Raw genomic sequence first — 72,089 nt, 5'->3', positions numbered from 1 at the left:
ATATTTTGACATAATTGAATCCATATTGATATATTAATTCGAACCGATCCATATTTCGTAAAATTCGGACGAGAAACTGAGTAGATTTAACGGAAATGGAGTTTTCGATGGATTCTCAAAGGGTTTAGTACACTGTTTTTTCTCCAATACTGAGTCCGGATATATTATGGATATTTTCACATGCTTGAATCCATATTTATACATTAATTTGAACCGAGCCATATTTCATGAAAATCGGACGAGAAAATTAGTAGATTTGACGGAAATGGGGTTATCGGTGGATTCTGAAAGGGGTTAGTACACAGTTTTTTCTCAAATACTGAGTGTGGACGTATTACGGATATTTTCACATACTTGAATCTATATTGATATTCTAATTTGAACCGAGCCATAGTTCGTGAAATTCGGACGAGAAACTGAGTAGATTTGACAAAAATGGAGTTTTCGGTGGATTCCCAAAGGGGTTTGTACATAGTTTTTTCTCCAATACCGAGTCCAGATGTATTACAGATGTTTTCACATATTTGAATCCATATTGATATATTAATTCGAACCGATCCATATTTCGTGAAATTCGGACGAAAAACTGAGTAGATTTGACGGAAATGGAGTTTTCGATGGATTCTCAAAGGGGTTAATACACAGTTGTTTCTCCAATACTGAGTCCGGATATATTATGGATATTTTCACATACTTGAACCCATATTTATACATTAATTTGAACCGATCCATAACTCGTGAAATTCGGACGAGAAACTAAGTAGATTTGACGGAAATGGAGTTTTCAGTGGATTCCCAAAGGGGTTAGTACACAGTTTTTTCTCAAATACTGAGTCCGGATGTGTAATGGATATTTTCACATACTTAAATCCATATTGATATTTTAATTGGAACCAAGCCATAGTTCGTGAAAATCAGACAAGAAAATAAGTAGATTTGAGGGAAATGTATTTTTCGGTGGATCCCCAAAGGGGTTAGTACACAGTTTTTTCTCCAATACAGAGTCCGGATGTATTATGGATATTTTCACATACTTGAATCCATATTGATATTTTAATTTGAACCGAGGCATATTTCGTGAAATTCGGACGAGAAACTGAGTAGATTTGAGGGAAATGGACTTTTCGGTGAATCCCCAAAGGGGTTAGTACACAGTTTTTTCTCCAATACTGAGTCCGGATATATTACGGATATTTTCACATACTTTAATCTATATTCATATTCTAATTTGAACCGAGCCATATTTCGTGAAATTCGGACGAGAAACCGAGTAGATTTGACGGAAATGGAGTTTTCGGTAGATTCTTAAAGGGGTTAGTACACAGTTTTTTCTCCAATACTGAGTCCGGATGTATTATGGATATTTTCACATACTTGAATCCATATTGATATTCTAATTTGAACCGAGCCATATTTCGTTAAATATAGACGATAAACTGAGTAGATTTGACGAAAATTGAGTTTTCGGCGGATTCCCAAAGGGGTTAGTACACAGTTTTTTCTCATACTTGAATCCCCAAAGGGGTTAGTACACAGTTTTTCTCCAATACATAGTCCGAATGTATTATGGATATTTTCACGTACTTGAATCCATATTGACATTTTAATTTGAACCGAGCCATATTTCGTGAAAATCGGACGAGAAATTGAGTAGATTTGACGGAAATGGAGTTTTCGGTGGATCCCCAAAGGGGTTAGTACACAGTTTTTTCTCGAGTATAGTGTCCGGATGTATTATGGACATTTTTACATACTTGAATCCATATTGATATTTAAATTTGAACCGAGCCATAATTCGTGAAAATTGGACGAGAAAATGAGTAGATTTGACCGAAATAGAGTTTTCGGTGGATTCGCAAAGGGGTTAGTACACAGTTTTTCTTCAACACTGAGTCCGGATGTATTACAGATATTTTCACATAATTGAATCTATATTGATATTCTAATTTGAACCGAGCCATATTTCGTGAAATTCGGACGAGAAACTGAGTAGATTTGATTGAAATGGAGTTTTCAGTGAATTCTCAAAGGGGTTAGTACACAGTTTTTTCTCCAATACTGAGTCTGGATGTATTACGGATATTTTCACATAATTGAATCCATATTGATATATTAATTCGAACCGATCCATATTTCGTAAAATTCGGACGAGAAACTGAGTAGATTTAACGGAAATGGAGTTTTCGATGGATTCTCAAAGGGTTTATTACACTGTTTTTTCTCCAATACTGAGTCCGGATATATTATGGATATTTTCACATACTTGAATCCATATTTATACATTAATTTGAACCGAGCCATATTTCATGAAAATCGGACGAGAAAATTAGTAGATTTGACGGAAATGGGGTTTTCGGTGGATTCTCAAAGGGGTTAGTACACAGTTTTTTCTCAAATACTGTGTCTGGACATATTACGGATATTTTCACATACTTGAATCTATATTGATATTCTAATTTGAACCGAGCCATATTTCGTGAAATTCGGACGAGAAACTGAGTAAATTTGACAAAAATGGAGTTTTCGGTGGATTCCCAAAGGGGTTTGTACATAGTTTTTTCTCCAATACCGAGTCCAGATGTATTACAGATGTTTTCACATATTTGAATCCATATTGATATATTAATTCGAACCGATCCATATTTCGTGAAATTCGGACGAGAAACTGAGTAGATTTGACGGAAATGGAGTTTTCGATGGATTCTCAAAGGGGTTAGTACACAGTTTTTTCTCCAATACTGAGTCCGGATATATTATGGATATTTTCACATACTTGAACCCATATTTATACATTAATTTGAACCGATCCATAACTCGTGAAATTCGGACGAGAAACTAAGTAGATTTGACGGAAATGGAGTTTTCAGTGGATTCCCAAAGGGGTTAGTACACAGTTTTTTCTCAAATACTGAGTCCGGATGTGTAATGGATATTTTCACATACTTAAATCCATATTGATATTTTAATTGGAACCAAGCCGTAGTTCGTGAAAATCAGACAAGAAAATGAGTAGATTTGAGGGAAATATATTTTTCGGTGGATCCCCAAAGGGGTTAGTACACAGTTTTTTCTCCAATACAGAGTCCGGATGTATTATGGATATTTTCATATACTTGAATCCATATTGATATTTTAATTTGAACCGAGGCATATTTCGTGAAATTCGGACGAGAAACTGAGTAGATTTGAGGGAAATGGACTTTTCGGTGAATCCCCAAAGGGGTTAGTACACAGTATTTTCTCCAATACTGAGTCCGGATATATTACGGATATTTTCACATACTTTAATCTATATTGATATTCTAATTTGAACCGAGCCATATTTCGTGAAATTCGGACGAGAAACCGAGTAGATTTGACGGAAATGGAGTTTTCGGTAGATTCTTAAAGGGGTTAGTACACAGTTTTTTCTCCAATACTGAGTCCGGATGTATTATGGATATTTTCACATACTTGAATCCATATTGATATTCTAATTTGAACCGAGCCATATTTCGTTAAATGTAGACGATAAACTGAGTAGATTTGACGGAAATTGAGTTTTCGGTGGATTCCCAAAGGGGTTAGTACACAGTTTTTTCTCATACTTGAATCCCCAAAGGGGTTAGTACACAGTTTTTCTCCAATACATAGTCCGAATGTATTATGGATATTTTCACGTACTTGAATCCATATTGATATTTTAATTTGAAACGAGCCATATTTCGTGAAAATCGGACGAGAAATTGAGTAGATTTGACGGAAATGGAGTTTTCGGTGGATCCCCAAAGGGGTTAGTACACAGTTTTTTCTCGAGTATAGTGTCTGGATGTATTATGGACATTTTCACATACTTGAATCCATATTGATATTTAAATTTGAACCGAGCCATATTTCGTGAAAATTGGACGAGAAAATGAGTAGATTTGACCGAAATAGAGTTTTCGGTGGATTCGCAAAGGGGTTAGTACACAGTTTTTCTTCAACACTGAGTCCGGATGTATTACAGATATTTTCACATAATTGAATCTATATTGATATTCTAATTTGAACCGAGCCATATTTCGTGAAATTCGGACGAGAAACTGAGTAGATTTGATTGAAATGGAGTTTTCGGTGAATTCTCAAAGGGGTTAGTACACAGTTTTTTCTCCAATACTGAGTCTGGATGTATTACGGATATTTTCACATAATTGAATCCATATTGATATTTTAATTCGAACCGATCCATATTTCGTAAAATTCGGACGAGAAACTGAGTAGATTTAACGGAAATGGAGTTTTCGATGGATTCTCAAAGGGTTTAGTACACTGTTTTTTCTCCAATACTGAGTCCGGATATATTATGGATATTTTCACATGCTTGAATCCATATTTATACATTAATTTGAACCGAGCCATATTCCATGAAAATCGGACGAGAAAATTAGTAGATTTGACGGAAATGGGGTTTTCGGTGGATTCTCAAAGGGGTTAGTACACAGTTTTTTCTCAAATACTGAGTGTGGACGTATTACGGATATTTTCACATACTTGAATCTATATTGATATTCTAATTTGAACCGAGCCATATTTCATGAAATTCGGACGAGAAACTGAGTAGATTTGACAAAAATGGAGTTTTCGGTGGATTCCCAAAGGGGTTTGTACATAGTTTTTCTCCAATACCGAGTCCAGATGTATTACAGATGTTTTCACATATTTGAATCCATATTGATATATTAATTCGAACCGATCCATATTTCGTGAAATTCGGACGAGAAACTGAGTAGATTTGACGGAAATGGAGTTTTCGAAAGATTCTCAAAGGGGTTAGTACACAGTTGTTTCTCCAATACTGAGTCCGGATATATTATGGATATTTTCACATACTTGAACCCATATTTATAGTTAAATTTGAACCGATCCATAACTCGTGAAATTCGGACGAGAAACTAAGTAGATTTGACGGAAATGGAGTTTTCAGTGGATTCCCAAAGGGGTTAGTACACAGTTTTTTCTCAAATACTGAGTCCGGATGTGTAATGGATATTTTCACATACTTAAATCCATATTGATATTTTAATTGGAACCAAGCTGTAGTTCGTGAAAATCAGACAAGAAAATGAGTAGATTTGAGGGAAATATATTTTTCGGTGGATCCCCAAAGGGGTTAGTACACAGTTTTTTCTCCAATACAGAGTCCGGATGTATTATGGATATTTTCATATACTTGAATCCATATTGATATTTTAATTTGAACCGAGGCATATTTCGTGAAATTCGGACGAGAAACTGAGTAGATTTGAGGGAAATGGACTTTTCGGTGAATCCCCAAAGGGGTTAGTACACAGTTTTTTCTCCAATACTGAGTCCGGATATATTACGGATATTTTCACATACTTTAATCTATATTGATATTCTAATTTGAACCGAGCCATATTTCGTGAAATTCGGACGAGAAACTGAGTAGATTTGATTGAAATGGAGTTTTCGGTGAATTCTCAAAGGGGTTAGTACACAGTTTTTTCTCCAATACTGAGTCTGGATGTATTACGGATATTTTCACATAATTGAATGCATATTGATATATTAATTCGAACCGATCCATATTTCATAAAATTCGGACGAGAAACTGAGTAGATTTAACGGAAATGGAGTTTTCGATGGATTCTCAAAGGGTTTAGTACACTGTTTTTTCTCCAATACTGAGTCCGGATATATTATGGATATTTTCACATGCTTGAATCCATATTTATACATTAATTTGAACCGAGCCATATTTCATGAAAATCGGACGAGAAAATTAGTAGATTTGACGGAAATGGGGTTATCGGTGGATTCTCAAAGGGGTTAGTACACAGTTTTTTCTCAAATACTGAGTGTGGACGTATTACGGATATTTTCACATACTTGAATCTATATTGATATTCTAATTTGAACCGAGCCATAGTTCGTGAAATTCGGACGAGAAACTGAGTAGATTTGACAAAAATGGAGTTTTCGGTGGATTCCCAAAGGGGTTTGTACATAGTTTTTTCTCCAATACCGAGTCCAGATGTATTACAGATGTTTTCACATATTTGAATCCATATTGATATATTAATTCGAACCGATCCATATTTCGTGAAATTCGGACGAGAAACTGAGTAGATTTGACGGAAATGGAGTTTTCGATGGATTCTCAAAGGGGTTAGTACACAGTTGTTTCTCCAATACTGAGTCCGGATATATTATGGATATTTTCACATACTTGAACCCATATTTATACTTAAATTTGAAACGATCTATAACTCGTGAAATTCGGACGAGAAACTAAGTAGATTTGACGGAAATGGAGTTTTCAGTGGATTCCCAAAGGGGTTAGTACACAGTTTTTTCTCAAATACTGAGTCCGGATGTGTAATGGATATTTTCACATACTTAAATCCATATTGATATTTTAATTGGAACCAATCCATAGTTCGTGAAAATCAGACAAGAAAATGAGTAGATTTGAGGGAAATGTATTTTTCGGTGGATCCCCAAAGGGGTTAGTACACAGTTTTTTTTCCAATACAGAGTCCGGATGTATTATAGATATTTTCACATACTTGAATCCATATTGATATTTTAATTTGAACCGAGCCATATTTCGTGAAAATTGGACGAGAAAATGAGTAGATTTGACCGAAATAGAGTTTTCGGTGGATTCGCAAAGGGGTTAGTACACAGTTTTTCTTCAACACTGAGTCCGGATGTATTATGGATATTTTCACGTACTTGAATCCATATTGATATTTTAATTTGAACCGAGCCATATTTCGTGAAAATCGGACGAGAAATTGAGTAGATTTGACGGAAATGGAGTTTTCGGTGGATCCCCAAAGGGGTTAGTACACAGTTTTTTCTCGAGTATAGTGTCCGGATGTATTATGGACATTTTCACATACTTGAATCCATATTGATATTTAAATTTGAACCGAGCCATATTTCGTGAAAATTGGACGAGAAAATGAGTAGATTTGACCGAAATAGAGTTTTCGGTGGATTCGCAAAGGGGTTAGTACACAGTTTTTCTTCAACACTGAGTCCGGATGTATTACAGATATTTTCACATAATTGACTCTATATTGATATTCTAATTTGAACCGAGCCATATTTCGTGAAATTCGGACGAGAAACTGAGTAGATTTGATTGAAATGGAGTTTTCGGTGAATTCTCAAAGGGGTTAGTACACAGTTTTTTCTCCAATACTGAGTCTGGATGTATTACGGATATTTTCACATAATTGAATCCATATTGATATATTCATTCGAACCGATCCATATTTCGTAAAATTCGGACGAGAAACTGAGTAGATTTAACGGAAATGGAGTTTTCGATGGATTCTCAAAGGGTTTAGTACACTGTTTTTTCTCCAATAATGAGTCCGGATATATTATGGATATTTTCACATGCTTGAATCCATATTTATACATTAATTTGAACCGAGCCATATTTCATGAAAATCGGACGAGAAAATTAGTAGATTTGACGGAAATGGGGTTTTCGGTGGATTCTCAAAGGGGTTAGTACACAGTTTTTTCTCAAATACTGAGTGTGGACGTATTACGGATATTTTCACATACTTGAATCTATATTGATATTCTAATTTGAACCGAGCCATATTTCGTGAAATTCGGACGAGAAACTGAGTAGATTTGACAAAAATTGAGTTTTCGGTGGATTCCCAAAGGGGTTTGTACATAGTTTTTTCTCCAATACCGAGTCCAGATGTATTACAGATGTTTTCACATATTTGAATCCATATTGATATATTAATTCGAACCGATCCATATTTCGTGAAATTCGGACGAGAAACTGAGTAGATTTGACGGAAATGGAGTTTTCGATGGATTCTCAAAGGTGTTAGTACACAGTTGTTTCTCCAATACTGAGTCCGGATATATTATGGATATTTTCACATACTTGAACCCATATTTATACTTAAATTTGAACTGATCCATAACTCGTGAAATTCGGACGAGAAACTAAGTAGATTTGACGGAAATGGAGTTTTCAGTGGATTCCCAAAGGGGTTAATACACAGTTTTTTCTCAAATACTGAGTCCGGATGTGTAATGGATATTTTCACATACTTAAATCCATATTGATATTTTAATTGGAACCAAGCCATAGTTCGTGAAAATCAGACAAGAAAATGAGTAGATTTGAGGGAAATGTATTTTTCGGTGGATCCCCAAAGGGGTTAGTACACAGTTTTTTCTCCAATACAGAGTCCGGATGTATTATGGATATTTTCACATACTTGAATCCATATTGATATTTTAATTTGAACCGAGGCATATTTCGTGAAATTCGGACGAGAAACTGAGTAGATTTGAGGGAAATGGACTTTTCGGTGAATCCCCAAAGGGGTTAGTACACAGTTTTTTCTCCAATACTGAGTCCGGATATATTACGGATATTTTCACATACTTTAATCTATATTGATATTCTAATTTGAACCGAGCCATATTTCGTGAAATTCGGACGAGAAACCGAGTAGATTTGACGGAAATGGAGTTTTCGGTAGATTCTTAAAGGGGTTAGTACACAGTTTTTTCTCCAATACTGAGTCCGGATGTATTATGGATATTTTCACATACTTGAATCCATATTGATATTCTAATTTGAACCGAGCCATATTTCGTTAAATGTAGACGATAAACTGAGTAGATGTGACGGAAATTGAGTTTTCGGTGGATTCCCAAAGGGGTTAGTACACAGTTTTTTCTCATACTTGAATCCCCAAAGGGGTTAGTACACAGTTTTTCTCCAATACATAGTCCGAATGTATTATGGATATTTTCACGTACTTGAATCCATATTGATATTTTAATTTGAACCGAGCCATATTTCATGAAAATCGGACGAGAAATTGAGTAGATTTGACGAAAATGGAGTTTTCGGTGGATCCCCAAAGGGGTTAGTACACAGTTTTTTCTCGAGTATAGTGTCAGAATGTATTATGGACATTTTCACATACTTTAATCCATATAGATATTTAAATTTGAACCGAGCCATATTTCGTGAAAATTGGACGAGAAAATGAGTAGATTTGACCGAAATAGAGTTTTCGGTGGATTCGCAAAGGGGTTAGTACACAGTTTTTCTTCAACACTGAGTCCGGATTTATTACAGATATTTTCACATAATTGAATCTATATTGATATTCTAATTTGAACCGAGCCATATTTCGTGAAATTCGGACGAGAAACTGAGTAGATTTGATTGAAATGGAGTTTTCGGTGAATTCTCAAAGGGGTTAGTACACAGTTTTTTCTCCAATACTGAGTCTGGATGTATTACGGATATTTTCACATAATTGAATCCATATTGATATATTAATTCGAACCGATCCATATTTCGTAAAATTCGGACGAGAAACTGAGTAGATTTAACGGAAATGGAGTTTTCGATGGATTCTCAAAGTGTTTAGTACACTGTTTTTTCTCCAATACTGAGTCCGGATATATTATGGATATTTTCACATGCTTGAATCCATATTTATACATTAATTTGAACCGAGCCATATTTCATGAAAATAGGACTAGAAAATTAGTAGATTTGACGGAAATGGGGTTTTCGGTGGATTCTCAAAGGGGTTAGTACACAGTTTTTTCTCAAATACTGAGTCTGGACGTATTACGGATATTTTCACATACTTGAATCTATATTGATATTCTAATTTGAACCGAGCCATATTTCGTGAAATTCGGACGAGAAACTAAGTAAATTTGTCAAAAATGGAGTTTTTGGTGGATTCTCAAAGGGGTTTGTACATAGTTTTTTCTCCAATACCGAGTCCAGATGTATTACAGATGTTTTCACATATTTGAATCCATATTGATATATTAATTCGAACCGATCCATATTTCGTGAAATTCGGACGAGAAACTGAGTAGATTTGACGGAAATGGAGTTTCGATGGATTCTCAAAGGGGTTAGTACACAGTTTTTTCTCCAATACTGAGTCCGGATATATTATGGATATTTTCACATACTTGAACCCATATTTATATATTAATTTGAACCGATCCATAACTCGAGAAATTCGGACGAGAAACTAAGTAGATTTGACGGAAATGGAGTTTTCAGTGGATTCCCAAAGGGGTTAGTACACAGTTTTTTCTCAAATACTGAGTCCGGATGTGTAATGGATATTTTCACATACTTGAATCCATATTGATATTTTAATTGGAACCAAGCCATAGTTCGTGAAAATCAGAAAAGAAAATGAGTAGATTTGAGGGAAATGGATTTTTCGGTAGATCCCCAAAGGGGTTAGTACACAGTTTTTTCTCCAATACAGAGTCCGGATGTATTATGGATATTTTCACATACTTGAATCCATATTGATATTTTAATTTGAACCGAGGCATATTTCGTGAAATTCAGACGAGAAACTGAGTAGATTTGAGGGGAATGGACTTTTCGGTGAATCCCCAAAGGGGTTAGTACACAGTTTTTTCTCCAATACTGAGTCCGGATATATTACGGATATTTTCACATACTTTAATCTATATTGATATTCTAATTTGAACCGAGCCATATTTCGTGAAATTCGGACGAGAAACCGAGTAGATTTGACGGAAATGGAGTTTTCGGTAGATTCTTAAAGGGGTTAGTACACAGTTTTTTCTCCAATACTGAGTCCGGATATATTATGGATATTTTCACTTACTTGAACCCATATTTATACATTAATTTGAACCGATCCATAACTCGTGAAATTCGGACGAGAAACTAAGTAGATTTGACGGAAATGGAGTTTTCAGTGGATTCCCAAAGGGGTTAGTACACAGTTTTTTCTCCAATACAGAGTCCGGATGTATTATGGATATTTTCACATACTTGAATCCATATTGATATTTTAATTTGAACCGAGGCATATTTCGTGAAATTCGGACGAGAAACTGAGTAGATTTGAGGGAAATGGACTTTTCGGTGAATCCCCAAAGGGGTTAGTACACATTTTTTTCTCCAATACTGAGTCCAGATATATTACGGATATTTTCACATACTTTAATCTATATTGATATTCTAATTTGAACCGAGCCATATTTCATGAAATTCGGACGAGAAACCGAGTAGATTTGACGGAAATGGAGTTTTCGGTAGATTCTTAAAGGGGTTAGTACACAGTTTTTTCTCCAATACTGAGTCCGGATGTATTATGGATATTTTCACATACTTGAATCCATATTGATATTCTAATTTGAACCGAGCCATATTTCGTTAAATGTAAACGATAAACTGAGTAGATTTGACGGAAATTGAGTTTTCGGTGGATTCCCAAAGGGGTTAGTACACAGTTTTTTCTCATACTTGAATCCCCAAAGGGGTTAGTACACAGTTTTTCTCCAATACATAGTTCGAATGTATTATGGATATTTTCACGTACTTGAATCCATATTGATATTTTAATTTGAACCGAGCCATATTTCGTGAAAATCGGACGAGAAATTGAGTTGATTTGACGGAAATGGAGTTTTCGGTGGATCCCTAAAGGGGTTAGTACACAGTTTTTTCTCGAGTATAGTGTCAGAATGTATTATGGACATTTTCACATACTTGAATCCATATTGATATTTAAATTTGAACCGAGCCATATTTCGTGAAAATTGGACGAGAAAATGAGTAGATTTGACCGAAATAGAGTTTTCGGTGGATTCGCAAAGGGGTTAGTACACAGTTTTTCTTCAACACTGAGTCCGGATTTATTACAGATATTTTCACATAATTGAATCTATATTGATATTCTAATTTGAACCGAGCCATATTTCGTGAAATTCGGATGAGAAACTGAGTAGATTTGATTGAAATGGAGTTTTCGGTGAATTCTCAAAGGGGTTAGTACACAGTTTTTTCTCCAATACTGAGTCTGGATGTATTACGGATATTTTCACATAATTAAATCTATATTGATATATTAATTCGAACCGATCCATATTTCGTAAAATTTGGACGAGAAACTGAGTAGATTTAACGGAAATGGAGTTTTCGATGGATTCTCAAAGTGTTTAGTACACTGTTTTTTCTCCAATACTAAGTCCGGATATATTATGGATATTTTCACATGCTTGAATCCATATTTATACATTAATTTGAACCGAGCCATATTTCATGAAAATAGGACGAGAAAATTAGTAGATTTGACGGAAATGGGGTTTTCGGTGGATTCTCAAAGGGGTTAGTACACAGTTTTTTCTCAAATACTGAGTCTGGACGTATTACGGATATTTTCACATACTTGAATCTATATTGATATTCTAATTTGAACCGAGCCATATTTCGTGAAATTCGGACGAGAAACTGAGTAAATTTGACAAAAATGGAGTTTTTGGTGGATTCCCAAAGGGGTTTGTACATAGTTTTTTCTCCAATACCGGGTCCAGATGTATTACAGATGTTTTCACATATTTGAATCCATATTGATATATTAATTCGAACCGATCCATATTTCGTGAAATTCGGACGAGAAACTGAGTAGATTTGACGGAAATGGAGTTTCGATGGATTCTCAAAGGGGTTAGTACACAGTTTTTTCTCCAATACTGAGTCCGGATATATTATGGATATTTTCACATACTTGAACCCATATTTATACATTAATTTGAACCGATCCATAACTCGAGAAATTCGGACGAGAAACTAAGTAGATTTGACGGAAATGGAGTTTTCAGTGGATTCCCAAAGGGGTTAGTACACAGTTTTTTCTCAAATACTGAGTCCGGATGTGTAATGGATATTTTCACATACTTGAATCCATATTGATATTTTAATTGGAACCAAGCCATAGTTCGTGAAAATCAGAAAAGAAAATGAGTAGATTTGAGGGAAATGGATTTTTCGGTAGATCCCCAAAGGGGTTAGTACACAGTTTTTTCTCCAATACAGAGTCCGGATGTATTATGGATATTTTCACATACTTGAATCCATATTGATATTTTAATTTGAACCGAGGCATATTTCGTGAAATTCGGACGAGAAACTGAGTAGATTTGAGGGAAATGGACTTTTCGGTGAATCCCCAAAGGGGTTAGTACACAGTTTTTTCTCCAATACTGAGTCCGGATATATTACGGATATTTTCACATACTTTAATCTATATTGATATTCTAATTTGAACCGAGCCATATTTCGTGAAATTCGGACGAGAAACCGAGTAGATTTGACGGAAATGGAGTTTTCAGTAGATTCTTAAAGGGGTTAGTACACAGTTTTTTCTCCAATACTGAGTCCGGATATATTATGGATATTTTCACTTACTTGAACCCATATTTATACATTAATTTGAACCGATCCATAACTCGTGAAATTCGGACGAGAAACTAAGTAGATTTGACGGAAATGGAGTTTTCAGTGGATTCCCAAAGGGGTTAGTACACAGTTTTTTCTCCAATACAGAGTCCGGATGTATTATGGATATTTTCACATACTTGAATCCATATTGATATTTTAATTTGAACCGAGGCATATTTCGTGAAATTCGGACGAGAAACTGAGTAGATTTGAGGGAAATGGACTTTTCGGTGAATCCCCAAAGGGGTTAGTACACAGTTTTTTCTCCAATACTGAGTCCAGATATATTACGGATATTTTCACATACTTTAATCTATATTGATATTCTAATTTGAACCGAGCCATATTTCATGAAATTCGGACGAGAAACCGAGTAGATTTGACGGAAATGGAGTTTTCGGTAGATTCTTAAAGGGGTTAGTACACAGTTTTTTCTCCAATACTGAGTCCGGATGTATTATGGATATTTTCACATACTTGAATCCATATTGATATTCTAATTTGAACCGAGCCATATTTCGTTAAATGTAAACGATAAACTGAGTAGATTTGACGGAAATTGAGTTTTCGGTGGATTCCCAAAGGGGTTAGTACACAGTTTTTTCTCATACTTGAATCCCCAAAGGGGTTAGTACACAGTTTTTCTCCAATACATAGTTCGAATGTATTATGGATATTTTCACGTACTTGAATCCATATTGATATTTTAATTTGAACCGAGCCATATTTCGTGAAAATCGGACGAGAAATTGAGTTGATTTGACGGAAATGGAGTTTTCGGTGGATCCCTAAAGGGGTTAGTACACAGTTTTTTCTCGAGTATAGTGTCAGAATGTATTATGGACATTTTCACATACTTGAATCCATATTGATATTTAAATTTGAACCGAGCCATATTTCGTGAAAATTGGACGAGAAAATGAGTAGATTTGACCGAAATAGAGTTTTCGGTGGATTCGCAAAGGGGTTAGTACACAGTTTTTCTTCAACACTGAGTCCGGATTTATTACAGATATTTTCACATAATTGAATCTATATTGATATTCTAATTTGAACCGAGCCATATTTCGTGAAATTCGGACGAGAAACTGAGTAGATTTGATTGAAATGGAGTTTTCGGTGAATTCTCAAAGGGGTTAGTACACAGTTTTTTCTCCAATACTGAGTCTGGATGTATTACGGATATTTTCACATAATTAAATCCATATTGATATATTAATTCGAACCGATCCATATTTCGTAAAATTTGGACGAGAAACTGAGTAGATTTAACGGAAATGGAGTTTTCGATGGATTCTCAAAGTGTTTAGTACACTGTTTTTTCTCCAATACTAAGTCCGGATATATTATGGATATTTTCACATGCTTGAATACATATTTATACATTAATTTGAACCGAGCCATATTTCATGAAAATAGGACGAGAAAATTAGTAGATTTGACGGAAATGGGGTTTTCGGTGGATTCTCAAAGGGGTTAGTACACAGATTTTTCTCAAATACTGAGTCTGGACGTATTACGGATATTTTCACATACTTGAATCTATATTGATATTCTAATTTGAACCGAGCCATATTTCGTGAAATTCGGACGAGAAACTGAGTAAATTTGACAAAAATGGAGTTTTTGGTGGATTCCCAAAGGGGTTTGTACATAGTTTTTTCTCCAATACCGAGTCCAGATGTATTACATATGTTTTCACATATTTGAATCCATATTGATATATTAATTCGAACCGATCCATATTTCGTGAAATTCGAACGAGAAACTGAGTAGATTTGACGGAAATGGAGTTTCGATGGATTCTCAAAGGGGTTAGTACACAGTTTTTTTCTCCAATACTGAGTCCGGATATATTATGGATATTTTCACATACTTGAACCCATATTTATACATTAATTTGAACCGATCCATAACTCGAGAAATTCGGACGAGAAACTAAGTTGATTTGACGGAAATGGAGTTTTCAGTGGATTCCCAAAGGGGTTAGTACACAGTTTTTTCTCAAATACTGAGTCCGGATGTGTAATGGATATTTTCACATACTTGAATCCATATTGATATTTTAATTGGAACCAAGCCATAGTTCGTGAAAATCAGACAAGAAAATGAGTAGATTTGAGGGAAATGGATTTTTCGGTAGATCCCCAAAGGGGTTAGTACACAGTTTTTTCTCCAATACAGAGTCCGGATGTATTATGGATATTTTCACATACTTGAATCCATATTGATATTTTAATTTGAACCGAGGCATATTTCGTGAAATTCGGACGAGAAACTGAGTAGATTTGAGGGAAATGGACTTTTCGGTGAATCCCCAAAGGGGTTAGTACACAGTTTTTTCTCCAATACTGAGTCCGGATATATTACGGATATTTTCACATACTTTAATCTATATTGATATTCTAATTTGAACCGAGCCATATTTCGTGAAATTCGGACGAGAAACCGAGTAGATTTGACGGAAATGGAGTTTTCGGTAGATTCTTAAAGGGGTTAGTACACAGTTTTTTCTCCAATACTGAGTCCGGATATATTATGGATATTTTCACATACTTGAACCCATATTTATACATTAATTTGAACCGATCCATAACTCGTGAAATTCGGACGAGAAACTAAGTAGATTTGACGGAAATGGAGTTTTCAGTGGATTCCCAAAGGGGTTAGTACACAGTTTTTTCTCCAATACAGAGTCCGGATGTATTATGGATATTTTCACATACTTGAATCCATATTGATATTTTAATTTGAACCGAGGCATATTTCGTGAAATTCGGACGAGAAACTGAGTAGATTTGAGGGAAATGGACTTTTCGGTGAATCCCCAAAGGGGTTAGTACACAGTTTTTTCTCCAATACTGAGTCCAGATATATTACGGATATTTTCACATACTTTAATCTATATTGATATTCTAATTTGAACCGAGCCATATTTCATGAAATTCGGACGAGAAACCGAGTAGATTTGACGGAAATGGAGTTTTCGGTAGATTCTTAAAGGGGTTAGTACACAGTTTTTTCTCCAATACTGAGTCCGGATGTATTATGGATATTTTCACATACTTGAATCCATATTGATATTCTAATTTGAACCGAGCCATATTTCGTTAAATGTAAACGATAAACTGAGTAGATTTGACGGAAATTGAGTTTTCGGTGGATTCCCAAAGGGGTTAGTACACAGTTTTTTCTCATACTTGAATCCCCAAAGGGGTTAGTACACAGTTTTTCTCCAATACATAGTTCGAATGTATTATGGATATTTTCACGTACTTGAATCCATATTGATATTTTAATTTGAACCGAGCCATATTTCGTGAAAATCGGACGAGAAATTGAGTTGATTTGACGGAAATGGAGTTTTCGGTGGATCCCTAAAGGGGTTAGTACACAGTTTTTTCTCGAGTATAGTGTCAGAATGTATTATGGACATTTTCACATACTTGAATCCATATTGATATTTAAATTTGAACCGAGCCATATTTCGTGAAAATTGGACGAGAAATTGAGTAGATTTGACCGAAATAGAGTTTTCGGTGGATTCGCAAAGGGGTTAGTACACAGTTTTTCTTCAACACTGAGTCCGGATTTATTACAGATATTTTCACATAATTGAATCTATATTGATATTCTAATTTGAACCGAGCCATATTTCGTGAAATTCGGACGAGAAACTGAGTAGATTTGATTGAAATGGAGTTTTCGGTGAATTCTCAAAGGGGTTAGTACACAGTTTTTTCTCCAATACTGAGTCTGGATGTATTACGGATATTTTCACATAATTAAATCCATATTGATATATTAATTCGAACCGATCCATATTTCGTAAAATTTGGACGAGAAACTGAGTAGATTTAACGGAAATGGAGTTTTCGATGGATTCTCAAAGTGTTTAGTACACTGTTTTTTCTCCAATACTAAGTCCGGATATATTATGGATATTTTCACATGCTTGAATACATATTTATACATTAATTTGAACCGAGCCATATTTCATGAAAATAGGACGAGAAAATTAGTAGATTTGACGGAAATGGGGTTTTCGGTGGATTCTCAAAGGGGTTAGTACACAGATTTTTCTCAAATACTGAGTCTGGACGTATTACGGATATTTTCACATACTTGAATCTATATTGATATTCTAATTTGAACCGAGCCATATTTCGTGAAATTCGGACGAGAAACTGAGTAAATTTGACAAAAATGGAGTTTTTGGTGGATTCCCAAAGGGGTTTGTACATAGTTTTTTCTCCAATACCGAGTCCAGATGTATTACATATGTTTTCACATATTTGAATCCATATTGATATATTAATTCGAACCGATCCATATTTCGTGAAATTCGAACGAGAAACTGAGTAGATTTGACGGAAATGGAGTTTCGATGGATTCTCAAAGGGGTTAGTACACAGTTTTTTTCTCCAATACTGAGTCCGGATATATTATGGATATTTTCACATACTTGAACCCATATTTATACATTAATTTGAACCGATCCATAACTCGAGAAATTCGGACGAGAAACTAAGTTGATTTGACGGAAATGGAGTTTTCAGTGGATTCCCAAAGGGGTTAGTACACAGTTTTTTCTCAAATACTGAGTCCGGATGTGTAATGGATATTTTCACATACTTGAATCCATATTGATATTTTAATTGGAACCAAGCCATAGTTCGTGAAAATCAGACAAGAAAATGAGTAGATTTGAGGGAAATGGATTTTTCGGTAGATCCCCAAAGGGGTTAGTACACAGTTTTTTCTCCAATACAGAGTCCGGATGTATTATGGATATTTTCACATACTTGAATCCATATTGATATTTTAATTTGAACCGAGGCATATTTCGTGAAATTCGGACGAGAAACTGAGTAGATTTGAGGGAAATGGACTTTTCGGTGAATCCCCAAAGGGGTTAGTACACAGTTTTTTCTCCAATACTGAGTCCGGATATATTACGGATATTTTCACATACTTTAATCTATATTGATATTCTAATTTGAACCGAGCCATATTTCGTGAAATTCGGACGAGAAACCGAGTAGATTTGACGGAAATGGAGTTTTCGGTAGATTCTTAAAGGGGTTAGTACACAGTTTTTTCTCCAATACTGAGTCCGGATATATTATGGATATTTTCACATACTTGAACCCATATTTATACATTAATTTGAACCGATCCATAACTCGTGAAATTCGGACGAGAAACTAAGTAGATTTGACGGAAATGGAGTTTTCAGTGGATTCCCAAAGGGGTTAGTACACAGTTTTTTCTCCAATACAGAGTCCGGATGTATTATGGATATTTTCACATACTTGAATCCATATTGATATTTTAATTTGAATCGAGGCATATTTCGTGAAATTCGGACGAGAAACTGAGTAGATTTGAGGGAAATGGACTTTTCGGTGAATCCCCAAAGGGGTTAGTACACAGTTTTTTCTCCAATACTGAGTCCAGATATATTACGGATATTTTCACATACTTTAATCTATACTGATATTCTAATTTGAACCGAGCCATATTTCATGAAATTCGGACGAGAAACCGAGTAGATTTGACGGAAATGGAGTTTTCGGTAGATTCTTAAAGGGGTTAGTACACAGTTTTTTCTCCAATACTGAGTCCGGATGTATTATGGATATTTTCACATACTTGAATCCATATTGATATTCTAATTTGAACCGAGCCATATTTCGTTAAATGTAAACGATAAACTGAGTAGATTTAACGGAAATGGAGTTTTCGATGGATTCTCAAAGTGTTTAGTACACTGTTTTTTCTCCAATACTAAGTCCGGATATATTATGGATATTTTCACATGCTTGAATACATATTTATACATTAATTTGAACCGAGCCATATTTCATGAAAATAGGACGAGAAAATTAGTAGATTTGACGGAAATGGGGTTTTCGGTGGATTCTCAAAGGGGTTAGTACACAGTTTTTTCTCAAATACTGAGTCTGGACGTATTACGGATATTTTCACATACTTGAATCTATATTGATATTCTAATTTGAACCGAGCCATATTTCGTGAAATTCGGACGAGAAACTGAGTAAATTTGACAAAAATGGAGTTTTTGGTGGATTCCCAAAGGGGTTTGTACATAGTTTTTTCTCCAATACCGAGTCCAGATGTATTACAGATGTTTTCACATATTTGAATCCATATTGATATATTAATTCGAACCGATCCATATTTCGTGAAATTCGGACGAGAAACTGAGTAGATTTGACGGAAATGGAGTTTCGATGGATTCTCAAAGGGGTTAGTACACAGTTTTTTCTCCAATACTGAGTCCGGATATATTATGGATATTTTCACATACTTGAACCCATATTTATACATTAATTTGAACCGATCCATAACTCGTGAAATTCGGACGAGAAACTAAGTAGATTTGACGGAAATGGAGTTTTCAGTGGATTCCCAAAGGGGTTAGTACACAGTTTTTTCTCAAATACTGAGTCCGGATGTGTAATGGATATTTTCACATACTTGAATCCATATTGATATTTTAATTGGAACCAAGCCATAGTTCGTGAAAATCAGACAAGAAAATGAGTAGATTTGAGGGAAATGGATTTTTCGGTGGATCCCCAAAGGGGTTAGTACACAGTTTTTTCTCCAATACAGAGTCCGGATGTATTATGGATATTTTCACATACTTGAATCCATATTGATATTTTAATTTAAACCGAGGCATATTTCGTGAAATTCGGACGAGAAACTGAGTAGATTTGAGGGAAATGGACTTTTCGGTGAATCCCCAAAGGGGTTAGTACACAGTTTTTTCTCCAATACTGAGTCCGGATATATTACGGATATTTTCACATACTTTAATCTATATTGATATTCTAATTTAAACCGAGCCATATTTCGTGAAATTCGGACGAGAAACCGAGTAGATTTGACGGAAATGGATTTTTCGGTAGATTCTTAAAGGGGTTAGTACACAGTTTTTTCTCCAATATTGAGTCCGGATGTATTATGGATATTTTCACATACTTGAATCCATATTGATATTCTAATTTGAACCGAGCCATATTTCATTAAATATAGACGATAAACTGAGTAGATTTGACGGAAATTGAGTTTTCGGTGGATTCCCAAAGGGGTTAGTACACAGTTTTTTCTCATACTTGAATCCCCAAAGGTTTAGTACACAGTTTTTCTCCAATACATAGTCCGAATGTATTATGGATATTTTCACGTACTTGAATCCATATTGATATTTTAATTTGAACCGAGCCATATTTCGTGAAAATCGGACGAGAAATTGAGTAGATTTGACGGAAATGGAGTTTTCGGTGGATCCCCAAAGGGGTTAGTACACAGTTTTTTCTCGAGTATAGTGTCCGAATGTATTATGGACATTTTCACATACTTGAATCCATATTGATATTTAAATTTGAACCGAACCATATTTCCTGAAAATTGGACGAGAAAATGAGTAGATTTGACCGAAATAGAGTTTTCGGTGGATTCGCAAAGGGGTTAGTACACAGTTTTTCTTCAACACTGAGTCCGGATGTATTACAGATATTTTCACATAATTGAATCTATATTGATATTCTAATTTGAACCGAGCCATATTTCGTGAAATTCGGACGAGAAACTGAGTAGATTTGATTGAAATGGAGTTTTCGGTGAATTCTCAAAGGGGTTAGTACACAGTTTTCTCTCCAATACTGAGTCTGGATGTATTACGGATATTTTCACATAATTGAATCCATATTGATATATTAATTCGAACCAATCCATATTTCGTAAAATTCGGACGAGAAACTGAGTAGATTTAACGGAAATGGAGTTTTCGATGGATTCTCAAAGGGTTTAGTACACTGTTTTTTCTCCAATACTGAGTCCGGATATATTATGGATATTTTCACATGCTTGAATCCATATTTATACATTAATTTGAACCGACCCATATTTCATGAAAATCGGACGAGAAAATTAGTAGATTTGACGGAAATGGGGTTTTCGGTGGATTCTCAAAGGGGTTAGTACACAGTTTTTTCTCAAATACTGAGTCTGGACGTATTACGGATATTTTCACATACTTGAATCTATATTGATATTCTAATTTGAACCGAGCCATATTTCGTGAAATTCGGACGAGAAACTGAGTAGATTTGACAAATATGGAGTTTTTGGTGGATTCCCAAAGGGGTTTGTACATAGTTTTTTCTCCAATACCGAGTCCAGATGTATTACAGATTTTTTCACATATTTGAATCCATATTGATATATTAATTCGAACCGATCCATATTTTGTAAAATTCGGACGAGAAACTGAGTAGATTTGACGGAAATGGAGTTTTCGATGGATTCTCAAAGGGGTTAGTACACAGTTTTTTCTCCAATACTGAGTCCGGATATATTATGGATATTTTCACATACTTGAACCCATATTTATACATTAATTTGAACCGATCCATAACTCGTGAAATTCGGACGAGAAACTAAGTAGATTTGACGGAAATGGAGTTTTCAGTGGATTCCCAAAAGGGGTTAGTACACAGTTTTTTCTCAAATACTGAGTCCGGATGTATAATGGATATTTTCACATACTTGAATCCATATTGATATTTTAATTGGAACCAAGCCATAGTTCGTGAAAATCAGACAAGAAAATGAGTAGATTTGAGGGAAATGGATTTTTCGGTGGATCCCCAAAGGGGTTAGTACACAGTTTTTTCTCCAATACAGAGTCCGGGTGTATTCTAAATATTTTCACATACTTGAATCCATATTGATATTTTAATTTGAACCGAGGCATATTTCGTGAAATTCGGACGAGAAACTGAGTAGATTTGAGGGAAATGGACTTTTCGGTGAATCCCCAAAGGGGTTAGTACACAGTTTTTTCTCCAATACTGAGTCCGGATATATTACGGATATTTTCACATACTTTAATCTATATTGATATTCTAATTTGAACCGAGCCATATTTCATGAAATTCGGACGAGAAACCGAGTAGATTTGACGGAAATGGAGTTTTCGGTAGATTCTCAAAGGGGTTAGTACACAATTATTTCTCCAATACTGAGTCCGGATGTATTATGGATATTTTCACATACTTGAATCCATATTGATATTCTAATTTGAACCGAGCCATATTTCGTTAAATTTAGACGATAAACTGAGTAGATTTGACGGAAATGGAGTTTTCGGTGGATTCCCAAAGGGGTTAGTACAAAGTTTTTTCTCATACTTGAATCCCCAAAGGGGTTAGTACACAGTTTTCTCCAATACATAGTCCGAATGTATTATGGATATTTTCACGTACTTGAATCCATATTGATATTTTAATTTGAACCGAGCCATATTTCGTGAAAATCGGACGAGAAAATGAGTAGATTTGACGGAAATGGAGTTTTCGGTGGATCCTCAAAGGGATTAGTACACAGTTTTTTCTCGAGTATAGTGTCCCGACGTATTATGGAAATTTTCAAATACTTGAATCCATATTGATATTTAAATTTGAATCGAGCCATATTTCGTGAAAATTGGACGAGAAAATGAGTAGATTTGTCCGAAATAGAGTTTTCGGTGGATTCGGAAAGGGGTTAGTACACAGTTTTTTCTTCAATACTGAGTCCGGATGTATTATGGATATTTTTACATAATTGGATCTATATTGATATTCTAATTTGAACCGAGCCATATTTCGTGAAATTCGGACGAGAAACTGAGTAGATTTGATGGAAATGGAGTTTTCGGTGGACTCTTAAAGGGGTTAGTACACAGTTTTTTCTCCAATACTGAGTCCGGATGTATTACGGATATTTTCACATAATTGAATCCATATTGATATATTAATTCGAACCGATCCATATTTCGTGAAATTCGGACGTGAAACTGAGTAGATTTGACGGAAATGGAGTTTTCGATGGATTCTCAAATGGGTTAGTACACAGTTTTTTCTCCAATACAGATTCCGGATATATTATGGGTATTTTCAAATACTTGAATCCATATTTATAAATTAATTTGAACCGAGCCATAACTCGTGAAATTCAGACGAGAAGCTGAGTAGATTTGACGGAAATGGAGTTTTTGGTGGATTCTCAAAGAGGTTAGTACACAGTTTTTTTCCAATATTGAGTCCGGATGTATTATGGATATTTTCGCATACTTGAATCCATATTGATATTCTAATTTGAATTGAGCCATATTTCGTTAAAGTCGGACGATAAACTGAGTAGATTTGATGGAAATGGAGTTTTCGGTGGATTCCCAAAGGGGTTAGTACACAGTTTTTTCTCAAATACTGAGTTCGTATGTATTATGGATATTTTAACATACTTGAATCCATATTGATATTTTAATTTGAACCGAGCCATATGTATTACAGATATTTTCACATAATTGAATCCATATTGATATATTAATTCGAACTGATCCATATTTCGTGAAATTCGGACGAGAAACTGATTAGATTTGACAAAAATGGAGTTTTCGATGGATTCTCAAAGGGGTTAGTACACAGTTTTTTCTCCAATACTGAGTCCGGATATATTATGGATATTTTCACATACTTGAATCCATATTTATACATTAATTTGAACCGATCCATAACTCGTCAAATTCGGACGAGAAACTGAGTAGATTTGACGGAAATGGAGTTTTCGGTGGATTCCCAAAGGGGTTAGGACACAGTTTTTTCTCAAATACTGAGTCCGGATGTATTATGGATATTTTCACATACTTGAATCCATATTGATATTTTAATTTGAACCGAGCCATAGTTCGTGAAAATCAGACAAGAAAATGACTAGATTTGAGGGAAATGGACTTTTCGGTGGATCCCCAAAGGGGTTAGAACACAGTTTTTTCTCCAATACTGAGTCGGATGTATTGCGGATATTTTCACATAATTGAATCCATATTGATATATTAATTCGAACCGATCAATATTTCGTGAAATTCGGACGAGAAACTGAGTAGATTTGACGGAAATGGAGTTTTCGATGGATTCTCAAATGGGTTAGTACACAGTTTTTTCTCCAATACAGAGTCCGGATATATTATGGATATTTTCAAATACTTGAATCCATATTTATAAATTAATTTGAACCGAGCCATAACTCGTGAAATTCAGAGGAGAAGCTGAGTAGATTTGACGGAAATGGAGTTTTCGGTGGATTCTCAAAGAGGTTAGTACACAGTTTTTTTCCAATATTGAGTCCGGATGTATTATGGATATTTTCACATACTTGAATCCATATTGATATTCTAATTTGAATCGAGCCATATTTCGTTAAAGTTGGATGATAAACTGAGTAGATTTGATGGAAATGGAGTTTTCGGTGGATTCCCAAAGGGGTTAGTACACAGTTTTTTCTCCAATACAGAGTCTGGACGTATTACGGATATTTTCACATACTAGAATCTATATTGATATTCTAATTCGAACCGAGCCATATTTCGTGAAATTCGGACGAGAAACTGAGTAGATTTGACAAAAATGGGGTTTTCGTTGGATTCCCAAAGGGGTTAGTACATAGTTTTTTCTGCAATACTGAGTCCAGATGTATTACAGATATTTTCACATAATTGAATCTATATTGATATATTAATTCGAACCGATCCATATTTCGTGAAATTCGGACGAGAAACTGATTAGATTTGACGGAAATGGAGTTTTCGATGGATTCTCAAAGGGGTTAGTACACAGTTTTTTCTCCAATACTGAGTCCGGATATATTATGAATATTTTCACATACTTGCATCCATATTTATAAATTAATTTGAACCGATCCATAACTCGTCAAATTCGGACGAGAAACTGAGTAGATTTAACGGAAATGGAGTTTTCGGTGGATTCCCAAAGAGGTTAGGACACAGTTTTTTCTCAAATACTGATTCTGGATGTATTATGGATATTTTCAAATACTTGAATCCATATTGATATTTTAATTTGAACCGAGCCATAGTTCGTGAAAATCAGACAAGAAAATGACTAGATTTGAGGGAAATGGACTTTTCGGTGGATCCCCAAAGGGGTTAGTACACAGTTTTTTCTCCAATACTGAGTCCGGATGTATTACGGATATTTTCACATAATTGAATCCATATTGATATATTAATTCGAACCGATCCATATTTCGTGAAATTCGGACTAGAAACTGAGTAGATTTGACGGAAATGGAGTTTTCGATGGATTCTCAAATGGGTTAGTACACAGTTTTTTCTCCAATACAGAGTCCGGATATATTATGGATATTTTCAAATACTTGAATCCATATTTATAAATTAATTTGAACAGAGCCATAACTCGTGAAATTCAAACGAGAAGCTGAGTAGATTTGGCGGAAATGGAGTTTTCGGTGGATTCTCAAAGAGGTTAGTACACAATTTTTTTCCAATATTGAGTCCGGATGTATTATGGATATTTTCACATACTTGAATCCATATTGATATTCTGATTTGAATCGAGCCGTATTTCGTTAAAGTCGGACGATAAACTGAGTAGATTTGATGGAAATGGAGTTTTCGGTGGATTCCCAAAGGGGTTAGTACACAGTTTTTTCTCAAATACTGAGTCCGTATGTATTATGGATATTTTAACATACTTGAATCCATATTGATATTTTAATTTGAACCGAGCCATATTTCGTGAAAATCAGAAGAGAAAATGAGTACATTTGATGAAAATGGAGTTTTCGGTGGATCCCCAAAGAGTTAGTATACAATTTTTTCACCAATACAGAGTCTGAATGTATTATGGATATTTTCACATACTTAAATCCATATTGATATTTTAATTTGTACCAAGCCATATATCGTGAAAATCGAACGAGAAAATTAGTAAATTTGACGGAAATGGAGTTTTCGGTGGATCCCCAAAGGGGTTAGTACACAGTTTTTCTCCAATAGAGAGTCCGGACGTATTACGGATATTTTCACATACTAGAATCTATATTGATATTCTAATTTGAACCGAGCCATATTTCGTGAAATTCGGACGAGAAAGTGAGTAGATTTGACAAAAATGGAGTTTTCGTTGGATTCCCAAAGGGGTTAGTACACAGTTTTTTCTCCAATACTGAGTCCGGATATATTAGGGATATTTTCACATACTTGAACCCATATTTATACATTAATTTGAACCGATCCATAACTCGTGAAATTCGGACGAGAAACTAAGTAGATTTGACGGAAATGGAGTTTTCAGTGGATTCCCAAAGGGGTTAGTACACAGTTTTTTCTCAAATACTGAGTCCGGATGTGTAATGGATATTTTCACATACTTGAATCCATATTTATACATTAATTTGAACCGAGCCATAACTCATCAAATTCGGACGAGAAACTGAGTAGATTTGACGGAAATGGAGTTTTCGGTGGATTCCCAAAGGGGTTAGTACACAGTTTTTTCTCAAATACTGAGTCCGGATGTATTATGGATATTTTCACATACTTGAATCCATATTGATATTTTAATTTGAACCGAGCCATAGTTCGCGAAAATCAGACAAGAAAATGACTAGATTTGAGGGAAATGGACTTTTCGGTGGATCCCCAAAGGGGTTAGTACACAGTTTTTTCTCAAATACTGAGTCCGGATGTATTATGGATATTTTCACATACTTGAATCCATATTGATATTTCAATTTGAACCGAGCCATATTTCGTGAAAATCAGACGAGAAAATGAGTAGATTTATGGAAATGGAGCTTTCGATGGATCCCCAAAGGGGTTAGTACACGGTTTTTTCTCCAATACAGAGTCCGGATGTATTATGGATATTTTCACATACTTGAATCCATATTGATATTTTAATTTGAACCGAGCCATATTTCGTAAAAATCGGACGAGAAAATTAGTAGATTTGACGGAAGTGGAGTTTTCGGTGGATCCCTAAAGGGGGGTTAGTACACAGTTTTTTCTCCAGTAATGAGTCCGGATGTATTACGAATATTTTCACATAATTGAATCTATATTGATATTTTAATTTAAATCGAGCCATATTTCGTGAAAATTGGACGAGAAAATGAGTAGATTTGACAGAAATAGAGTTTTCGGTGGATTCGCAAAGGGGTTAGTACACAGTTTTTTCTTCAATACTGAGTCCGGATGTATTACGGATATTTTCACATAATTAAATCTATATTGATATTCTAATTTGAACCGAGCCATATTTCGTGAAATTCGGACGGGAAACTGAGTAGATTTGACGGAAATGGAGTTTTCGGTGGATTCTCAAAGGGGTTAGTACACAGTTTTTTCTCCAATACTGAGTCGGGATATATTACGGATATTTTCATATAATTTAATCCATATTGATATATACGGAGCAGTTTTGACGAAAATAGAGTTTTCGATGAATTCTTAAAGGGGTTAGTACACAGTTTTTTCTCTGATATTGAGTACGGATGTATTATGGATATTTTTACTTACTTGTATCCATATTGATATTGTTAGGAATATATGTGCATTAGTTTGATGATATGTTTAACAAAATACTTAAGTAGAAATTTAGTGTCAGTAGCCTCAACGGATAAGACCACTTTGGCTATCCGTTGATGGTGTAGCTTTACTTAGAAATAAGTCTAGTATTGTAGCATATTTCAGTCTCTGTATTTAAAATGTAATTCTTAGAAGTTGAGAGAAACTATAAGTCATGTTGACTACTAGATGATATGCAGATAGGAAGGCCAATTGTAAATATTTCATGCCTTGTAATTTTGTATAAATGAAGTGGTATCAACGGATGACTTAAAGACCTTCAACGGATGAGAAGCTTCAACGGATGTCTCTAAAGCTTCAACGGATAACATCCTTCAACGGATGAGAGCATCAACGGATAAATGCATCAACGGACGAAAGCTTCAACGGATAACATCCTTCAACGGATGAAGTCATTAACGGATGAAAGCTTCAACGGATGTTCTGCTAATTAGCCGTTGATAAGTGGTAGTTGTACCTACAGACAGAGGCACATGGGTTGACAGAGAAAACTGAGATGTGGTAGCCGAATTTCAGGATCAACAGAAAAAGCAGCCGTTCTTCTTTAGTACAAAGATGCAATAGTCAACAAAGTACTGGAGTGAACAGGAAAAGAAGCAAGTGAAGAACTTATTTTACTATTGTAATTTTATATTGTTTTTCACTTGTACACTTGGTAATATATAAAAACCAAGAAGAAGCTAGTAATTAGAGAGAGATTTTCCAGAGCTGTTAAGAAATATCTTGAGAGAAAATTCATCTAGTTTGTACTAGGATGCAGCTGTGATCAACATTGTTGAACACAGATTTTCTAATATACCATCTCTGGTGGAACAACAAATCCACCAGAAAAGTTTTTAAAGTTTGTTGTGTTCTTTACATTTTGTGTTTGAATATATATCTGTCTGCATTAGCTCAAAGCAATTCATACACTTGTTCATCTAGAACACACTGCTTTAATAAACTTCTCAAAACCTGAAAAAGTTTTGAGATTTACATTCAACCCCCCTTCTGTAAATCTCATTGTTAGTCCTCTAGGAATAACAATTGGTATCAGAGCAAGCTCTTGACACACAAAGAGTTTAAAGATCTTGGAATCTAACAAAGATGAGTAAGAAGGATATTGGAGTAAAGATCCCAGTTCTTGACAAAGACAGTTATCACCACTGGAAGGTGAAAATGCACCTTCATCTACTCTCCCAAGATGAAGGTTATGTAAACTGCATTGAGAATGGTCCTCACATTCCCCACAAAGTAGCCACAGTTGCTACGGCCACAATTGCTGTTGGTCAATCCATTCCAAAACCTAGAGCAGAATGGACAATGGAAGACACAGAAGAAGTCCACAAGGATAAGAAGGCTATGAACATTTTGTTTAATGGTCTTGACAAGGATATGTTTGATAATGTGATAAATTGTTCAACTGCCAAAGAGGTTTGGGACACAGTTCAGTTGCTGTGTGAAGGTACAGAACAAGTAAAAGAGAACAAAATGCAGCTTCTCATTCAACAGTATGAGTACTTTCATTTTGAAGAGAATGAATCTTTAAATGACACATTTAATAGATTCCAAAAGCTGTTGAATGGACTGAAGCTGTATGGTAGAGTGTACCAGGTGAAGGATTCAAATCTTAAATTTTTGAGATCCTTACCAAAGGAATGGAAACCCATGACTGTTTCCTTAAGAAACTCTCAGGATTATAAGGACTTTACTCTTGAAAGATTATATGGAATCTTGAAGACTTATGAACTAGAGTTGGAACAGGATGAGGTATTGGAGAGGGGGAGAAAGAAAGGAGGTTCAGTTGCATTGGTAGCTGAAAATGAGAAAGAATGCAGAAAAGAAACTGTGAGATCTACATCAAGCTCCAAAGATGGTGTAAGAAATCCAGAATCAGACAAGGGTAAAGAGCAAGTTGCTGAAAATGAAGACAACTCCAGTCAAGATGACTCTGATGGTATTGATGAGCATCTTGCATTTCTGTCCAGGAGATTTGCAAAGATGAAGTTCAGGAAAAACACTAGAGCCACTAAACCCTATAAGAACATGGTGGACAAATCCAAGTTCAAGTGTTTTAATTGTGGTATAAGTGGACACTTTGCAAGTGAGTGCAGAAAGCCAACCTCTGAAAAGAAGAAATTTGAACAAGTAGATTACAAAAAGAAATATTTTGATCTACTCAAACAGAAGGAAAGGGCTTTCATTACTCAAGAAAAGGACTGGGCAGCTGATGGAGATGAAGAGGATGAAGATGTGGATTATGTCAACCTTGCTCTCATGGCTGATTCTGAAGAAAACGAAGTTAGTTCATCAAGCAATCAGGTAATCACTACTGATTTAACACAGCTTACTAAAGAAGAGTGCAATGATGCTTTCAATGACATGTCTACTGAATTGTATCATTTGCGTGTGTCTCTTAAATCTCTTGCTAAAGAAAATAGTAGGATCAAAGAGAACAATCTGTTTTTAAGTAATAGAAATACTGTGTTAGAAAATAAGTTGATTGACCTAGAGAAAACCAAATTGCATTGTATATCTGTTGAAAATGAACTAGCTGAATCTGTTAAGAAAGTAGAAATACTTTCCAATCAATTAGAGAAAGAGCAAGAGGTGATTAAAGCCTGGAAAACATCTAGGGATGTAAGTGCTCAAATTGCCAAAGTCCAAGGAATTGAATCATTCTGTGAAACTGCCTGGGATAAAAATAAAAAGAAACTGGAATTAATTGATGGACTGTCAACGGATGTGGAATCAACGGATGATGAAAGTTATCCGTTGAAGGAAGAAAAGGAACATCCGTTGAAGGTTCCTCAATTAAAACAGGCAGATGTTTCTAAAAGAGAAAATCTAAAGAAACTCAACAAAAAGTTTGGTTCAACTTCAAAGAACTTTGTCAAAGAAGGAGCAAGCACATCCAAAGATGTCAGAAAGGTGAATGTAGGGCACATGACCTTAGAACAGTTAAACAATAGGCTCAAGATGGTTGAGGATAAAAAGGAATCCAAAAGGAAATCCAACAGAAATGGGAAGGTAGGAGTTAACAAACATAACAATTACACACCTGACAAGTATGCTCCTAGAAAAAGCTGTGTGCATTGTAGTAGTGTTAATCATCTATCTGCTAACTGTAAATCTATTAAGAAATCTCCCATAACTGTACCCTCTTCCATGCCTAACATGTCTGTATCACCTCTACATGCTATGCCTGTTATGTCTCAACAAAATCCTTATGCACATTTTGCAAACATGCCATATTTTAACAATCCTTATCTTGCTGCATTCAGTATGCCTCAAATGCCATACAATATGCCAATGTGGAATAACATGTATGCACAATCCATGCCTAATAATTCTATAAATGTGATGGATAATGTTGTGACTAACCCTACACCTCAACCAACCACATCCAAGACCAAGGTTGACTCAAACTCACCTAAGTCTAAAGATGCAGGAGGAATGAAGTCTAGGAGAAAGGCTAACAAGAATGGACCCAAGGAAACTTGGGTACCAAAATCAAATTGATTGATTTTGTGGTGTGCAGGAAAATAGAAGAAATCTATGGTACTTGGACAGTGGCTGTTCAAGACACATGACTGGAGATTTCTCCCTGCTCACAGAGTTTAAAGAGAGAGCTGGCCCCAGCATAACCTTTGGAGATGACAGCAAAGGGTTTACTATGGGATATGGCTTGATTTCAACAAGGAATGTCATCATTGAAGAAGTTGCATTAGTTGATGGTCTCAAGCACAACTTACTGAGTATCAGTCAACTATGTGATAGAGGGAATACAGTTTCCTTCAATTCTGAAGCCTGTGTTGTCACTAGTAAGGAAGACAACAAAGTGGTTCTAACTGGAGTTAGAAAAGGAAATGTGTACTTAGCTGACTTCAACTCTACAGATGCAGAATCTATTACTTGTCTCTTCAGCAAAGCAAGTTCAGTTGAGAGTTGGCTATGGCACAAGAAGCTATCCCATTTGAATTTCAAAACAATGAATGATCTAGTCAAAAAGGACTTAGTAAGAGGAATTCCTCTTGTTGAATTCTCAAGGGATGGTCTGTGTGATGCTTGTCAGAAAGGCAAACAAAGGAAAGCATCATTTCAGAAGAAGCTTGAAACAACAATTGATGAACCATTACAGCTGCTACATATGGATTTGTTTGGACCAGTCAATGTATTGTCAATAGCAAGAAAAAGATATTGCTTAGTGATTGTAGATGATTTCTCTAAGTTCTCATGGGTCTGTTTTCTTGGATCAAAGGATGAAGCAAGTGAAATCATTATCAATCACATCAGGCAAGTCAACAATCATCCTGACTTGAAGGTTAGAAATATCAGGAGTGACAATGGAACTGAGTTCAAGAATTTGACATTAAGGCTGTTCTGTGAAGAAAATGGAATCATGCATGAGTTCTCAGCTCCAAGAACACCTCAGCAAAATGGGGTTGTTGAAAGAAAGAACAGATCTTTAATTGAAGCTGCCAGAACAATGCTTGAAGAATCAAAGTTACCAACATATTTCTGGGCTGAAGCTGTTAATTGTGCCTGCTTCACTCAGAATATTTCTTTGATCAATCAAGCTAAAGGCATGACTCCTTATCAGTTGTTCAAGAGAAGAAAACCAACTCTAAACTTTCTTCATGTCTTTGGATGTAAATGCTTTATACTGAGGAATCAATCTGACCATAAAGGGAAGTTTGATGCAAAGGCTGATGAAGGAATATTTGTTGGTTATTCAGCTGGAAAATCTTATAGGGTCTACAATCTAAGAACCAACATTGTTATGGAATCTGTGCATGTTGTGTTTGATGATAAAAAGATTGATGGACTAACAGATGAGGGACATAATGAGAGACTCAAATTTGACAATATTGAGATATATTGTGATGATAGTGAAGAGGAGACTGATGGAGATGACACTTCAAAAGGGATTCAAAACATGCCCCTGGATAATGCACAAAATACTGCATCCATTGATAGAAGCAATGCAGTATCCGTTGAAAGACATAGTGCACCATCCGTTGAAGTACAAAATGAAGCATCCGTTGATCATAGTTCATCAACGGATAATCGATTTACATCATCAGTTGATAGAACTCCAAGTTCCCTGCAAAGGACCAACAACTCAGGGGGAGTTTCAACTAGTCAACACTCTGTCTCACATCATGACAATACTGAGGCCACCTCATCTAGAGCACATCTTCCACCACAAAGGAAATGGACCAAGAATCAACCCTTTGAACTGATCATTGGTGATGCATCATCTAAAGTGCAAACAAGAAGAGCTACTCAAGATGAATGTCTGTACAGTAGTTTTCTATCTCAGGAGGAACCTAAGAAAGTGGAAGAAGCTCTATTGGATCCAGATTGGATATTAGCTATGCAGGAAGAGCTAAACCAATTTGAGAGAAACCAAGTTTGGAAGCTGGTACCCAAACCAAAGAACAAGAGTCCTATTGACACAAAGTGGGTATTCAGAAACAAGATGGATGAAAATGGCATTATCATAAAGAATAAAGCCAGACTGGTTGCTAAAGGCTATTCTCAGCAAGAGGGAATAGATTTTGATGAAACATATGCTCCTGTTGCAAGACTTGAAGCCATCAGAATATTTCTAGCCCATGCAGCCCATGCCAATTTCAAAGTCTATCAAATGGATGTCAAGAGTGCATTTCTAAATGGGAAATTAGAGGAAGAAGTCTATGTAAGTCAACCTCCAGGATTTGAAGATCCAAATTTTCCAGACTATGTGTATTATCTGTTGAAAGCACTCTATGGACTGAAGCAAGCACCTAGAGCCTGGTATGAAACCTTATCAAAATTTCTTTTGGAGAATCACTTCACTAGAGGTACTGTTGATAAAACTCTCTTCTTTAGGGATGTTAATGGCTCTAGTATACTTGTTCAAATTTATGTAGATGACATAATATTTGGCTCTATAGATGATAAACTTTGCAAAAAGTTTGCTAAGCTAATGCAAAGTAAATATGAAATGAGCCTAATGGGAGAACTAACCTATTTTCTTGGTTTACAAGTTAAACAAGTTAGTGATGGAATTTTCATTAGTCAAACTAAATATATTTATGATCTTTTAAAGAAGTTTGACTTAATGGAATGCTCATCTGCAAAAACTCCCATGGCCACTGCCACCAAACTTGAATTAAATAAGACTGAAAGGTCTGTGGACATTACAAGTTATAGAGGCATGGTTGGTTCACTTTTATATTTAACTGCTAGCAGACCAGATATAATGTTTGCTACATGTCTGTGTGCTAGATTTCAAGCTGATCCTAGGGAGTCTCACTTAATTGCTATCAAGAGAATTTTCAGATATCTCAAGGGTACACCAAATTTAGGAATTTGGTATCCTAGAGAATCTGGCTTTGATCTAATTGGTTATTCAGATGCAGACTATGCAGGTTGCAAAATAGACAGGAAAAGTACAACAGGCTCCTGCCAATTCCTGGGAAACAAGCTTGTATCATGGTTTAGCAAAAAGCAAAATTCAGTCTCTACTTCTACAGCTGAGGCTGAATACATTGCTGCTGGAAGTTGCTGTTCTCAAATGTTATGGATGAGGAATCAACTCCTTGATTATGTACTTCATGTTGATAGAATACCTATCTTTTGTGACAACACAAGTGCCATAGCCATAACAGAGAATCCTGTACAGCACTCAAGGACCAAGCACATTGATATCAAGTACCACTTCATTAGGGAGCATGTCATGAATGGTACAGTGGAACTACATTTTGTTCCAAGTGAACAACAAATTGCTGACATATTTACCAAGCCACTTGATGAATCAACATTCACAAGATTGGTAAGTGAGCTAGGTATGCTTAATTACTCTTAAAATTCATGTCTTCTTTGCAATTTGATGAGAAGCCTGAAATATATTAGTTGCTAGAACAAATTTGACTTTTAACAAAGTTTATTCCATCAACGGATGTTCCCTATCCGTTGAAAGTCAAAATTGCTCTATCAACGGATATTCATTATCCGTTGAAAGACAAGTATATCTCTGGAACTTTTATCCGTCAACGGATAAAGCTGAAGTACCTTTCAACGGATGACAATTTACATTATCCGTTGAAATGTCACATCAGACGTTTGAGGTGTTTCACAGCCGTTGATTCTATTTTCTTAACCGTTGATACCATACATACATCTGTATGTATTGGTTTTAAAGGTAGTTATTAGAATACTTACAGTTTATTCTTAAAACGGCTGAAATTCACTAACACCTACTTATTGATTAATCCTTTATTTATTTCTTTTTCTTTGAAAGCATATAAGCCCTTCTGATTGTTCATTATTACTTTACGCTTTCTTAGAATTTCAAGCATTTACCATTTTCTCTCTGCAAAACCTTCAAGTTATTCTCTGCAATTTCTACTCACAACAATGGCACCAGTCGTGAAGATTATGTCTCAATCTGGGTTCATCTACGAGAAGAACAATTTCATAGCTCTGGTAGAAAAGAATGAAGCCCACTCAGATTATCACAAAATGATGGACTTCATCAAAAACTGTAAACTTAGCTATGCAATGCTGGAAGCCCCAACGATTTTCTGTGAAGTAGTTGAGGAGATTTGGACAACTGCTGAGTTCAACTCCATGGATATGACTATCTCCTTCACTCTCAAAGGTAAAAATCACTGTATTAACTGTGATGACTTACAAGCATGTTTTAAATTACCTGAGAACAATGCCATGACACCACACACTGATAGTGATGTATCCAGCATGTTAGATTCCATAGGTTACTCTCTTAACTCTGCTAATTTAGGGGGTATTAGACGAAAAGGCCTTAGGAAAGAATGGAGTTTTCTTGGGGATGCCTTCATAAAGGTTTTCTCTGGGAAAATTAGTAATTTTGATGCCATAACTTCATCTCTTGTTAATATGTTCTATATGCTTGTTTCTGATAGGTACTTTAACTTTAGCAACTATGTGATGCTAGAATTAGGTACTAGATTAGGTAACAAAGCTAATAGACCTAATAACATCTATTATGCTAGATTCTTTATGTTATTGGCTAACCATGTTGCTAAAGGTTTAGTCATAATCAATGAGAATAATAAACTCAAGTGCTGGGCACAAGAGAAAAGAGTTCTTGCAGACTTGAAGAGAATGGATCTAAACAGCAGTGTGCAATTGGTATATTTACCAATCATGAATGCACCCCAGGTAGGTGAGGTAATTGCTTCTACAACTCCTACTTCTTCCAACCCCTCTATTTCTTTATCTTCTAGTGTGGCCATGAAATCTGTGTCAATGCCCCAACAGATTTCTACCAAGGTCACCAAATCTAAACTTTCAAAATCCAAGACAAAGAAAACCACCTCTGTTGTTTCTCAAAAGACAACAGTTGTAACAACAACCATTAACCCTGAGGGAAGTGAACAGGGTGTGAGTGGTGAGGGGAGGGGTGAACATCAAAGAAACCCCCAGGATAAGGAAGGAGAGTTGAGTGCTTCCCAAGCTAGCCAAGCCCCAGTTTCTCAAAAAGCTGTGGTGGTTGAAAAGGTTTCTAGCACATCCCTAGTAGCATCCTCCCAAAAGGATGTTACTATTGAAAAGAGTTCCCAACCGGGAACACAGAACAAAAGAGGGAGGGACACTAAAACCAAACACTCACCTACAAAAGCTTTTATTAGAAGGAAGAAGGCTAGAACCCAATCTTCTACACAGGGTGCACACACTGCACAGATACATCCATCTGTCTCTGTGCCTTCTCAAACTCAGTTTGATGTGACTCCAATAAATGTGAAGTCACAGCCCCATTCTCTCACAATAACTACACATCAATCACCAAATACTTCTTCACCATCTCTGGATGTGGATATGTTATTCCCATCAATTCCTGATTCTCCCTCTTTACAACTCAGGGAGGAGCCCCACTCAAATACAGGTGATCATCATCTTTTAGATGATTTGTTGGATCACCCGCAAATTCTTTCAGATATAATTGAAGGATCTGTATCAACACATATCAAATCAATCTATACAGATTCAACAATTATATCACTTTCAATTTCATCTTCTTTTCCTTCTTCAACGGATATCACTCATCCGTTGACAAGTGGTTGCTCTTCAACGGATAAGCTTAACAGCAGTTATCCGTTGATTACAACAGGTTCAACTTCAACGGATATTCCACATCCGTTGATAGTCTCTACACAAATAACTGAAATGATTCCAAGTGTAGAAGACATGAATACTGTGCAATCACTTTTAGGATTGAGGGCAGGGAGTGAAAATTTGAGTGAGAGGCTGGGTTGCTCCCAGGCAAAAGGAGAGATTGAGAGCACAAAAATGCATGCTATTTCTTCCAGCATGGCAAAAGTCAGTGAGTGGAGTACCACCTTAGAAGGTGAAGGTGAGGGAGTGAGATGTGTGAGCCAGGGGGAGCCCCTGATGCAAGAACATAGAGAAAAAGAGAGAAAAGCAGGTACAGTTGATACAAGGGTGGAACCAGCCATTGCTCATGAGTCAATGATTGTGGATGATGCTGAAAAGGAAAGACAATTTCAGCAACATTACAAAGCTGTAATTGATAACATTTCCTTGGATGCTGACACTTTTACTCATCCTGTGACAGCCTATCAACTGTTGGCTGCTCAGGGCAATGAGGAGGCAGAGAGGACACTACATCTAGTGCACTCAACAGAATCTCTTCAAAGGGATAAAGCTGCTATTAACAGGATGCCTTCTACAGCTGGTGAGCCATCTGAGGAATTTGGAGTAAATTCTGATGATGATGACTCTATTTCTTCTGATGGAAGCATGAACATAGGGGGAGATGAAGACCCTAATTCCATTCCTAATCTACCTGAATGGGCCTTGACTAAGGAGCATAGAACAGGTGAATTCAATGTCCACTTGGTCAAACAAATCATCACTATTCAACAGGCCATTCAGAACACTTCAAATGCAAATATCAAGGCTATCCTCCAAGCTCACCTGGACTCACTGCATCTCATGAAGTTGCAGAAAGTAAAGCAAGATATGAGTCTAGATGATCTCAGGAAAGATATTGCTGACTTGAAATCCTTCACTTCAGAAAAATTGGATTCAGTCATGCCCTATGGTACTTTGCAGGACTTGGTTTCGAGATTGAAAAAGGAATCAGTTACTGAACAAAGGCTGGCCAAGTTGGAAGACAGAGTTCAAGGAATTGAAGATTCTGTGGCCACCCTTCTTCTCAACCAACAATCTCAAACCAATCTCCTAATGCAGCTGGCAAAAGCACAAGGCTTGACCCCTCTCCTTGATGATAACAAAAAGGGGGAGAATAAAAGGGAAGGGGAAGGAGAGCCCTCTACAAAGATTCAGATATCTAAAGTGCTAGTTCCTGCCATCACTACCTCTCCAATCATTCAAATCAAGGGAAAACCTGATGGAATTGATTTGATTCAGCTAGCAGCAGCTGAAATACAAATGAAAGAACAATGGAGGAGAATTGATGAAAGGTTGCAATTGGTGTTTGGTTCTACACAAAATAAATCAACATCTGTGAAATTTAGCACAAAGATTGAACCAATCAACATGGAGCTCAAGCCAGTAGGGAGAAATAAGGTTGGAGAGACTTCTTTCAAGAATTTAAAACCTATGGTTCTAAAGCCTAACACTAGATCCAGTATGGACTCCACAAAGAATCCCCTAGACTTTGCTCAGATGCAGGAAGTAGACTTTCCTCTTCCAAAACCTGATGGAGACAAAGTTCTAAGTGCAAGCATCATAAAGAAGAAGGAGACCAAGGACAAGGGTGAGAGAATGGACATGGCCTTTATCTATAGAGAGGGAAAGAGTATCTGTGTGATGCAAGGACATCCCAAATTTCTAAAGGCCAAAAGGGAAGAAACCAGAAGGTTGAAGAAAGAAGCTGTAAAACTCAAGGCTGACAAAAGAGCACAAGCAAAGCTTGAAAAACAGCTAAAGTCAAGCCAAGTTGAAGAAATGAAAGGAATTGAAGTCAGGGGTGAAGAAAAGATTGCTAACTTAGATGAGGTTCTTGGGAGCATATTTGGTGAAAATATGGAAGAAAGAGAGGAATGGCAGAAGGGAAACAGAAGAAAGGCCAAGGCACACAGAAGGAGTGAAGATAACCCTGAAGATACCAAATCTATATCTAAACCACTACCTTCCATACCTAAACCTTTTGTTGCTGATCCCTCTATAAATATCCATGGTGAACCAATCATTCCAAAAGAGGAACCTATTGATTGGGACAACATCACATTGCCTACCTTTTTAACCACTCTACCACTACCAAAGAAACAGAAAAGAAAATCTAAATCTACACCTCCCCTAACCTCTAAGAAATTCACTCAAAAACAAAAACCTAACCCTAAGCCACCCATTTCTAAAGATGATTATGTTCACATCTGTGACATAAAAGAAGCTTCAGACATTAATCTCTATCTGGATGAGCTGGAGGAAGTAAGGGGAATAGCTGCCTACAGACAGCTACCAGAGAGATTGGTTTTCAGATATAAGGGAGCTGGGGAAAGAACATGGCCTCTCTACAGGATTCTAAATGAAGGCTACTCTACCTTGATCAGAGTCTTTTCAGCCATCAAAAAGGATTCTGGCTTTACCAGAACAGCCAAGACTGAAATTCTCAACAAGATTGCCAACATAAGGAAGACTTGGAGGGAACCAAATGCTTTGCCCAGAACCTTACTCATACAAGAAAGGGGAACTAAAATTCACAAATCACCTCATTGGTTGATGGAATTTAGAGATGACAAAGGAGTCAGAAGATTTTTCAGACTTGAAGACCAACTCAAGATTGCCAGCAATGAAACTCTCAAAGAAATGCAATCTAAGTTGGATATCAGTGATGAAGATGAAGCTGAATTCTTCAGACAACTCCAACTCCAATTTGAGGAAAATGACAAAGGGCTAGGAAAGAAAACCAGGGAACAAAGAAGAAAATAATGATTTGCTCAGGCTAGAGGAGCACCCTTGGAAATACTGTAAATCTTCAATTACCTCCTAGTACATACACTTTTGCAGCACTTTTATATTTCTACTTAGTTTCAATTCAAATATTTGTTAAGTGTTTTGTTATCATCAAGTTAACCCTGAATTTATGCCTACAATTCTTATAGACATAAATAGGGGGAGATTGTTAGGAATATGTGTGCATTAGTTTGATGATATGTTTAACAAAATACTTAAGTAGAAATTTAGTGTCAGTAGCCTCAACGGATAAGACCACTTTGGCTATCCGTTGATGGTGTAGCTTTACTTAGAAATAAGTCTAGTATTGTAGCATATTTCAGTCTCTGTATTTAAAATGTAATTCTTAGAAGTTGAGAGAAACTATAAGTCATGTTGACTACTAGATGATATGCAGATAGGAAGGCCAATTGTAAATATTTCATGCCTTGTAATTTTGTATAAATGAAGTGGTATCAACGGATGACTTAAAGACCTTCAACGGATGAGAAGCTTCAACGGATGTCTCTAAAGCTTCAACGGATAACATCCTTCAACGGATGAGAGCATCAACGGATAAATGCATCAACGGACGAAAGCTTCAACGGATAACATCCTTCAACGGATGAAGTCATTAACGGATGAAAGCTTCAACGAATGTTCTGCTAATTAGCCGTTGATAAGTGGTAGTTGTACCTACAGACAGAGGCACATGGGTTGACAGAGAAAACTGAGATGTGGTAGCCGAATTTCAGGATCAACAGAAAAAGCAGCCGTTCTTCTTTAGTACAAAGATGCAATAGTCAACAAAGTACTGGAGTGAACAGGAAAAGAAGCAAGTGAAGAACTTATTTTACTATTGTAATTTTATATTGTTTTTCACTTGTACACTTGGTAATATATAAAAACCAAGAAGAAGCTAGTAATTAGAGAGAGATTTTCCAGAGCTGTTAAGAAATATCTTGAGAGAAAATTCATCTAGTTTGTACTAGGATGCAGCTGTGATCAACATTGTTGAACACAGATTTTCTAATATACCATCTCTGGTGGAACAACAAATCCACCAGAAAAGTTTTTAAAGTTTGTTGTGTTCTTTACATTTTGTGTTTGAATATATATCTGTCTGCATTAGCTCAAAGCAATTCATACACTTGTTCATCTAGAACACACTGCTTTAATAAACTTCTCAAAACCTGAAAAAGTTTTGAGATTTACATTCAACCCCCCTTCTGTAAATCTCATTGTTAGTCCTCTAGGAATAACAGATATTTTAATTGAACCGAGACATATCTCACGAAATTCGGACAAGAAACGGAACAGTTTTGACGAATATGAATTTTCCGATGAATTCTTAAAGGGGTTAGTACACAGTTTTTTCTCTGATTTTTGCTATGTATGTATTATTGATATTTTCACATACTTTTATCCATATTATATTTTATTTTGAACCGAGCCATATTTCACGAAATTCGGAGAAGAAACAGAACAGTTTTGTCAAAAATGGAGTTTTCGATGAATTCTCAAAGGGATTAGTACACAATCTTTTCTCTGATATTGAGTATGGATGTATTATGGATATTTTCACATACTTTTATCCATGTTGATATTTTGATTTGAACTGAGCCATATTTCGTGAAATTCGGACAAGAAACAGAACAATTTTGACGAAAGTGGAGTTTTCGATGAATTCTTAAAGGGGTTAGTGCACAGTTTTTTCTCTGATATTGAGTACGGATTTTTTTATGGATATTTTCACGTACTTGTATCCATATTGATATTTCAATTTGAACCGAGCCATATTTCGCGAAATTCATACAAGAAACGGAGCAGTTTTGACAGAAGTGGAATATTCGATGAATTCTCAAAGGGGTTGGTAAACAGTTTTTTTCTGATATTGAGTACGGATTTATTGTGGATATTTTCAAATACTTGTATCCATATTGATATATTAATTTGAACCGAGCCGTATTTTGAAAAATTCAGAAAAGAAACTGAGCACTTTTGACGGAAATGGATTTTTCAATGAATTCTCAAAGGGGTTAGTACACAGTTTTTTCTTTGATATTGAGTACGGATGTATTATGGATATTTTCACATACTCTTATCCATAATGATGTTTTAATTTGAATCGAGTCATATTTCGCGAAATTCGGACAAGAAACGGAGCACTTTTAACGGAATTGGAGTTTTCGATAAATTCTCAAAGGGGTTGTTAGTACAAAGCTTTTTCTCTGATATTGAGTACGGATATATTATGGATATTTTCACATAATTGTATCCATATTTATATTTTATTTTGAACTGAGCCATATTTTGCAAAATTCGGAGAATAAACAGAGCAGTTTTGACGAAAATGGAGTTTTCGATGAATTCTTAAAGTGATTAGTACGCGGTTTTTTCTGTGATATTGATTACGGATTTATTATGGATAATTTCACATACTTGTATCCATATTTATATTTTAATTTAAATCGAGGCATATTTCGTGAAATTCGGAAAAGAAACGGTGCACTTTCGATGTAAATAGAGCTTTTGATGAATTCTCAAAGGGGTTAGTACACAATTTTTTCTTTTATGTTGAGTACGGATGTATTATAGATATTTTCACATACTTGTATCCATATTTATATTTTAATTTGAACCGATCATATTTCGGAAGGGGATCCTGCTGAACCACATCTGAGCCCCCCCCCCGAGAGTCGATGCGAAAAATCTAGACTTGGTTAAATCATTGTAGTAGTATATCTGTGCAATCTGCTCGAAGAAATTTAGATGTTATTGTGGGTCTCCCAATCCGTCAAATGAATTGAAGTTATAATTCTTAAGTCCTCTTTGTCGGGAAATGGCCTCTAAGGAATGGCTGAAGGGTGTTAGAGTTTCCCCGACCTCCATTCCAGAGTCCTTATCCATCTTTCTTTGAAATTCATAAATCATATCTTTGAGATCCTTCTACTCCTCCTCATAATCATCAGAAATGACCTCGGGGTGGGGTCCCTCCAGGTCCTCTTGGTTCTGGACTTGGCTAGTATTCTCTCTTCTTCTAGCTGCATTTTTTTGAATTTTTTAACTCAAGCTTTGCTTCTTCTTCCTTTCTTATCTGCTCTCTCATCTCTTTCAACTTCTTCTTCCTGGTTGCTTCTGCCTCTTTCTTATTACTTTGATCTTTTTATTTTTCTTCTCATTAGCTCCGATTCGGTCAAAGACAGATCTTCTGGATTGTTGAGAGTCCCCGGACTCTTCTGGATCATCTTCTTGTTCAAATTCTTGTTGAGCCCGGGCTTGTTCTTCCCTGTAAAGCCGGATTGTTTCAGCCAATTCGTTACTGGTCAGGTTGACCATGTGCTCCTCAGCCACTGGAACATTGGTATATTTGTATTGGTTCATCTCAATGAGGTTACTGGTATCCGGGGGCGTTACTAGCCTTTCCAAGACCGGGGTATGTGTCAATGGTTGCTCCAGGAGGGTGTCTCGGTCGACCCCAGGGTCCTGTGCCTGAGAATGGTCCGGAACCTAGACCTGGGTACTTGCGGAGGGTATCCCAACCGTACTATTCCCTGCTCTTGCCATTTTCTCAAGTGTACAAACAACAACTGACCAAAATTTGGAGCTAAAATGTAGATTTAAGGTTGCTTTTCAAAAATAGAAAAAAATTCCCAGAACAATATTAAACAAACTTTCTGGGTTTCGATTAAAATATTACGGAATAAGTAAAACGGGGTCTAAAGCACGAAGACAATATGCAACTAAAGCAGATCTGGGTTTTTAAACAATCAAAACTATCTATAACACACACAAACGTGGCTTAAAACAAACGAAACCGGGCTCACACAAACGTGGCCGAAAATGACGAGCACATTCAAACGTGGCTTAAATAAACAACATTTATAGTTATGAGAGAGCAAGGTTTCTTGGTTTCTTATAGGTTAAAGAAATAGACTCTTTCAGGATTTTGTTGATGAAGGTTAATCCAGGGGCACCGTGACCCAAGGATAGAGAGCCCTTCCTTCTAGGCCCAAATGATAACTCTAGTGTGCGGGGTGCTCCTTACGATGCCGCGCCTAGACCCTTCTCGTGGTGGTGCGGTGTAACTGTTGTGGGGTGTTTGCAAAATAACACCGGAGAGGGTTTGAGCCCTACGAAGCCTCCGGTGTGAGAGTAAGAATTCTCTTTGGGGAAGATGAAGATAGATAGAAATGTAAGGTGGTAGTGTGTGTATATTTCTGTGTAAAAGAGCGTAACCCCTAAACCCTTTCCCCTTGGGGTATTTATAGCCCAAAGGTAGGGTTTAGGGGTTGGTACCTTTAGATCAGGGTCGTTCGTTGTTGGAGGCGGAGGACGTCTGGCTCAGATGGATTCCATACACGTGTCCATGTAAGTACCACCTTTAGGATGCTCCAACAATGTGCTGACGCGTGTCATACTTGTCAGTTGTCTCAGTTGTTGGTTGTTGATAGTTGTCTTTGTCACGTGCCCACGTGCTCTCTCTTGGTGGGTTGTGGGGTATGCTTTTGTTTGTGGGACCCCCCTCGAGCCCGAATTTACTGAAAGCTGGGTTGGAATCTAGCTAGGAGGTGATCATGCTCCTGGGTTGGGCCCGAGCCCGGTTATCAACCTGAGCCTGTAACTTGTTCCGGGTCGGGGGGTCTTGGCTCTCCAACTGAACTTGTCTCAACCTAGAGCCGGGGTGTCCATACCCTATCATCACCCAAATAAAAAAGTACATGATATATCTTTGAATCGGGTCAATAACTGACATCTTCGTCCAAGAAAAGTTGCCCCCAATTATATACCATCCAACTTCCATAGAACAAGAACTGATCCCTCTTCGCAAGATTTCACAATTACAGCAATAGAACCATCAAAATCGAAAACACACGACATTCTTTACCGAGTCGGGATACTCATAAATACCAAACATAAACACAAACGACGAAGTTTCAAAGTAACCTTCAAAATACAATACACCACATAAACACAGAAACATCTCGGGTACGGACGACGATAAAATCCATTTACCAATCATAACCCTAAGAATCTATAATCATTGCTCACACAATTAAACCCAAACCCAAGATGATTAAATAAACAGAATTAGAGTCATGTGGGAATTAGTACAAAGCTTTTTCTCTGATATTGAGTACGGATATATGTTAGGAATATATGTGCATTAGTTTGATGATATGTTTAACAAAACACTTAAGTAGAAGTTTAGTGTTTGTAGCCTCAACGGATAAGACCACTTTGGCTATCCGTTGATGGTGCAGCTTTACTTAGAAATAAGTCTAGTGTCGTAACACATTTCAGTCTCTGTATTTAAGATATAATTCTTAGAAGTTGAGAGAAAATATAAGTCATGTTGACTACTAGAAGATATGCAAATAGGAAGGCCAATTGTAAATATTTTATGCCTTGTAATTTCGTATAAATGAAGTGGTATCAACGGATATCTTAAAGACCTTCAACGGATGAGAAACAAAGCTTCAACGGATGTCTCTAAAGCTTCAACGGATAGAGCTTCAACTGCTAACACATCAACGGATAAAGCCATCAACGGATGAAGGCTTCAACGGATGTTCTGTTAAATAGCAGTTGATAAGTGGTAGTTGTAACAGCAGACAGAGGCACATGGGTTGACAGAGATAACTGAAATGTGGAAGCCTAATTTCAGGAACATCAGAAAAAGCAGCCGTTCTACTCTAGTACAAAGAGGCAATAGTCAACAAAGTACTTGAGTGATATGGAGAAGAAACAAGTGGAGAACTTATTTTATTATTGTATTTTTTATCTTTGTCTTCACTTGTACACTTGGTGATATATAAACCAAGTAGCAGCTAGTAATTAGATAAGAATTTTTCCAGTGCTGTTTAGAAAAATCTTGAGAGAAAAATTATCTAGTTTGTACTAGGACGCAGCTGTGATCAACATCTAGAATCACAGATTTTCTGAAATACCATCTCTGGTGGAACAACAATCCACCAGAAAAGTTTTTAAGGTCTGTTGTGTTCTTTAAATTAGTGCTTGAATATATATCTGTCTGTATTAGCTTAAAGCAATTCACACACTTGTTTATCTTGAACACAAAGCCTTTAAAACTACTCAAAACTTGAAAAAGTTTTGAGATTTACATTCAACCCCCCCCCCCTTCTGTAAATCTCATTGTTAGTCCACTAGGAATAACAATATATTATGGATATTTTCACATAATTGTATCCATATTTATATTTTATTTTGAACTGAGCCATATTTTGCAAAATTCGGAGAATAAACAGAGCAGTTTTGACGAAAATGGAGTTTTCGATACAATTCTCAAAGTGATTAGTACGCGGTTTTTTCTGTGATATTGATTACGGATTTATTATGGATATTTTCACATACTTGTATCCATATTTATATTTTAATTTAAATCGAGGCATATTTCGTGAAATTCGGAAAAGAAACGGTGCACTTTCGATGTAAATAGAGCTTTTGATGAATTCTCAAAGGGGTTAGTACACAATTTTTTCTTTGATGTTGAGTACGGATGTATTATAGATATTTTCACATACTTGTATCCATATTTATATTTTAATTTGAACCGAGCCATATTTCGGAAGGGGATCCTGCTGAACCACATCTGACCCCCCCCCCCCCCCCCGAGAGTCGATGCGAAAAATCTAGACTTGGTTAAATCATTGTAGTAGTATATCTGAGCAATCTGCTCGAAGTAATTCAGATGTTGTTGTGGGTCTCCCAATCCGTCAAATGAATTGAAGTTATAATTCTTAAGTCCTCTTTGTCGGGAAATGGCCTCTAAGGAATGGCTGAAGGGTGTTAGAGTTTCCCTGACCTCCATTCCAGAGTCCTTATAAATTCATAAATCATATCTTTGAGATCCTTCTACTCCTCATAATCATCAGAAATGACCTCGGGATGGGGTCCCTCCAGGTCCTCTTGGTTCTGGACTTGGCTAGTATTCTCTCTTCTTCTAGCTGCATTTTTTTGAATTTTTTAACTCAAGCTTTGCTTCTTCTTCCTTTCTTATTTGCTCTCTCATCTCTTTCAACTTCTTCTTCCTGGTTGCTTCTGCCTCTTTCTTATTACTTTGATCTTTTTTATTTTTCTTCTCATTAGCTCCGATTCGGTCAAAGACAGATCTTCTGGATTGTTGAGAGTCCCCGGACTCTTCCTGATCATCTTCCTGTTCAAATTCTTGTTGAGCCCGGGCTTGTTCTTCCCTGTAAAGCCGGATTGTTTCAGCCAATTCGTTACTGGTCAGGTTGATCATGTGCTCCTCAGCCACTGGAACATTGGTATATTTGTATTGGTTCAGCTCAATGAGGTTACTGGTATCCGGGGGCGTTACTAGCCTTTCCAAGACCGGGGTATGTGTCAATGGTTGCTCCAGGAGGGTGTCTCGGTCGACCCCAGGGTCCTGTGCCTGAGAATGGTCCGGAACCTAGACCTGGGTACTTGCGGAGGGTCTCCCAACCGTACTATTCCCTGCTCTTGCCATTTTCTCAAGTGTACAAACAACAACTGGCCAAAATTTGGAGCTAAAATGTAGATTTAAGGTTGCTTTTCAAAAATAGAAAAAAATTCCCAGAACAATAATAAACAAACTTTCTGGGTTTCGATTAAAATATTACGGAATAAGTAAAACGGGGTCTAAAGCACGAAGACAATATGCAACTAAAGCATATCTGGGTTTTTAAACAATCAAAACTATCTATAACACACACAAATGTGGCTTAAAAACAAACGAAACCGGGCTCACACAAACATGGCCGAAAATGACGAGCACATTCAAACGTGGCTTAAATAAACAACATTTATAGTTATGAGAGAGCAAGGTTTCTTGGTTTCTTATAGGTTAAAGAAATAGACTCTTTCAGGATTTTGTTGATGAAGGTTAATCCAGGGGCACCGTGACCCAAGGATAGAGAGCCCCTCCTTCTAGGCCCAAATGATAACTCTAGTGTGCGGGGTGCTCCTTACGATGCCACGCCTAGACCCTTCTCGTGGTGGTGCGGTGTAACTGTTGTGGGGTGTTTGCAAAATAACACCGGAGAGGGTTTGAGCCCTACGAAGCCTCCGGTGTGAGAGTAAGAATTCTCTTTGGGGAAGATGAAGATAGATAGAAATGTAAGGTGGTAGTGTGTGTATATTTGTGTGTAAAAGAGCGTAACCCCTAAACCCTTTCCCTTTGGGGTATTTATAGCCCAAAGGTAGGGTTTAGGGGTTGGTACCTTTAGATCAGGGTCGTTCGTTGTTGGAGGCGGAGGACGTCTGGCTCAGATGGATTCCATACACGTGTCCATGTAAGTACCACCTTTAGGATGCTCCAACAATGTGCTGACGCGTGTCATACTTGTCAGTTGTCTCAGTTGTTGGTTGTGGGGTATGCTTTTGTTTGTGGGACCCCCCTCGAGCCCGGATTTACTGAAAGCTGGGTTGGAATCTAGCTAGGAGGTGATCCTGCTCCTGGGTTGGGCCCGAGCCCGGTTATCAACCTGAGCCTGTAACTTGTTCCGGGTCGGGGGGTCTTGGCTCTCCAACTGAGCTTGTCTCAACCTAGAGCCGGGGTGTCCATACCCTATCATCACCCAAATAAAAAAGTACATGATATATCTTTGAATCGGGTCAATAACTGACATCTTCGTCCAAGAAAAGTTGCCCCCAATTATATACCATCCAACTTCCATAGAACAAGAACTGATCCCTCTTCGCAAGATTTCACAATTACAGCAATAGAACCATCAAAATCGAAAACACACGACATTCTTTACCGAGTCGGGATACTCATAAAAACCAAACATAAACACAAACGACGAAGTTTCAAAGTAACCTTCAAAATACAATACACCACATAAACACAGAAACATCTCGGGTACGGACGACGATAAAATCCATTTACCAATCATAACCCTAAGAATCTATAATCATTGCTCACACAATTAAACCCAAACCCAAGATGATTAAATAAACAGAATTAGAGTCATGTGGGAATAAATTCGACGTGGAAAGCAACTTAAACAACCTAGTCAACGGTTTACAAATATAAAACACACTATAATTTTTATCAGCAAGAGTAACAAGTCCATTACAAGAACAAACATGAATATACAAACCGAACATATACTGGGGACTGGGAGAGTGAGCTTACCAGAGTATTGGCCACAAGTATCTATGTATAAACCACCTCTCGGAAAAGCCCCGAGTAGAGAAAAGAGATGTGGTTTTTTGTGAGAATGGTGAGGTGGGCTTGGATGAAATAAGGGTTCTGCACCTGAAATGAAAGTACGGGCAGCAATGAGAATATTTTAAAGATCATTTCTTCAGCCAGATGATTATTTGAAGCCATTTTGAGTGTTTGATTGTGAAGTCCCAGGAAAGTTGATACTGTTTTAAACCCTAACACTGCTCTATCTTAAACCCTAAACCCTAATTAGACTATTTATCTATTCTGGCCGTACGGGAGAGAATTTAAGAGAAAGGGCCCGAGAGAAAGAGAGAGTTCGCGCGAGAGGGACTGTTGAAATACGGTATAAATGGAAAAGGCCGGAATCACAATGATACCAATAACAATATTCTGAAGATAATCTACAAAGTTTTATCAATACATTCCTAAATCGGTTCAACCAAGTACATGTCAAAATATTCAAAAATATTGATGTACATAATCCAAATCCACGTCAAGAATGTCGTGAACACAAGAACCATAAGTCAAAATTTCCTAAAAAGAATCATATCAAAATTTCCTGGTGAAAGAATGTCGTGAACGAATTTTCATCCGACTTTACTTTTCCTAGTAAGGCATTCGGATTGTATAGGATTGGGAGTCGAATATCTAATAGACCCATAAAGAACCAATCAGGTTATAGAAAACTAAATTAAGTCCAAACACTTTGATAATGCACATAACGAACAGGTAGCTGTAGTCCAAATCCAGATATTTAACATGTTACACTAGTACAAGAAACCCAGAATGTCTCACAATTAAACTAAATAAAATTTCAGTCTTTGAAATTAACTGGAAAGCCACTAGTCTCGAAACACAAGCAAAGGCCAGCTACTACAATAACTTGTATTGGTATAGCATCTTCCAAACTTGTCCTTAATCCAAATGCGTCTTTCATTTTCCAAATCTCCTTCATGTCCACAAGCAGACACCATAACTAGATTAACTGCAAATCAACATGCATTTACTTGTCAGATTTTCTGCTGTTTTAAAAAGATAATATACAGATTAATATTCAATGGAAGACTTTTCTGTGGAATAGGCAGGGAAGACGATCTTTAAGTTTTCTTGGCACTAAATGATCCACATTACTAGATTATCACTGAAGCATCCTTCAATACCTCAACGTCAAGTGGATGACCAACAATGGACCTAAAACTTGACCTACTCTTTAGAAATATATAAGGAACATTGGGAAATATATTAACCTGTGTAGGCCACTCGGCCTCTACTATAACACCAAATAAGTTTAAGACTGGATCCTGTAGAACCCGAACAAAGGTTTTCAAGAACAGATTGGGCTCAGAATAGGGTAGCAACCTTTGAGAAGTTACCTACTCAGCATCTACCCTCTAGGCTCGAAGTTTCCCAAGTACTAGCCTGGCTTATCATCTAAATCAACATAGTTTACAAAATCATGGTTCTTATTTTTATTTTTATTTTTCAATTTCCACTTGAGGTTCCTTTCATTTACCTGTCTCGAGCTAGTACCCAAGAAGCTTGTGTAGCGGAGGCAGCAAATACATTCAGGATACACTAAAAACATTTGCACGACAAAAAAACAGTACAAAAAGAGAATTTGAACCAACATTTATATAAAGTTATATCAGTAAACTCGAGATTCTATCCAATGTACAGAAAGAGATTCAAGCAATAATTCCATCCAGGGTACTCGAGATTTACATTTAACAAAGTGCATATAATATATTTTAAGCAACAATTCCATTTAATGTATGGAAACAAATATAACAAATCGGAAACTTAAAATATAGATAGTACTAGAACATTTGTTACATTTTAAAATTATGCATTAAACAACTTACCAAATTACTCGAATCGCGCAAAACCTTGGAGTGAAACAAGGCTACCGGTGAACTGAAAGGCTGACGTACATCCTGAGATGGCACCAGCTAGAGGTGGAAGCTTCTTATCCCCTTTCTTCCTATCATCATAAAAGAAGCATCCAGCATCATAATCTTCTACAAAAAACTGCCTCTCCCCCAAGTAAAGAAGTATAAAGTCTATCTTCAAATCAGGCTCAATATTAAACATTTTAGTCCAAGAAAAGTTTTCACCAACACCGTCCAACTTCCATAGACTAAGAAACGAAGCCCTTCCGCCAACTGATCTGATCACAGCAACAGAACCATCAAAATCCAAAATTTCCGACATTCTTCCACCCGTCTTAGGATACGGATACAATCCAAACACCTCATCATGCAAATCAAACGACATAATCTCTTTATAACCTTCAATATACCATACACCACTATCAACAAAAACACATTTCGAGAACGGGAAATTCGCAAAACGCTGCATTTCTTCAGGAACCCGAAACTCTTTCCAAGAACCCGCATTAACAGAATACACCTCAGCAACGGTGACAGAAACTTCATTACCATCACACAAATAACGACCCACCCGAACCCTAAGAATCTTATAATCTTTGCTAACCGAATCAAATCCAAACCCAAGATTAGTCACAAACAACCTAACTCCAGACAAATGTAAGCCTAATTTCGACTGAGGAAGCATTTTAAACAATCTAGTCAAAGGATTCCAAATATAAAACAAACCAACATGTATATCAGCAAGAGTAACAAGACCATTATAAGAACGAACCCGAAAACGCATACCGGAAAAACAAGCTGGGAGAGTGAGCTTAACGGAGTCTTCGCCTCGAGTATCGATATATAAACCTTCTGATGCACCGCTCGGAACATATCTGAGTACAGAAAAGGGGGGTTGTTTATTGCGCGAAATGGTGAAGTGGGCTTGAATGAAATGAGGGTCAGAGATGATTGATTTCCATAATTTGCAAACTGCTTTGCACCGGAGAAGTGAGAGTACAGGCAGTAAAGTGAGAATTTTGAAGATCATTTCTTGGGCTAGATGATTAATTGAACTCATTTTGAGTGTGTTTGTGAAATTTGATACTGTTTTTTTTATATGGGTCTCTGAAATTGAAGTTGTGAACTGAGAGGAGAGAGAGAGTCAGAGATAGAGAGAGAAAGAGAGAGAGAGAGCTGATTACTGATATGTATCTCTGAAATTGAAGTTCGGGTTAAGTATCACTTTGTTCACTGAACTAAGAACCATATATCAAAAGGTTCACTCTAATAATCGGGGTATCACTTGTACCACTATAGTGGAGAGTAATGACACACCGTTAAAATTGACATGTTGACTTGACGAAAAACGTAACCCCTATGTCGTGGGAGCATACGTGGACACATGTGGACACTCTCTCTCTTACCCCGTCTCTCTCTCTCCTTTTACCCCCTCTCTTTCTCTCTTATCCTCTCCCTCGCTCTCCATTCTCCATCTCTCTATCCCTCTCTCTCTCACATATGCCACTAATTTCCTATACATATATATTAATTTAATAACACAAACCCTGTATAATATAATATTATATATATACAGATCGATTATGCTTAGACACGACTGCATCAATCATTCTTAGCTTCATCTCTCTCTACTCCAGTGAGATTTTTTTTGCCGATGGAAGTATACCAACTAAATCATCGCTCTTGATTCCCCTCAACTTTACAAATCTTGTTTCTTGCTATCTTTTTGATAAATTTTGACTTTTTAACTGTTTTTACTTGGATTATATCAGATGGGTCAATGCAGTTTTACTGTTTTTGCTACAATCCTCTCCCTTGCTACTCTTCTTGCTGCAAGTTCTGGCGATTCTGATCCCAATTACATAGACCCTTCTTCATCTTCTTTATATATGTGTGTATAGTTTGTTTGTTTTAATTATTAGATTATAAAAATTTTCTATGAGATTTCAAAATGTGTTTTTAGAGTTTTTTATAGTTATGAATTGTTTATGTGGGGTTTGTTTAATAATTGAAAGTGTGGTTTGTTTAATAATTGAAAGTGTGTCCACCTGTGTGTCCACGTGTATCAACGTATGATTCCACGATACAGAAGTTAAGTTTTCCGTCAAGTCAACAAGTCAACTCTAACGGGGTGTCATTACTCTCCACTATAGTGGTACAAGTGATACCCCGATAACTAGAGTGAACCTTTTGATACATGCCTCTCAGTTCAGTGACCAAAGTGATACTTAACCCATTGAAGTTTTGCACCGAGAGAGACTAAGAGGGTGTACATATATTATTAAAAGGATTTTCTGGATTTTGAATATATTAGGATATTAAATTTGGATTTTAAATTTAATGTTAAAAAAAGACTTATACAATTTAGGGATATTTAATTTAGATTTTAAAAAATACATTAAAATCCGGTAATATTTAATTTAGATTTTAAAAATCTATTAAAATATGGTGCTATTCAAAAATTCATAAATTGTTTTATATTTTATGGTAATACTAGTTGGTAACTCGTGTGAAGCACGGGTCCGAAATTAAAAATAATAATATCACATTATTATTTGCATAAACCTTAATCGAAATTAAATCTAACTCTAAAATTTCACCGTATAATTTTAATTATGCATGCATCTAATTATTTACTTATACAAATCTGACATTTTAACTTACTAATATAATTATTTTAAATTAAACTGTCGCTTTAATGTTTAGCAACAAATAAAAATTGAAAGAAAATAAAATTTATAGAGAGTAGAAGTTATTTTTTTCGGTTGAAATTTTATTACATAAAATTTTAAAAATAATTATATAATTTTTTAGTAAGTACCAAAATTTGGGAAATAAACATGGTTTTGTTTATTAGTATAAATAGTTGATACTCCCTCCGTCCTAAAAAATATCTCATGTTTTAACTCTTTACACTATTAATGGTAAGCGATTGACTACTAATTTACATCTAATCTATAAGATCAAATATAGTCATGAGTGATCTTGGATTCGTATTTATGAGTACTTTAATACAATGAAATTTTTATATTTAATACTAATACAAAACTAAATATATTAACAATCAAAAATATGCATTAGCAACGTGTCCAACACAAAAAGGAAAAGTATTTAGGAATATAGGGAGTAGTTGATAACTCGTGTGAAACACCGGTCCGAGACTAAAAATATCGAATTAATATTTGTCGAGAATTATTCATATTCTGTGCGAAACACAAATTATAATTAATATATTAATATCAAATATTAAATTGGTACTTGCAAAAATAGTTATTAAGGTTAAAAAAATGAATTACTTATGAAATTTTCCCCTATAATTCTAGTTTTGCATTGTTTTACTTGATATAGAAATCTAACATATTAGTTTTATTTTTGTGAAACGAATTGTATCTCTATCTTACGAACCAAATATCTGTTATTTAGATAATTTAATATTAATTAATATTATTTGATAATTATCTTATAGTTAGTCTTTTCAATATAGTTTATTTAATATTACCTATTTATTGATAAAAATTAATTTACAAATTAAAAGTAAATAGATGTTATTAAAATTAATTTAATATTACTTAATATAATCTAAATACAGCCCATAAATTTGTTATTGTTAAAATATGTTTTTTTTTAATTTTAAGTAAATAAATGTTGTGATGGACAATAACAAACATGATCGTTAAATCAATAATTTTCAGTTTAAAAGTTAATATATGTTATTAAAGTCATTTACTATTACTTAATTATTTTTAAAATATTATTATCCAATTTAAAGGTAAACTAACACTAGGATTGACACTAATTAATAGAAAATAAAATTTATAGAGAATATAATTCAATTCGTGTTAATAGTTTACTTTGCAGTTAGTAGTTTTTCAAAATAAAAGTAAATATATATTATTTTAATTAATTTAATGTAATTTAATAATTTTTAATATAATTTTTAAATAAATAAAGTTTATAGAGAATAGAAGTTTATTTGTGTTAGTAATTTACTAAGTAGTTTGCAAATAAAATAAAATTTACAAAGAATGAAAGTCGATTTGTGTTAAACATAAAGTTTATATAGAATATAAGTCAACTTATGCCAGGTACCAAAATTTGATAGTTTGGTACTTTTAGAACCAAATTATACATGATTTCGCTTATTAATAAAAAGTACAGATTGTAGATTTTGGTGGATTTGTTATTATATTAAATCTTTTCGGAAATTTTAGCAAAATTCAAGATATTTTATTAAATTTGTAGAAATCACTATTCAAACGAGACTTATTCAACAACTCCACTAAAATACGCGTACAATTAAAATCAGCCAAAATCAACAACAATTATTCAAAATCAATGAATGGTTGAATACATCTCCTAACTGTCTATTACTTATAATCTCGTGCTGTAGCTCTTCAATATATAAAGTTGTGAAGTTTTCAATTAATTTTTAATTTTATCGAATGTATAAATTTATAAAAAAAATAATTGATGACATTTTTAAAATTTTATACCCTGTGCTGACAGTTTTTTTAATTTGTTCTTTTGTAAAATCTTGCTTAACAAAATAGATAGATGTGGCACAATTTGCTTCAAATTATAGTTTATATTTTAAGTTATTGGACTATCTGATATTGTACATTTAAATCTCTTTAAAATAATAAATTCACGATAAAAAAAATCGTGAGTTTATTATTTTATTAAGAGTAAAATAAATTATAATCTGAAAACCTAAAAAATTATTAGTTTATCCGTTATTACTTTGTATCGTCTTTTGTACAGGATCTCGGAAACTAATCGGTAATCACACTTCACTCGGTCCCTATACTCCATTAGGTTCGTATCTGCAACTCAAAACTGTTAGAAATACCCAAAAAGCTGAGCAGCTAAGCAGAGGTGTAAACTGTAGCTAAGGTTCCTCGACATATCGCATGTTTGATGTTCTTCGTGCATATTTTACGGCTGCAGAAGCTTCAGCTCTTTCGATACACTGATCATGCTCTCTGCAACGAAAGGCCTTAATCCGTATTGATTTCCACAAACATCGTGCATACCTAATATGGTGTACTGGCTATTGTATAGTATAGTATCTCGCATAAGAAGAAACTAATCCGTAATCACACTAAAGACCCTAAATGGTGTATGTAGTGGCTATTGTATAGTATCTCGCATAGAAGAAACTAATCAGTAATCACACTAAAGACACTAAAGACTCTATATGGTGTACATGGTGTACTGGCTATTGTATAGTATCTCGCATAGGAAGAAACTAATCCGTATAGTATCTCGCATAGGAAGAAACTAATCCGTAATCACACTAAAGACCCTAAATGGTGTATGTACTGGCTATTGTATAGTATTTCGCATAGAAGAAACTAATCAGTAATCACACTAAAGACCCTATATGGTGTACATGGTGTACTGGTTATTGTATAGTATCTCGCATAGGAAGAAACTAATCCTTAATCACACTAAAGACCCTATATGGTGTACATGGTGTACTGGCTATTGTATAGTATCTCGCATAGGAAGAAACTAATCCGTAATCACACTAAAGACCCTAAATGGTGTACTGGCTATTGTATAGTATCTCGCATAGGAAGAAACTAATCAGTAATCACACTAAAGACCCTATATGGTGTACTGGCTATTGTATAGTATCTCGCATAGGAAGAAACTAATCCGTAATCACACTAAAGACCCTAAATGGTGTACTGGCTATTGTATAGTATCTCGCATAGGAAGAAACTAATCAGTAATCACATTAAAGACCCTATATGGTGTACTGACTATTGTATAGTATCTCGCATATTGTATAGTATCTCGCATAGGAAGAAACTAATCCGTAATCACACTAAAGACCCTAAATGGTGTACTAGCTATTGTATAGTATCTCGCATAGGAAGAAACTAATCAGTAATCACATTAAAGACCCTATATGGTGTACTGGCTATTGTAAGTATCTCGCATAGAAAGAAACTAATCAGTAATCACACCAAAGAACTTGGTCTATTGGTAACTCTCTCGGTCCCCTACCATACTCCCAGACTTTATACATATACAGGAAGACACTAGTCACTGATTTTTTTGGCAAAACGAAATGGTAAGTTTAAGGTTTGAAACTTGAATTAGAAAAGAATCCGGAGGAAAAACAAGTGTACAGTGCTAAGACGACAATTACCTGATTTCCAGGGCCGGTGATCAGTACAGAAGATTTCCGTCCGGTGATCTCTTTCCTCTTCAAAGAAAAATACCTTGGAAACCAAGACATTCTAAACCCAAGAGTTGAGTTGATGTTAAATGATAAAATCCCAAATATCAGATAACATCATATCTACAACTCCAAAACTGTTAGATATATACATTAACACACCCAAAAACAGCTAAAACCGGAAAAACACAGGTGTAGACTGTATCTAAGGTTCCTCAACATATAGCATAAGCACAACGATCTGCAAAGCAGAATGTACAGGGAGCTGAAAGTTTAGCATTCCCAAAACATAATGTAAAAAAACTACCCTGTTCAACTGTATAAAACTCCTAGTTCTAAAGAAAGAAAACAAACGTTTTTTGCAGCCACTGCAAGTTTTCTACATCAAGCAAATGCCAAGTTTGCTCTGGACAAACGCTTGTACATGTATAATCAGTTGAGTGCTGCGTTTATCCTGCTGAACACTACTTTCAATGGAACACAAGCTAGAGACGGTCCCTTGACTGTTTGTACCACCGGTTTCTTCACTCCAACATTTTGTTCGTGAGAACCTGTTATCGAAGACAATGTTCGGATTTTTTTCGATAATCCCCCATCTTTCCTGGACTTGAGTGATTTACCAGTTGAATGACGTGCTTCCGACAGGAGACGCTTACTAGAAATCTTTCTGCCACGCTGCTTCGGCTTCTGCTCGTAAGAAGTATCCTCACCTTCCGAACCACAGATATCTTCGTCGTCACGACATTTGGAACTACTTCGAAGAAGATCACAAGCACCATCCTTCAAGACCTCCACCGTAAGAGGATGACCAATGATAGGTTGACCGGTCAGTTTACTCATCAGAGAAATATAAGGAACATGCCTAGGACGACTGCTCACTTTAACCTCCACATTAACATCAAACAATTTAGAATCAGGGGCATACACCCTAGGAGTGAAATCTGAGGACTGATATTTCGGGTTCATTGTATAACGGGATTGGCGATAAGGTAGCAACCTTTGAGAAGTTGCCAACTCAGATTTGCGTACCATCATTTGAGGTTTTTTATGAAGGATATGGGTGCCCCAATCTCGTACCTCATCAACCTGGGTATCTGTCACTGGTTCGGACTTTATCTGGACAGCGGTGGAGACAAGGGGAGCGCCAACAACCCCAGGCTTGAGAACTGCCATATAATCCTTTAATTCCTTTCCATCATCAACAAATTTTTCAAACCCCTGTTTTCTACTTCTGCTAGTTCTCAAGTTTCTTTTTCCTTTTAACATCCACTTTGAACTCCCTTCTTTCATTTTTCCTTGAATAACATCAACGTTTGTCGCACCCGAGCTTGTTGAACCAGACTCGTTGAGTTCTGCGTTCGTCAAAGGTACAATTTTAACTTGACTGCTTTGACTAGATTGACCCACAGCAGCTATCTGAGGCTTCCGAGTTGCCCAAGGTATGTATCCTGACATCAAACCTATTGGAACAAAACTGGCGTGTTAGTATTTGAGAAAAATACTTGACTAATGCTATATAGAGTAAGTGTAATAGAAAGAAGAAAACCAGTACTTGACTGTGGATTAAAGCTAATCAACTCCAAGAGCCCGTATCACTAGAACAGATGTGGCACAAGCACAATAGTAGAGGAAAAACTAAATTTGCAAAATATAGCTAAAAGTTATACACGCGCGCAGGCGCACACACGCAGAAAAAAATTAGATAATCATTAAATAGATGTGCACAATAAGATTAGCTATTTAATAAATAAAAATTAACAGTATGTTATCATCGCACTATATTTACTTCAATACCTATGACTTAGACTTATCTAAAGGGCCCCCGGGCGCTAATAAATAATGTGGCCACATGAAAATCTAATTATCAAACTAGAGGTAAACTTTTTCCTCAAAAATTGTAAAATACTAATTTTACTATTACAGACTAGGTATTAGGAACTGCGCCGGCAAGGCAGACCCTTGGCCAAAAAAGAACAAACTGTATAATTAAGTCACCTAATGTTAGCAGCTAACACTGACATACTTCACCCCCCCCCCCACCCACATACACAAAATAAAATAAAATATATCATAAAACATCCGCAGGTCATGAGTATACTTAACATGAACTATTAGCACTTCAGTAAACATGTGTAAAAAAGACAAAGCAGTTTCCACATATCTTTAATCCAACTAATAATATTTTGCACAAGAACAAACAATACTTTTAACCGGGACATATAGAAAATAGTAAACAACAGTACCTGCAAGATCCTCTCCAACCAAAGACACGCCAAATAATTTGTTGGAAAAATCACCGTCAGCTTGCCCTGTGCTAGAAATTTCACTCTCCTTCTGTTTGCAACCGATAAGCAAAGAATCATTGGCATTTTCAGATGCATTAAAAGAGGTTCCATTCTCTCCTGTGCTGTCTGAGTTATTGTTTATAACCACTGAAAGACTTCCCTTAGATTCAATAGACTCTATCCCAGACAACTTGCTTTCCGATACTCCCAGTAAAGATGATTCAGTTGGACTGAAAACTGGTTCACACTTAACAGGCACCATTACCTTAGCTGTACTTTCCAAAACCTTTTTAAGCTGACGGCGGCGGTTTTTCTTTTTAAGAAATTCATGAACGCTTGGAACTATAGATCTTTTCCTTTTACCAAGGTCCTCAAGTCCTCTCATACCAAGATCCTCAAGTCCTCTCATACGCTTTATTCCTTCTGTCCCATCATCTTCCGAGTCATTTGGGGTTTTTCTTCGCATTCCTTGAGAAGATTGCTCCTTTGTATTCATCTCTTCATATGACACACCAGAATGAGACAATTCATATCCTAACACTGACTTATCCTTGGAACCGATTAATTCTTCAGCCATGTGATCAGTTTCTTTATTCGGCAGTAAAGTTGGAGGGGACTCCTTTGCATCAACTCCTTCATAACTTGGTTTGTCTACGTTTGAGCAGATGTCAACCTGATTTTTGGATTGTCCAGCACTTTCAATCTCGAGAGCATGAAGAATTGCATGTTCCCTTCGTGCATATTTCACCGGTTTCTTAAAAGAGCCATCTGCAGAAGCTTTAGCTCTTTCGATACACCGATCATACTCTCCGCAACGGAAGGCCTTAATCCGTATTGATTTTCCTAGATTATACCAGTCTCTGCAACAACAATTTAATGGGCCATTGTCAATATATATATATATATATATGGATTAGACAAAGACACACAATTCAGATAGGAGATATAAACGTAAAGTATATATGACATAAAAGGGATAAGCAATATGAAAAGGAAAATGAACAGAAGATAAAAAATAAGGACATCTTATAGAAACTTACTTGTGAGTATTAATTTATCATTCACTAAAGATTAAAGTAACCTATCAGAATATTGAATCTTACTGCATCAATATAGCCCTAAAGCGCAGCTTTTTCTATTATTATAAAGACAAAGAGACATAACATATGCATGTCCTGTACGGACACCGCATAACGTAATCATTTCCATATACGATAAAAGACCGATCTAAAGAACTAAAAACAAGACCAAAAAGCCACGTAAGCAACCCCGCAAAAACGACAATTCATTCAGAAAATACATCCTCCTGGAATATTCAAACAGTCAACAGTTTATCTACACATATATTACCACGTAATCAATCTCCACAGAAATACACAGATACACTAACAAAAGCACAACAAAATCTTACCAATCTCGAAAACGCAATTAATATGCAGACTAATCAAATAAAATCCGACTTCTAACCTACAAAACACTAACTCCAAATTCATGGCATTAACTGATCTCAAGAATTAGAAACAAGACCTAAAAACCCACGTAAGCAAAATCCTGCAAAAACAGTAAACAATTCTATTCCGACAGGCAACAAAACATCATCCTGGAACATTTAAACAGTCAAGAGATCATCTACACATACATTACCACGTAATCAATTTCCACACAAATACAAATTAAGATACACCAACAGCACCACAACAAACCCTCACCAATCTCGAAAACACAATTAATAAGCAGACTAAATCAAATTCAATCCAACCATTAATCTACAAAACACCAACACACACACACAAACACATACCACAAAATCAAAGATCATGAATTTATCGAAAAAAATCAAAAATTTAAGAAACTCACACACTAGCATCCTCCCTTCCAAGAAGTTTGACCGGAGTGCCAGATCTTGGTGTAGTCAAACAGCCTTCCGGCAGCTCATCCGGACCCAAAACCCGACCCGGCCACCACGACCCATTTCTCCTTCGGACCCAAACCAGCCCATTTGGAAATTCATCAACCCCCTTTGTTTTGTTCTCCCCAGAACCACTCATCTCATCTCCAAGCTTCAAGCCCTAAAAAATCAAAAATCATAAAAATGATCAAAAACACTTTTTTATGGTAAATGCAAACACCCTTTTCAATCTTTAACACAGAAATCAACAAAAGATTCAAGCTTTACAATCATTCATGCAACTCAAAACCCAAAATGAAAGCTTTGTATATCAAGAAAATACATACAATTGATATAAAACATATAAATGAGATAAACCCCAGATGGATAGTGTGTGAATTTTTGTACCTTTTTTTCTTGCAGAGAGAGAGAGAGAGAGAGAGAGGACACCTTCAGCTTCAACACAGAACAGAAGAGAGATATGTTGTTGTTTTAATTTTTATATGTGTTTTATTTCATTTTGTGTAGTGTTGTAATGTGTGTTTTTTATATTTTGTAATAAAAAGAATAAAAAGGGCTATTTTTTTAAGAAATTTTAGAAATGAAATTAAAAAAAAGAAATGAAAGAAAAGTGGTTTTTGAGGAGTGACATGTATAGAGTACACTAGTAATCGAAATACGGGTGCCACGTGGATGAAGCTGACATTTCTGTACCCTTGATTTTGACGGCCAGGAGTTACATTTTAATTAACGGATGTGATTGTTTAGATTGAGTAGGAGGAGCGCTAGTACTATACTATCCATGTATACAAATGTTAAGTCCATCTTTGAATTTGAGGTCTAGTCAATGTATATCCTATGTTTTCTTCACCCTCTATGAGAAAGAGGATGATTTGGGTTTTGATGACTAAGAATCACATACTAGTAATTGAATTGTAGGTTCTTGGAGTAAATATATGATTTTTAATAGAAAATATTTTTTTAATATGTTTATAAATATGTAATAAAAATGTAACACACAATGGAAGCTTATATGATAAATTTTGATCGGTTCATTTTCGATAATTATGATAGGCATCTTGTATGTATTAAAAAATTTATTAATAAAATTCATTCAACTTGTACAAAAGTATTATTATGCTTATGATACACATCATATAAACCCTAAAAAGGTCTATATGAGAACGATTTATACACATCATATACTTAAAAATACTATTTTATAAAAGATATTTCGATCTTAATTTTATATATGTGACGTGTTTTTGTTTAATTTTAAAAATTTACTTTATAAACATTATAGTTAAACCGATCAATCATTAAAGTTATAATTCCATATACGCCATTTGATCCGATTTTTATACGTCATCTCATTCTTTTTTCTTTTTAAAATTTGTTATTTAGTATATGTATACCGAAATGAAAGAATAGTGACTCAACTATTACATGGATGATTTTACTACGTCATCTTGTCCTAATTTTATATACTTCATCTTATCCTTATTTTATTTTCAAGATTTGTCTCTAGTTAAAAATATAAATATGAATTAAAATATATTTGAGCATATCTTTTAGCCTCTTAACATGTTAAGCTACATTATTATATGGATGTACTATTATCGTACAAAAGATTGATACTTTTTTATTCAGAATATGTTGTTTAATATCATGACTTCACGTTAGAGCTGGCCAGTTGGGCGGTCCGTGCGGGTCGGGTCGAGCTGAATGCGGGTTGAACTCGTGAAATATGAACATTGAACTGGCACATATGATTCACGAACCGGGCCGGGCCGGGCTCGAATAAAGAAGATAAGACTCGTAATCGGCACTGAGATTCGCGAGCTCGCGTGCTTGTGCGAGTCGTGCGTGCCGAATTTGATGATTCACGCAGGCTGAATATGCTTTAAATAATACAAAAGCAAATTTTGATTATTTAAATATTATAGACAATAGCAGTCTAGCAGAATGTGATTGAATAATCCAAGACTAGCAGCTTATATGTCTGAATTCCTAACATTTCCTAGCACTGCATATTCGATAAATTCTCAAATTAAATATTCGATTAATTTCTAATATTTGATTAACTTAATTACTCAAATGAATATTTGATTAATTCTCTTATTTTAATTTTTTAATTTAAAAGAGGACGATACCTTGTATAATTTTTTTTATTTAAAAAAATTGCAAAAATGATGTAATGTATAAATTAAGTAATCATCTTGTTAGTTATTCTTACACACCATAAATTAAGGAAGTTAAGTTTTTGTAGTATTACCAATATTTACTGGAAGCAATTATTTTAAGCAATCAAATGAATGTTAGTGTGGGCTGGGCGGGTTGGGCGGGCTGGGCGGGCTGTGCATGTGCGGCTCGTGGGGCTCGTTGGTCGTGCGGGTTAGTGCGGGCCGGGCCCGGTCCGAGCTCCTGATTTATATATTCGTATTCGATTCGTTTATTTCAGCGACTTGTGCGGGTTTGAACCGGCCCGATTCGGGCCGAATAAATTCGGGTTTCCGTACGGTCCGGTCCCGAGCGGGCGGTTCAGAACCGCACTAATGGCCACCTCTACTTCACGTAGTTAGAAATGAAACAACATCTACATTATTCGGTATTCACGAGGGAGAAAATGAATTTGTCTGTTGACTCAAGTAAAATGAAATAACATTTATGATTTTTCTCGTTACGGAGAATTTTTTCATTAACTAAATACTCATATTTGAATAAACGGAGAATTAGTCCACAACAACCATATCATTCATACCAAAAATTAGTATTAAATTTGCATATACTTCTTTACGTATCATCTTATGTTATTGCGGGAGCTAACTTCACACAAATGAATATACGTACATTGTCGTTGTTGCATAGTATTGATGAAGAATCTCGTTACATGATGTAATCAATGCATGTTTTTTTTGATGAAATGCAAATGTAATCAATGCATATTGTTCAGATATGTTGCGACCAACTTTCATAGATGATGCGATAAGAATTCCATAAACTAGAGACATGCATGCTAGCAAACACAAAAATTATGATAAAGTTATACTATCTTGACCCTAACCTTCACTATATTGACCCCGTAACCTCCATTATTGAGTACATGTAATGAAGCAAGCAAATAAGGTTTTGGATTAATGACTCGTATACAGTTGCATGATTAACTCTAAAAAGTTCACAATAAAAAAGATCTTCATTTTCAAGAGAATTTCACTAACTAAATAATTTTAAAATTGTATTAATTACCGAATTATAATATTTTAACATCTATAATACATTATGTTATTTGTAGCGTGCATTTATATAGAAAATTGTTATTCCTAGAAGACTAACAATGAGATTTACAGAAGGGGGGTTGAATGTAAATCTCAAAACTTTTTCAAGTTTTGAGCAGTTTATAAAGTTGTGTGTTCAAGAAGAACAAGTGTGTGAATTGCTTTAAGCTAATACAGACAGATATATATTCAAGCACAAATGTAAAGAACACAACAGACCTTAAAAACTTTTCTGGTGGATTTGTTGTTCCACCAGAGATGGTATATTAGAAAATCTGTGTTCAAAAATGTTGATCACAGCTGCATCCTAGTACAAACTAGATGAATTTTCTCTCAAGATATTTCTTAACAGCTCTGGAAAAATCTCTCTAATTACTAGCTTCTTCTTGGTTCATATATATTACCAAGTGTACAAGTGAAAAACAATATAAAATTACAATAGTAAAATAAGTTCTTCACTTGCTTCTTTTCCTGTTCACTCAAGTACTTTGTTGACTATTGCAACTTTGTACAAAAGAAGAACGGCTGCTTTTTCTGTTGATCCTGAAATTCGGCTACCACATCTCAGTTTTCTCTGTCAACCCACGTGCCTCTGCTTGTAGGTACAACTACCACTTATCAACGGCTGATTAGCAGAACATCCGTTGAAGCTTTCATCCGTTGATGACTTCATCCGTTGAAGGATGTTATCCGTTGAAGCTTTCATCCGTTGATGCTCTCATCCGTTGAAGGATGTTATCCGTTGAAGCTTTAGAGACATCCGTTGAAGCTTAGCTTCTCATCCGTTGAAGGTCTTTTAAGTCATCCGTTGATACCACTTCATTTATACAAAATTACAAGGCATGAAATATTTACAATTGGCCTTCCTATCTGCATATCATCTAGTAGTCAACATGACTCATAGTTTCTCTCAACTTCTAAGAATTACAATTTTAAATACAGAGACTGAAATATGCTACAATACTAGACTTATTTCTAAGTAAAGCTACACCATCAACGGATAGCCAAAGTGGTCTTATCCGTTGAGGCTACAGACACTAAATTTCTACTTAAGTGTTTTGTTAAACATATCATCAAACTAATGCACATATATTCCTAACAATCTCCCCCTATTTATGTCTATAAGAACTGTAGGCATAAATTCAGAGTTATCTTGATGATAACAAAACACTTAACAAATATTTGAATTGAAACTAAGTAGAAATATAAAAAGTGCTGCAAAAGTGTATGTACTAGGAGGTAATTGAAGATTTACAGTATTTCCAAGGGTGCTCCTCTAGCCTGAGCAAAACATCATTTTCTTCTTTGTTCCCTGGTTTTCTTTCCTAGCCCTTTGTCATTTCCCTCAATTTGGAGTTGGAGTTTTCTGAAGAATTCAGCTTCATCTTCATCACTGATATCCAACTTAGATTGCATTTCCTTGAGAGTTTCATTGCTGGCAATCTTGAGTTGGTCTTCAAGTCTGAAAAATCTTCTGACTCCTTTGTCATCTCTAAATTCCATCAACCAATGAGGTGATTTGTGAATTTTAGTTCCCCTTTCTTGTATGAGTAAGGTTCTGGGCAAAGCATTTGGTTCCCTCCAAGTCTTCCTTATGTTGGCAATCTTGTTGATAATTTCAGTCTTGGCTGTTCTGGTAAAGCCAGAATCCTTTTTGATGGCTGAAAAGACTCTGATCAAGGTAGAGTAGCCTTCATTTAGAATCCTGTGGAGAGGCCATGTTCTTTCCCCAGCTCCTTTATATCTGAACACTAATCTTTCTGGTAACTGTCTGTAGGCAGCTATTCCCCTTACATCCTCCAGCTCATCCAGATAGAGTTCAATGTCTGAAATTTCTTTTATGTCACAGATGTGAACATAATCATCTTTAGAAATGGGTGACTTAGGTTTAGGTTTTTGTTTTTGAGTGAATTTCTTAGAGGTTGTGGGAGGTGTAGATTTTGGTTTTCTTTTCTGTTTCTTTGGTGGTGGAAGAGTGGTTAGAAAGGTAGGCAATGTGATGTTGTCCCAATCAATAGGTTCCTCTTTTGGAATGATTGGTTCACCATGGATATTTATAGAGGGATCAGTAACAAAAGGTTCAGGTATGGAAGGTAGTGGTTTAGATGTAGATTTGGTATCTTCAGGGTTATCTTCACTCCTTCTGTGTGCCTTGGCCTTTCTTCTGTTTCCCTTCTGCCATTCCTCTCTTTCCTCCATATTTTCACCAAAAATGCTCCCAAGAACCTCATCTAAGATAGCAATCTTTTCTTCACCCCTGACTTCAATTCCTTTCATTTCTTCAACTTGGCTTGACTTTAGCTGTTTTTCAAGCTTTGCTTGTGCTCTTTTGTCAGCCTTTAATTGCTTGGCTTCTTCTTTCTTAGCTATTGAGAATTTGGGATGTCCTTGCATCACACATATGCTCTTTCCCTCTCTAATGATAATAGCTCTATTTCTCCTTACAGCCTCATCCATGGACTTTTTGAGATAGGCAATACTCCTGCCTAAGATCTTGTTCTCATCATCTTTTGAAGGAGGAAAGTCCACTTCTTTTAAAGGATTCTTTGTTGAGTCCTTATTGGATCTTTCATTGGGCTTGAGGATTATAGCTTGTAGCTCTTTGGAAGAAGCTTCTCCATCCTTAAGACTCCCTACTGGCATGAGCTCCATGTTGATTGGTTCAATCTTTGTGCTAAATTTCACAGATGTTGATTTATTTTGTGTAGAACCAAACACCAATTGCAACCTTTCATCAATTCTCCTCCATTGTTCTTTCATTTGTATTTCAGCTGCTGCTAGCTGAATCAAATCAATTCCATCAGATTTTCCCTTGATTTGAATGATTGGAGAGGTAGTGATGGCAGGAACTAGCACTTTAGATATCTGAATCTTTGTAGAGGGCTCTCCTTCCCCTTCCCTTTTATTCTCCCCCTTTTTGTTATCATCAAGGAGAGGGGTCAAGCCTTGTGCTTTTGCCAGCTGCATTAGGAGATTGGTTTGAGATTGTTGGTTGAGAAGAAGGGTGGCCACAGAATCTTCAATTCCTTGAACTCTGTCTTCCAACTTGGCCAGCCTTTGTTCAGTAACTGATTCCTTTTTCAATCTCGAAACCAAGTCCTGCAAAGTACCATAGGGCATGACTGAATCCAATTTTTCTGAAGTGAAGGATTTCAAGTCAGCAATATCTTTCCTGAGATCATTTAGACTCATATCTTGCTTTACTTTCTGCAACTTCATGAGATGCAGTGAGTCCAGGTGAGCTTGGAGGATAGCCTTGATATTTGCATTTGAAGTGTTCTGAATGGCCTGTTGAATAGTGATGATTTGTTTGACCAGGTGGACATTGAATTCACCTGTTCTATGCTCCTTAGTCAGGGCCCATTCAGGTAGATTAGGAATGGAACTAGGGTCTTCATCTCCCCCTATGTTCATGCTTCCATCAGAAGAAATAGAGTCATCATCATCAGAATTTACTCCAAATTCCTCAGATGGCTCACCAGCTGTAGAAGGCATCCTGTTAATAGCAGCTTTATCCCTTTGAAGAGATTCTGTTGAGTGCACTAGATGTAGTGTCCTCTCTGCCTCCTCATTGCCCTGAGCAGCCAACAGTTGATAGGCTGTCACAGGATGAGTAAAAGTGTCAGCATCCAAGGAAATGTTATCAATTACAGCTTTGTAATGTTGCTGAAATTGTCTTTCCTTTTCAGCATCATCCACAATCATTGACTCATGAGCAATGGCTGGTTCCACCCTTGTATCAACTGTACCTGCTTTTCTCTCTTTTTCTCTATGTTCTTGCATCAGGGGCTCCCCCTGGCTCACACATCTCACTCCCTCACCTTCACCTTCTAAGGTGGTACTCCACTCACTGACTTTTGCCATGCTGGAAGAAATAGCATGCATTTTTGTGCTCTCAATCTCTCCTTTTGCCTGGGAGCAACCCAGCCTCTCACTCAAATTTTCACTCCCTGCCCTCAATCCTAAAAGTGATTGCACAGTATTCATGTCTTCTACACTTGGAATCATTTCAGTTATTTGTGTAGAGACTATCAACGGATGTGGAATATCCGTTGAAGTTGAAACTGTTGTTATCAACGGATAACTGCTGTTAAGCTTATCCGTTGAAGAGCAACCACTTGTCAACGGATGAGTGATATCCATTGAAGAAGGAAAAGAAGATGAAATTGAAAGTGATATAACTGTTGAATCTGTATAGATTGATTTGATATGTGTTGATACAGATCCTTCAATTATATCTGAAAGAATTTGCGGGTGATCCAACAAATCATCTAAAAGATGATGATCACCTGTATTTGAGTGGGGCTTCTCCCTGAGTTGTAAAGAGGGAGAATCAGGAATTGATGGGAATAGCATATCCACATCCAGAGATGGTGAAGAAGTATTTGGTGATTGATGTGTAGTTATTGTGAGAGAATGGGGCTGTGACTCCACATTTATTGGAGTCACATCAAACTGAGTTTGAGAAGGCACAGAGACAGATGGATGTTTCTGTGCAGTGTGTGCACCCTGTGTAGAAGATTGGGTTCTAGCCTTCTTTCTTCTAATAAAGGCTTTTGTAGGTGAGTGTTTGGCTTTAGTGTCCCTCCCTCTTTTGTTCTGTGTTCCTGGATGGGAACTCTTTTCAATAGTAACATCCTTTTGGGAGGATGCTACTAGGGATGTGCTAGAGACCTTTTCAACCACCACAGCTTTTTGAGAAACTGGGGCTTGGCTAGCTTGGGAAGCACTCAACTCTCCTTCCTTATCCTGGGGGTTTCTTTGATGTTCACCCCTCCCCTCACCACTCACACCCTGATCACTTCCCTCAGGGTTAATGGTTGTTGTTACAACTGTTGTCTTTTGAGAAACAACAGAGGTGGTTTTCTTTGTCTTGGATTTTGAAAGTTTGGATTTGGTGACCTTGGTAGAAATCTGTTGGGGCATTGACACAGATTTCATGGCCACACTAGAAGATAAAGAAATAGAGGGGTTGGAAGAAGTAGGAGTTGTAGAAGCAATTACCTCACCTACCTGGGGTGCATTCATGATTGGTAAATATACCAATTGCACACTGCTGTTAAGATCCATTCTCTTCAAGTCTGCAAGAACTCTTTTCTCTTGTGCCCAGCACTTGAGTTTATTATTCTCATTGATTATGACTAAACCTTCAGCAACATGGTTAGCCAATAACATAAAGAATCTAGCATAATAGATGTTATTAGGTCTATTAGCTTTGTTACCTAATCTAGTACCTAATTCTAGCATCACATAGTTGCTAAAGTTAAAGTACCTATCAGAAACAAGCATATAGAACATGTTAACAAGAGATGAAGTTATGGCATCAAAATTACTAATTTTCCCAGAGAAAACCTTTATGAAGGCATCCCCAAGAAAACTCCATTCTTTCCTAAGGCCTTTTCGTCTAATACCCCCTAAATTAGCAGAGTTAAGAGAGTAACCTATGGAATCTAACATGCTGGATACATCACTATCAGTGTGTGGTGTCATGGCATTGTTCTCAGGTAATTTAAAACATGCTTGTAAGTCATCACAGTTTATACAGTGATTTTTACCTTTGAGAGTGAAGGAGATAGTCATATCCATGGAGTTGAACTCAGCAGTTGTCCAAATCTCCTCAACTACTTCACAGAAAATCGTTGGGGCTTCCAGCATTGCATAGCTAAGTTTACAGTTTTTGATGAAGTCCATCATTTTGTGATAATCTGAGTGGGCTTCATTCTTCTCTACCAGAGCTATGAAATTATTCTTCTCGTAGATGAACCCAGATTGAGACATAATCTTCACGACTGGTGCCATTGTTGTGAGTAGAAATTGCAGAGAATAACTTGAGGGTTTTGCAGAGAGAAAATGGTAAATGCTTGAAATTCTAGCTCACTTACCAATCTTGTGAATGTTGATTCATCAAGTGGCTTGGTAAATATGTCAGCAATTTGTTGTTCACTTGGAACAAAATGTAGTTCTACTGTACCATTCATGACATGCTCCCTGATGAAGTGGTACTTAATATCAATGTGCTTGGTCCTTGAGTGCTGCACAGGATTCTCTGTTATGGCTATGGCACTTGTGTTGTCACAAAAGATAGGTATTCTATCAACATGAAGTCCATAATCAAGGAGTTGATTCCTCATCCATAACATTTGAGAACAGCAACTTCCAGCAGCAATGTATTCAGCCTCAGCTGTAGAAGTAGAGACTGAATTTTGCTTTTTGCTAAACCATGATACAAGCTTGTTTCCCAGGAATTGACAGGAGCCTGTTGTACTTTTCCTGTCTATTTTGCAACCTGCATAGTCTGCATCTGAATAACCAATTAGATCAAAGCCAGATTCTCTAGGATACCAAATTCCTAAATTTGGTGTACCCTTGAGATATCTGAAAATTCTCTTGATAGCAATTAAGTGAGACTCCCTAGGATCAGCTTGAAATCTCGCACACAGACATGTAGCAAACATTATATCTGGTCTGCTAGCAGTTAAATATAAAAGTGAACCAACCATGCCTCTATAACTTGTAATGTCCACAGACCTTTCAGTCTTATTTAATTCAAGTTTGGTGGCAGTGGCCATGGGAGTTTTTGCAGATGAACATTCCATTAAGTCAAACTTCTTTAAAAGATCATGAATATATTTAGTTTGACTAATGAAAATTCCATTACTGACTTGTTTAATTTGTAAACCAAGAAAATAGGTTAGTTCTCCCATTAGGCTCATTTCATAATTACTTTGCATTAGCTTAGCAAACTTCTTACAAAGATTATTATCTTTAGAACCAAATATTATGTCATCTACATAAATTTGAACAAGTATACTAGAGCCATTAACATTTCTAAAGAAGAGAGTTTTATCAACAGTACCTCTAGTGAAGTGATTCTCCAAAAGAAATTTTGATAATGTTTCATACCAGGCTCTAGGTGCTTGCTTCAGTCCATAGAGTGCTTTCAACAGATAATACACATAGTCTGGAAAATTTGGATCTTCAAATCCTGGAGGTTGACTTACATAGACTTCTTCCTCTAATTTCCCATTTAGAAATGCACTCTTGACATCCATTTGATAGACTTTGAAATTGGCATGGGCTGCATAGGCTAGAAAGATTCTGATAGCTTCAAGTCTTGCAACAGGAGCATATGTCTCATCAAAATCTATTCCCTCTTGCTGAGAATAGCCTTTAGCAACCAATCTGGCTTTATTCCTTATGATAATGCCATTTTCATCCATCTTATTTCTGAATACCCATTTTGTATCAATAGGACTCTTGTTCTTTGGTTTGGGTACCAGCTTCCAAACTTGGTTTCTCTCAAATTGGTTTAGCTCTTCCTGCATAGCTAATATCCAATCTGGATCCAATAAGGCTTCTTCCACTTTCTTAGGTTCCTCCTGAGATAGAAAACTACTATACAGACATTCATCTTGAGTAGCTCTTCTTATTTGCACTTTAGATGATGCATCACCAATGATCAGTTCAAAGGGATGATTCTTGGTCCATTTCCTTTGAGGTGGAAGATGAGCTCTAGATGAGGTGATCTCAGTATTGTCATGATGTGAGATAGAGTTTTGATTAGTTGAAACTCCCCCTGAGTTGTTGGTCCTTTGCAGGGAACTTGGAGTTCCATCAATTAATGATGTAAATTGATTATCAGTTGATGAGCTATGATCAACGGATGTTTCATTAAGT

General features: G+C 36.1%; 2 protein-coding genes across 2 annotated transcripts; both read right to left on the bottom strand.

Annotated features, from left to right (window-relative positions):
* Positions 1-49,561: 49,561 nt before the first annotated feature.
* LOC141717568 (putative F-box protein At4g09190) lies at positions 49,562-52,120 on the bottom strand. Its single transcript, XM_074519696.1, has 2 exons — positions 50,748-52,120; positions 49,562-49,870 (listed from the first exon to the last, which is right to left on the bottom strand). The coding sequence occupies exon 1, from the start codon at positions 51,832-51,834 to the stop codon at positions 50,752-50,754; it is 1,083 nt and encodes a 360-aa protein (XP_074375797.1). The 5' UTR covers positions 51,835-52,120; the 3' UTR covers positions 49,562-49,870; positions 50,748-50,751.
* A 5,039-nt stretch (positions 52,121-57,159) lies between these two features.
* On the bottom strand, positions 57,160-61,656 carry LOC141717567 (uncharacterized protein At1g51745-like). Its single transcript, XM_074519695.1, has 4 exons — positions 61,546-61,656; positions 61,107-61,318; positions 59,208-60,109; positions 57,160-58,424 (listed from the first exon to the last, which is right to left on the bottom strand). Exons 2-4 carry the CDS (start codon positions 61,295-61,297, stop codon positions 57,397-57,399), a joined length of 2,121 nt encoding a protein of 706 aa, XP_074375796.1. The 5' UTR covers positions 61,298-61,318; positions 61,546-61,656; the 3' UTR covers positions 57,160-57,396.
* Between the last annotated feature and the right edge of the window lie 10,433 nt (positions 61,657-72,089).

The sequence above is a fragment of the Apium graveolens genome, chromosome 4 (genome assembly GCF_009905375.1).
Source record: "Apium graveolens cultivar Ventura chromosome 4, ASM990537v1, whole genome shotgun sequence".
NCBI lineage: Eukaryota > Viridiplantae > Streptophyta > Magnoliopsida > Apiales > Apiaceae > Apium > Apium graveolens.
This window is presented reverse-complemented; position numbering and strand designations above follow the sequence as displayed.

Bases quoted from the DNA above. Each gene is read 5' to 3' on its own strand.
- LOC141717568 (XM_074519696.1), bottom strand. From the start codon at position 51,834: ATGAGTTCAATTAATCATCTAGCCCAAGAAATGATCTTCAAAATTCTC.
- LOC141717567 (XM_074519695.1), bottom strand. From the start codon at position 61,297: ATGAGTGGTTCTGGGGAGAACAAAACAAAGGGGGTTGATGAATTTCCA. The intron at 60,110-61,106 runs GTGAGTTTCTTA...TTGTTGTTGCAG, and splicing joins GGAAGGGAGGATGCTAGTGT to AGACTGGTATAATCTAGGAA. The intron at 58,425-59,207 runs GTACTGTTGTTT...TTGTTCCAATAG, and splicing joins GGTTGGAGAGGATCTTGCAG to GTTTGATGTCAGGATACATA.